The 60,948-nt window shown below is 39.2% G+C and overlaps 2 protein-coding genes across 2 annotated transcripts; one reads left to right on the forward strand and one right to left on the reverse strand.

The window, feature by feature from the left end:
- Positions 1–30,099: 30,099 nt before the first annotated feature.
- LOC114276624 (Lactoylglutathione lyase / glyoxalase I family protein) lies at positions 30,100–34,826 on the forward strand. Its single transcript, XM_028218421.2, has 5 exons — positions 30,100–30,822; positions 32,565–32,742; positions 33,704–33,787; positions 33,868–34,071; positions 34,339–34,826. Exons 1-5 carry the CDS (start codon positions 30,772–30,774, stop codon positions 34,431–34,433), a joined length of 612 nt encoding a protein of 203 aa, XP_028074222.2. The 5' UTR covers positions 30,100–30,771; the 3' UTR covers positions 34,434–34,826.
- A 1,017-nt stretch (positions 34,827–35,843) lies between these two features.
- Positions 35,844–43,414, reverse strand: LOC114276623 (U-box domain-containing protein kinase family protein). The gene is made up of 9 exons (XM_028218419.2): positions 43,034–43,414; positions 40,993–41,114; positions 40,789–40,904; positions 40,278–40,399; positions 39,904–40,181; positions 39,610–39,711; positions 38,756–39,184; positions 37,107–37,856; positions 35,844–36,245 (listed from the first exon to the last, which is right to left on the reverse strand). The coding sequence occupies exons 1-9, from the start codon at positions 43,239–43,241 to the stop codon at positions 36,051–36,053; spliced, it is 2,322 nt and encodes a 773-aa protein (XP_028074220.1). The 5' UTR covers positions 43,242–43,414; the 3' UTR covers positions 35,844–36,050.
- Positions 43,415–60,948: the final 17,534 nt, after the last annotated feature.

The following is a 60,948-nucleotide window of genomic DNA, read 5'->3' on the forward strand; positions in this document are numbered from 1 at the left end:
TCAAAACATTAAATTAGGATTTTTTCTCCCTTTCAACACAAATATGTTAGACTACTCCCCAATTAACCCAAACAACAATCAATTTAACAATCTCATTTACAAATAACAAACCCTAGATCCCCTTTCACGACTTTCAAAGAAATTCATAATGGATATGATTTTTATACAATAAAATCTACCACATATCTATCTATAGATGAGGTATTGAAAATGAGCAAAGAAACCCTACCTCAAGAGTTTAAGCTAATGATGAAGACCCAACTTGAAATTCCAATGAAATCACAAAATAATCGATAGAAGTCTTAATCTATTCTTGCTCTTTAACCTTCTTGAAAGATTTGGGGTGAATCTCAGGTTAAAAGAAAAGAAATCAAGAGTTTGGAAGGTTAGGGATTCGGTCTTGGAGGATGGAAAGAGAAGAGAGGGAGAAAAATAAAGTTTTTGGGCCAAAAAGTCACTTTATAATGTCTATTAGCGACCTGGTTGCTCGAGTGAAGGAAGCTTGGCTCGAGAATAGAAAAGAAGCTCCCAGAATCTCTGAAAATCACACAGTTCGCTCGAGTGAAAAAAATCTCGCTCGAGCGAAAATGCTTCCAGCATAAAAAACTTAAAATTCAAATAGGTATAACTCTCTCGTTCGGATTCCGTTTAGGGTCGTTCTTGTGCCCAAATTGAAGCCCCAGAAGTAAGCTTTCCAATGGTTCCAGCCTTACATAAAGATTCAAAATATGGAAAGAGAAAATGATGAAAGAGTGAAAACTACACAATAACAATTATTCGAATTTGGAGTTTCTGATTCAATCTCACCCAACCACTATGGTAACACCTCAACCAAGGCTCAAATATCAACTAAGAAGGTTCTCAATCAAGATAATCAAAGAGTCAAATATAGTTCCATTATAATAGGAAGCACAGAGTGCTACAATCTCCCCACCTTAGAAAATTTCGTCCCCGAAATTAAGAATACACCAAAACACAAGGCAAACCAACCACAGAGCACTCAATACCAGAGCACTTAGGAAAACAAAACTACCCTTACAAAAAAACCCTCAGTTAACTCTCACAAAAGAAGAGGACTTACCATGAAAACACGTCCCAAAAGACAACACTCTAGCACAATAAGCTCCAAACAACACCAAACCCTCCTCAAAACAAACCATCCAAACACACGACTAGCAATCCAAGCTAAGTCACTACTTAACATTCATTATCCCAAGTAAAACAAACGATAGCAAAAATTTGTTTTAAAAATCATTCTCTTGTATATAAACATTTCTCAAAAGATACTCAAATTTTCACTGTTCATAATCAAAATATAATTCTGCATTTTCCATGTAAAACTCAAAAGTTTTGTAAACATTTTTCAAAAATAAGGTGTTACCCATAATACATAACCATACATTATTTAATTGCCAAGGACTACTCATTGAAATTCCTCATTCTATTTAAATTAAATTAAATCCTTAACATTTATGTTTTAACAAAGCCATTAGAAGGCCATAACACTAGGAAAAATTCATTTTCCAATTCCTTTCTAATATAACAATTTGTGAACCTCTACCGTCACCTAACAACATCTATCACTCATGTGGTGATGCCACAACTAACATAAAATGTAACATTTCTGTAACAACAATTAATAAAAATAACAATTGTGCTATCAATACAATAAGGCAAAAGAAAATCCACGATTTTGCAATTTCATTCTGTTATAATCATTATCATAAATTATCAGCTACCAGAGGCACCAAACACTGATGTGCTACTCGATACCATTTACTCCAAAAATGGAGTTCCACACACAATCCCCCATATTTTTGAATCTCACCGAATTCCTCAAGATCAAACCATACCATCATTGTTCCTAAGGAAATCATCACATCTATGCCTACATAGTAAGCATGTCTTTACATCTCCAACACAAGACCGACATGGTAAACAGCAATCACACAATCCCTAATACATAAAACAATTTCGACCAAGGCTACCTTTGTTACCCAAGAACACAAATTGTTCTTCCTTCCAAGGAATACTTCTAGCATCTACTTACGAAATTCTCCTTTCACTCGTAAACTTCACCCAATATCTAATAACACCACCAACCCATTTCACCCACACATAATTACCAATTTATAACAAATCACAACACGAACACTACCCCTATTCATGATTGATAGAATCATAGCGAACTCAACTAACCAACAAAACCTAAAACACTAAACAACACACCAATACCATTCTCACTAACCCGAGATACAAATCTCACACTCCCTTAGACATTCTCATATAACTTTGCCAATACCACAAAACTCTAAAGCCTCATATTCCTTTAAACTCAACACATCCAAAGCCTTTTAACTCGACCCTTACGATACCACCACACCAATCACAATAACCCAGGGATTCCCCGTTGTCAACAAACAACTTCTAAACTGAACAAGGCTTACAGGCCATCATATAACTATCTCATGATTTAATACCAGACATACAACAACACTAGGATCATCGATCCCATTAACAACTTCTTACTACATATATATAAAAGAGAGTTCGAGATTCATTGTGTGCCCTCCAATACACGAGGATAAACAAGCAACAATATATATATACAACACATAATCATGATGTCTCAGCATCCAACAGTACCCCGGTCAACAACAAAAAGATTCACATATTAAATCACCGGCCTCCAATACAAAAGCCCCTCTCGAGGGTAATACTACTGTGTTAGCTGATAAGTCGACCCTTGCGAGGCTCTCGAAGCCTGGCCTGCCTGTTTCTAGTACCGATGCCGCCCCTGACAGGACTGACGAGACTGAGTCTGACTAGGTTCTAAAACACCCAAAGAATTCACACATAAAGGGCATAAACGTCTAATGGCCCAGTTGACCACAATCAAAACAAATAGTAGACTCCTTACTCTAAGACTGGCATGAAGCCTGAACCTCCTTGGACCTCCTAATGGAAGAGTCCGAAACCCTTGACGAAAATAAAGATTAAGCCTAAGACTGAGCATGTGCTTGCCTCTATCTCTTACTGAGCCTAGAGTGCTTATGAATCGTAGGAGTTGCCGAGGTGGCCTCCTCCCTAACCCGACTAGCACTCATGACCATGGCCTCCACATGGGCTGTTGCTTCAACTAGAGTATAGTAATTCTTCCATAAGGATCCAGTTACTTTCTCCCAAATATCATTACACAACCGTCTCTTAAACTCATAACAACAACGCTCCTCTGTTGCCACCAACTCTGGAGCAAACCTCAACACACTAGTAAACCACATCTCAAACTGTGCCAAAAGACTAGCATCCTGACGTAACTCAACTGTAATAACCCTCACCACTGCTTACCGATAAACATTGATTACCGTTAAACTGAACTGATCATGACTGATAATTGAACTGATTAAAATACTGAACTGACTGACTGAAAACTGGAACTGAATTGACTGAGTGTGTATGTTAATTTGTATTCTATCTGTTTGATTGATTATTCATCTATTCATGTTTTATGTTTAAACTGCTAATTGAAGGCCTTATCGGCGGCCGAAACGGAAATTGATTGATGTTTCATGACCCTCATGATTAATGTGATTTATGGTGTATTTACCTGAAATTTGATTTAGTATGATTAAATTAGATTGAAATGCGTCTAATTGCAATAGTTGGCTTAATTACAACCTTGCCATCCCTAGTGGATCACTTAGGCAACATTTGAGACTTGTGTTTATACATTGAATCAACATTTCTTCTCCCATTTCTTGTGCACAACCGACCAAGAGAGGGAGAGGGAGAGAAATTGAGTTCTACCTTGTGAATTGCTTGGAAATTGAAGAATTGTTGAAGTGTAGATTTCATATTTGAGCTCCTAAACCTTGAATACAAGACTAAGGTAGGAAACTCATCTTCTTCTTGTTGCCATTGAGCTAGTTCTTGCATGATTCATGCTTCATTGTAGAACTAAGTCATGTTTTGGTTCATTGTTGTTGAATTGAAGCTCAATCCTTGCATGCATGGTTGTATTGTAGATGTTGAGTTGTTTTCATGGCAAAATGTTACATGCATGTTCACAATTATGTTTAAGTCCATGTTTTCATCTTGTTTTTGGAACAATTGGCTCCTTAGAGCATCGAATTGAAGCTTTGAATTGATTTGAATTCATGCATGTTTGCATGCTCTCCATGTTCATGAAATTGGTTTGAAATTGGGTTTGAATTAAACACCCTTGGGCTTTGATTTCTCAAATTGAGCTTTGAATCATGTTATTCCATGTGTTTACAAGTGTTTTTCCAGAAATTAGCCCAAGAGGATTGAAAATTATGCTTTTGAACTTGAGTTTGAGCTTGGAAGTGCAATCTGGAATTTCCAGATTTTGCACTCCCGCTCGAGCGGGTTTAGTGACGCTCGAGCGTGGAATCCGAGCATCCAGTATCTCTGCACTGTTTTACAGTCCGCTCGAGTGGAGGATTGGGCACTCGAGCGGAGTCATGTGTCTTAAGCTCGAGCGGGCGTCGAGCGTCCGTCGAGCGGAGATTTCACCCGTCCAGTACTTTTACAGTATGCTCGAGCGGAGATTTCACCGCGGCTAGGAGCTTCAGGGTTACTCCAGTTTTGTCAAGCCAACTACCGTGCCTCACTGCGAGGTTCCAAGCCTATCATGCTAAGGCTTAGGGGTGTTTTAGGACTCCCCCTTCTGTACTGTCTTGCTGTTTTGTAATAACTGAATGGATTATATAGACTGAATGTTTACTGTACTGTTATATAGGGATTGAGTCCCTATTCTGAATGATTGTATATATTGTATATACCTTTCCACTGAATGTAAATATGTTTGGAAAGTCTTTTTGCATACAGACTGTCACAGCTCATTGGGCATTGTTTAATTACTATATTGGCTTCTGCCAGGTCCTGTACTCTGTTTTACTGTACTACTGTTAAGCAGGCCTTCGGTAATCTCGGATTATTGGTCGGTTACGGTGCTAAACCCATAGGGCCGGGTTTGGGTCGTGACCAAGTGGTATCAGAGCGATACTTACCACGAGTTATACCGCACACACGTGTCCAAATAAGTTATTGGGTGTCCTAGAAAAGTAATTAGGGCATCTCATGAGCATGATAAGTGTGTAGTTATGTTATGACTGAATGTTATGACTGAATATATGCTAATGTGTTAATCTGTTAAACAAATGACTGCTTATGTTTAAAACTGTTATAACTGCTTATAGTGAAATGGATAACGCAAACACTGCAAATGAAACTGAATCCTCATCCTCTGAGGCCAAAATGGCCAGACTGGAACAAATGATGGAACTAATAACTGCGAGACTGGATCAACAACTGAACCAACAACCCCTACCTCCTCCTCTTCTGGCTGTACCGGAACAAAATGTGAATGTGAATGTACAAAATATGAATGCTAATGATGGGGACATAATTGCACTGACCCATAAGTTCAACAAAATGAAACCGCCGTCTTTTCAGGGAGGCCTAGAACCGTCAAAAGCTGAAGCATGGGTTCTGGAGACTGAAAAATTGTTTGAAGTTTTCCCGTGCTCTGAAGCACACAAGATACTGTTAGCCACCTTTACATTGCAAGAAGAAGCTAGAAGGTGGTGGATGCTCATCCGTGATGAAAATACCGTTCTGACTTGGGCTCAATTCCAGGGAGCCTTCTTTGAAAAGTACTTCCCTCAGAGTGTTAGGGACAGAAAAGTAACTGAGTTTGAGCAGCTGAGACAAGGGGCAATGTCTGTGGTTGAATATGAGACGAAATTCATCGAGCTTGCTAGATATGCACCGCATATGGTGGATACTGAGTATAAGAAGGCCAGAAAATTTGAAGGCGGCCTTAATGTTGCAATTCTTGACCAAATAAATGTTCTGAAACTACCGAATTATGTAAATGTTCTTGACAGAGCCTTGATGGCTGAATCAAATATTGAAGCACTGAAAACTGAAACGCCATTGCCTGAATGGCGGGGTAAAAGGCAGAGTTTTAAGTTTAAGAAAGGCAAGCATAGTCCATTGAACAAGAAACAGAATTCGGGGTCAATGACTACGTCTAGTCAAGGAAATCGTACAATACCGCCATGTTCTGAATGTGATAAAAATCACAAGGGAGTTTGTTACAAGATATCAGGAGCCTGTTATAGGTGTGGCAAAGTGGGCCACATGGTTAAAGACTGTCCCTCTGCTCCACAAGCTAGTAGTAAAGCTACACCAAGCGTAGCGGCATCAACTGTTACACCGAAACCGAACCCCAAAGCTACCGGAAAAGAGCCTATGAGGCAGGGCCGAGTGTTCGCCCTAGTACCGGGAGACGTCCAGAATACCAAGACCGTTGTGTCAGGTATTCTCTCTATTTGTACTCAGAATGCTTATGTACTGATTGATTCGGGGTCTACGCATTCTTATGTATCGCATGCTTTTTCGCGTAAATTGAATAGACCCTTAAAACCTATGAATTATCTGTTAGCTGTATCATTACCCGTTGGGGGATCTATGACCTGTGCATACATGTACCCTTCTTGTGAAATCATTGTTGGAGATGCACATCTGTTTATCGATTTACTGCCATTGAACATTTACCATTTTGATGTTATATTGGGGATGGACTGGTTAACGAAATATCATGCCACCATAGACTGTGTAACGAAACAAGTAGTTTTCCATCCACCTGGTCTACCTGAATTTGTGTTTAATGGGGTTGGAGTAGTACCTCCCCCGTATCTGATTTCATCTGTGAAAGCTGTAAAATTGATTAGAAAGGGCTATAAGGGATATCTGTGTTTTGTATTGACTGTGTCTAATGATGATAATGCTAATGTGAACTGTATTCCTATAGTCAGAGAATTCCCAGATGTTTTTCCAGATAATCTTCCAGGAGATTTGATTGACAGGGAGATTGAATTTACCGTTGATGTGATTCCCGGAACACAGCCAGTTTCTAAAGCTCCTTACCGAATGGCTCCAACTGAACTGAAAGAACTGAAAGCGCAACTGCAAGAATTGTTAGACAAGAAGTTCATCAGACGTAGTACCTCACTGTGGGGCGCACCTGTTTTGTTTGTAAAGAAAAAAGACGGCTCATTGAGACTGTGCATTGACTATCGCGAACTGAATAAGGTAACTGTAAAGAATAAATACCCATTACCGCGTATTGATGACCTGTTTGATCAGTTACAGGGTGCTAAAGTATTTTCGAAGATTGATCTCAGATCCGGATACCATCAGTTGAAAGTTAAATCAGATGACATTGATAAAACTGTTTTTAGAACGAGGTATGGACATTACGAATTTTTAGTTATGCCTTTTGGAGTCACGAACGCACCAGCTGCATTTATGGACCTCATGAACAGAATCTTTAAACCGTACCTTGATGACTTTATTGTTGTATTTATTGATGACATACTGATTTACTCCAAAAGTATAGAAGAACATGAACATCATCTGAGACTTGCCCTACAAACCTTAAGAGAACAGAAACTGTATGCTAAACTGTCTAAATGTGAATTTTGGCTTGACCATGCTATGTTTTTGGGGCATGTTGTTAGCAAAGATGGAATTTTTGTTGATCCGCAGAAAATCGAAGCTGTAGTGAACTGGCCTAGACCAACCAACGTGACTGAAGTTCGAAGCTTTTTGGGTTTGGCTGGATATTACAGAAGATTTGTCAGAGATTTCTCCAAAATTGCTTTACCGTTGACTCAACTGACACAGAAGAGGATATCATTTGACTGGACTGATCAAAGGGAATCTGCTTTCCAGGAGTTGAAAACTCGATTAGTGACTGCACCGGTTCTTACCTTACCTTCAGGTACGGATGGTTATACTGTATTTAGTGATGCTTCTCATAAGGGTTTGGGATGTGTTTTAATGCAGAATGGGAGAGTAATTGCCTATGCTTCCCGACAACTGAGACCGCATGAAAAGAACTACCCGACCCATGATCTGGAACTTGCTGCAGTAGTATTTGCACTGAAAATCTGGCGTCACTACCTTTATGGGGCGACATGTGAAGTATATACCGACCATAAGAGTTTAAAGTATTTCTTCACACAGAAAGAACTGAACATGAGACAGCGGAGATGGCTAGAACTGATAAAGGACTATGACCTACAGATCTTGTACCACCCGGGAAAAGCCAACACCGTTGCCGATGCATTGAGCCGGAAATTGATTGAAAACTTAGCCTGTTTGCTTACCGGACAAAAAGAGTTGCTTTGTGACCTTGAAAAATCTGAAATTGAAATTGTTTTACGAGAACAAGGTGGAACCTTAGCTGCTATTTCTGCTCAATCGGCACTGATTGAAGAGATTAAAGAGAAACAGCAACTGGATGACTTCTTGAAAAAGATCATCGAGGAAAGAGAATCTAAACCAAGACCAGGATTCAAATTTGAGAATAATGTACTCAAATTTCAAGAAAGACTGTGCGTACCAAATGATACTGAACTGAAAAGAAGAGTTCTGCAAGAGGGCCACAACTCAAGATTTTCTATCCATCCGGGGAATACGAAAATGTACCAAGACCTGAAACTGAACTTCTGGTGGCCGGGAATGAAGAAAGAAATTGTTGATTTTGTATCAAAATGTCTTCATTGCCAACAAGTTAAAGCCGAACATCAACGACCCGCAGGCTTATTGCAGCCCTTACCGATACCGGAGTGGAAATAGGAGCACATCACCATGGATTTTATAGTGGGATTGCCTCGCTCTAGTAAAGGTATGGACTCGATTTGGGTTATTGTTGATAGACTGACTAAATCTGCTCACTTCTTACCTGTTAAGACAATTTATAATGCGGACAAATTGGCTATACTCTATATTGACGAAATTGTTAGACTGCATGGAGTACCTGTGTCCATTGTTTTTGACAGGGATTCGAAGTTTACATCGAGATTTTGGCAAAGCCTACAGACTGCACTGGGTACTGAACTGAGACTGAGTAGTGCCTATCATCCTCAGACAGATGGCCAGTCAGAAAGGACCATCCAGACTCTGGAGGATTTACCGAGAATGTGTGTCCTTGATTTTCAGGGAAATTGGGAAAGCCATTTGCCCTTAGCTAAATTTGCTTACAACAACAACTATCACTCGAGTATTGGCATGGCGCCTTTCGAGGCATTGTATGGCAGAAAATATAGATCTCTGATTTGCTGGGCAGAAGTTGGAGATGGGCCTTTGCTTGGGCCCGAGATTGTTTATGAAACAACTGAGAAAGTGAAACTGATACAACAGAGACTGAAAACTGCGCAGAGCAGACAAAAGAGTTATGCTGATGTCAGAAGACGAGACAGAGAGTATGAAGTGGGTGATCACATATTTGTGAAAGTGACACCGATGAAAGGCCAGACTCGTTTTAGAGTCAAAGGCAAGCTAGCACCGAGATACGTCGGACCATATGAGATTATTGAGAAAATCAATCCGGTGGCGTATTAAGTTGCGTTTCCTCCTAAAATGGAGCATATGTATAACGTCTTCCACATTTCTATGTTGAGAGATTACCTCCGGGATCCTTTCCATGTAATAGAGCCTACTCGTGTAGTGCTGAGTGATGACTACACTTACGAGGAACGGCCTATACAGATTGTAAACAGACGAATCAAGAAACTGAAAAACAAAGAAATCCCGCTGGTAAAAGTCGACTGGCAGAACCACGGTGGCGTGTATGCCACTTGGGAAAGGGAAGATGACATGGCTAAAAGATATCCTGAACTATTTCCACTGAATCCTGTTTTCTTCCAGAACGAAGGTAACCCGAGTTTAGAGGACTAAACTCTTTATAAGGAGGGGAGACTGTAATAACCCTCACCACTGCTTATTGATAAACATTGATTACCGTTAAACTGAACTGATCATGACTGATAATTGAACTGATTAAAATACTGAACTGACTGACTGAAAACTGGAACTGAATTGACTGAGTGTGTATGTTAATTTGTATTCTATCTGTTTGATTGATTATTCATCTGTTCATGTTTTATGTTTAAACTGCTAATTGAAGGCCTTATCGGCGGCCGAAACGGGAATTGATTGATGTTTCATGACCCTCATGATTAATGTGATTTATGGTGTATTTACCTGAAATTTGATTTAGTATGATTAAATTAGATTGAAATGCGTCTAATTGCAATAGTTGGCTTAATTACAACCTTGCCATCCCTAGTGGATCACTTAGGCAACATTTGAGACTTGTGTTTATACATTGAATCAACATTTCTTCTCCCATTTCTTGTGCACAACCGACCAAGAGAGGGAGAGGGAGAGAAATTGAGTTCTACCTTGTGAATTGCTTGGAAATTGAAGAATTGTTGAAGTGTAGATTTCATATTTGAGCTCCTAAACCTTGAATACAAGACTAAGGTAGGAAACTCATCTTCTTCTTGTTGCCATTGAGCTAGTTCTTGCATGATTCATGCTTCATTGTAGAACTAAGTCATGTTTTGGTTCATTGTTGTTGAATTGAAGCTCAATCCTTGTATGCATGGTTGTATTGTAGATGTTGAGTTGTTTTCATGGCAAAATGTTACATGCATGTTCACAATTATGTTTAAGTCCATGTTTTCATCTTGTTTTTGGAACAATTGGCTCCTTAGAGCATCGAATTGAAGCTTTGAATTGATTTGAATTCATGCATGTTTGCATGCTCTCCATGTTCATGAAATTGGTTTGAAATTGGGTTTGAATTAAACACCCTTGGGCTTTGATTTCTCAAATTGAGCTTTGAATCATGTTATTCCATGTGTTTACAAGTGTTTTTCCAGAAATTAGCCCAAGAGGATTGAAAATTATGCTTTTGAACTTGAGTTTGAGCTTGGAAGTGCAATCTGGAATTTCCAGATTTTGCACTCCCGCTCGAGCGGGTTTAGTGACGCTCGAGTGTGGAATCCGAGCATCCAGTATCTCTGCACTGTTTTACAGTCCGCTCGAGCGGAGGATTGGGCACTCGAGCGGAGTCATGTGTCTCAAGCTCGAGCGGGCGTCGAGCGTCCGTCGAGCGGAGATTTCACCCGTCCAGTACTTTTACAGTATGCTCGAGCAGGATATTTGACGCCCGAGCGTGTACCTTTGTTGCATAACCGCTCGAGCGGGGAAACTTGAGCTCGAGCAGGACTCTGTTTTTCTGAAAAACTTCTGAAACTGTTTTCTGATCACATCTTTGCATCCTCATCTCATCCCAGGCATTCTTAGGCCTAGTTTAAGACATCTTATTGAGGATATAGATGTAGAACACACCGAGGCAAATTAGGGATTAAGTTATTATCTTTCCCAGCTGTGTAGCTTAGTGTGTTCAATCTGTTAACTGTGTAGGGTTGGCGACTGGGGAGACACGCTCTAGCATACTGTAGCCCAAACTCTGTAAGTAACGATTATGTAAAGATATGTTTACAAATGATTATCTTCTGAACAACTGAACCGTACTGTTTTCTGAACTGGTTATTGTTAACTGAATGAATGTATGTCCTATATTCTGAACTGTATTGTGGCATCCTTAGCACCTACTGTTTACTGTTACTGTTACAGAGATCTCTGTCGGTTCCCTTGTTGGAACCACAACTGTTACTGACTGATGGCCATCATTACTGCTCGGTCTTTTAAGACCTACTGTTTACTGTACTGTTATGCTAATGGATGTACCACATATGACTGTACTGACTGAACGATTGAAATACTGATTTAATGAACTGTTTTCATTACTGTAAGGACATTCATTCTTAACCTTTTTACGCATTATGTTATTCACTGGGTTTTAGCTCACTGCTCATATATATATGTAGGTGTACAGGCACCAGACCGCGGCTAGGAGCGTCAGGGTTACTCCAGTTTTGTCAAGCCAACTACCGTGCCTCACTGCGAGATTCCAAGCCTATCATGCTAAGGCTTAGGGGTGTTTTAGGACTCCCCATTATGTACTGTCTTGCTGTTTTGTAATAACTGAATGGATTGTATAGACTGAATGTTTACTGTACTGTTATATAGGGATTGAGTCCCTATTCTGAATGATTGTATATATTGTACATACCTTTCCACTGAATGTAAATATGTTTGGAAAGTCTTTTTGCATACAGACTGTCACAGCTAATTGGGCATTGTTTAATTACTGTATTGGCTTCCGCCAGGCCCTGTACTCTGTTTTACTGTACTACTATTAAGCAGGCCTTCGGTAATCTCGGATTACTGGCCGATTACGGTGCTAAACCCATAGGGCCGGGTTTGGGTCGTGACATCAACAAACTGTTCTATCACGACCCAAACCCGCCCTTATAGGTTTATCGTCGTAACTGACCAGTAATCCTTGGATTACCAAAGGCCTCTCAATAGAATAACATGTAATTAGGGGCTATGGAAGTAAATAAACAAAATATACATAGTCCATAAAGCTGTGCAGATATACAAGGGACATAATTTTTAATCCTTAAAAAAATATATATACACAAAAGATGTCATGTTCGTACAAGTCTTGCAACACCATGCAAGCATCATCAAAAGAGATTTGGTCCAGTATACAAATATCAAAACAAGACAAAGCATAAACGTTCTTAACATGTTACATAAGGGTCCACAAAATTCGACTTCTGAACACGGGAACCTCTTCGAGAGGCATAGTGGCTGGTTGACCCCAAAACTTTCCAGGCCGCATCTTAGGCCTAGTCACGCACTTGCTCAACTAGATATATAATATAAATAGTAAACGGAAGCCCAGTGAATAATAACATAGTAAAGAATTTGATGAATGATATCCAATTCAGATTTAGAAATTAGAATTTTAGATTCATATACATATTCTTGTTCTTGTTCATGTCATATACAGAAATCAAAGTTCATGCTTAATCATACGTGGTACATCCATTAGCGTTAACAGAACAGATACAGAACAGATGGTGGTTATGAGTAGCCAGTTCCATATAGGAACCTCCGGATCCGGATACAGAGAATAGACACGCTAAGCTCTATAATGGAGCCTCCGGTATGGGTAACAGATTGCAGACATATTAAGTTCTATAATGGAACCTTCGACATCGGGTAACAGCTAACAGATATTACATGATGTTAAGGATGCCACGAATACATTGTCAGAAATTAAACAATCATTCATTGTACATAACATAACATAACATTTCAGAAAACATATCTTATTTCATCATACAGAAAATAACTAAAGTTGAACATAGTTTTACCAAGTTATTACTCACAGATGGCTCCGGGTGTAGACAGACAGAACAAAAAAATTAAACGGTTTACGGTACGTGACCTACATCAATACATAACAAAAATATATATCGAAACACAAGCTTGGATTGTACATAACTCATTTCATTTTGTTCTTAGTGTGTTTTTAGCCTTTACTCTCATTATTGGGTCTTAATCTTGGCCTAGAAATGCCTAGGATGTAATGAGGAAACAAAAATGCATTTCAAAACACTTGGTCAAAAATGCTGGAAATAGAGGTTCTACTCGAGCATAACTTCCTTCGCTTGAGTGGACATGCAAACATATGAGAGGCCACTCGAGCGCAACTTTTTTCGCTCAAGCGCTCTGCAAACTTTGAAAAAAGTACTGGTTGTGTGATTTTCATGCTCGACAGACGCTCGAGCGTGAGACTTAGGTCCTCGCTTGAACGGTCTGCAAAAACATGAAACTTCTAAGAGCTTGCATTTCAGGCTTGAGCAGACGTCTGGTCGCTCGAGCGAAGATGTAAAAACAAAGGTGGCCGCTCAAGCACAAGATTTGTCACTGGAGCGGAGATATCAAGTTTTGGAATTTCCAGATTCACCTCCAAGTTTCCAAACTCAACTTCAAAGCTACAAAACTCATCCTTTTGGGCCAAAAACTTGATAAAATATATTTAAACTTGGAAACCATCAAAAATTAAGGATCCTTTCACAAAATCAAGGCCTAAGAGTAAGTCAATTGTTCAAAATTCAATTTTAAACTTCAAGAACATGATTTGCATGCATTGATATGAGCTTCAACTTTCCAAAACATGGTTAATAGAGATATTGGCACAAAAACAAGTTGAATTCTTAAACTAAAACCAAAATATGAACATGCATGGGACAAATTGTTAGACATCGTGTTCTAATTGCGATACAATGCGCATGCATGTATGTATACTCTTCTTGTCTACTCCATTAAGCTTAATTCTTGCCTCAAATCATCTAATTCTTTTGAATATATGTGTTAAGTACCTCAATTACACAATTAAAGGCTTGATTTCTTACCTTAGGTGCTCAATTATGGCCTAGACGTATAGATGGTTTAAGTTCCCAAGTCAAAAGCTCTAAGTTCTTTCCATTCCAAACTCCTTTTTTCTACAGCTCAAGCTTTTACACTTAACTCTCTCTCTCTCTCTTTCTCTCTCTCTCTCTCTCTCTCTCTCTCTCTCTCTCCCCTACGTTTTTGATGGTAAAAGATGATGAAGTGTGTGTATAGTGGTGGTATGAGGCATCATATGGCTTATATAGGTACCATTAGTGAGATTAATTAATCCTTGATTAAATTAAACAATTACACTTATTTTATTCTAATTATTTGGTCTTGAATCGAATTTCAATTGCACCTACCATAATGTTCTAAAAATTCCAACTAACACACATACCAAGTCAATTTCGCATTCGGTTACTGATAAGGCCTCATTTCATAGATCGAAACAGAAACACAAATAAATGTTTCTACATTAGACAGATATAAACACAAATAATGCAATGTATCATTAATTAACTAAGGATTTCATCTTAGTTACTTATTAGGGGTATTAAATCATAGATTAACGTTAATTAGAGGTCAGGGTTATTACAGTCTTCCCTCCTTAAAGAGTTTGGTCCTCCAAGCTCGAATTACCTTCGTTTTGGAAGAATATCAAATCCAACGAAAACAAGTCAAGATATCTTCTCATCATATCTTTTTCTGTCTCCCAAGTTGTATAGGTTCCTATGTGATTCTGCTAATCAACCTTCACTAACAGAATTTCCTTGTTTCTCAATCTTTTGATTCGGCGATTCACAATTTGTATTGGTCTCTTCTCATACGTATAATCATCTTTTAGAAGCACATCGAAATGTGAAACACATTGTGGACATTGGACAGTTCGGGTGGAAGCGCAAGGCGATATGCCACAGGACCAATCATTTCTAGTATCTTGAATGACCCGATGTAATATAGGTTTAACTTTCTTCGTTTTCCAAATCGGATAACCCCTCTTGTGGGTGAGATCTTTAGAAACAAATGATCTCCTATTTGAACTTCTAAGTCCCGTCTCCGTGTATCTGTATAGCTTTTCTGGCTGCTCTGGGCAGTGAGAAGTCGCTGTTGGATGAGCTGAATTTTATCGCTCGTTGTTTGCATGATCTCGGGGCCTAACAGTTTCCTAACTCCGACTTTCGTCCAACAGAAAGGTGATCGACATCTCCTTTCATACAATGCCTCGTATGGTGCCATTTTGATGCTTGCATGGTAGTTATTATTATAGGCGAACTCCATCAAAAGTAAGTGATCATCCCAATTACCTTTAAGGTCTAGCACACATACACGTTACATATCTTCCAAAGTCTGGATTGTTCTTTCAGATTGCCTATTAGTTTGAGGGTGATAAATAGTGCTAAACTTCAATATAGTTCCCAAAGCCTCTTGTAGTTTGTTCCAGAAGTAAGACACGAAACGGGGGTCTCAGTCAGACACGATTGAAATTGGGGTACCATGCAATCAAATGATTTCTTTGATGTACAGAGTAATGAACTTTGTAAGGGGATATGTGATTCAGATTGGCAGAAAATGTGTCGATTTCATCAATCGATCTACTATAATCCATATTGCATCATTCTTCGAGACGGATTGCGGTAGGCCGATCACAAAGTCCATCGTAATGCGCTCCTATTTCCATTCAAGAATAGGGAATGGTTGCAGCGTTCCTGTAAGTCTCTATTGTTCTGCTTTAACACGTTAACAATACAGGCATTTGGAGGCATGACTTGCTAAGTCTTTTTTCATTCTTGTCCACCAGTAATGCTCTTTGAGATCATGGTACATCTTTGTATTGCCAGGGTGAACCGCAAACCTCGAGCTATGAGTTTTTACCAATATCTTCCTTTTAAGTTTCAGAATATTAGGTACACAGATTTGATTTTGAAATTTTAGCATCCCATTGCTTAGAGTGAAGTCAGGATCAGACGTACTTCTTTGCTTCTCATACTTTTTCTTCAAAAGTTTATCTTCACATTGGCGTGCTTTAATTTCTTCAATCAAAGCAAGTTCCACGATTATATTGGCGAGCAGCCCATTGATTTTGTGGTAGGTAAGGGTACATGTCAATATTGTGGTAGTCTTCTGACTCAACGCGTCTGTTACCACGTTAGCTTTGCCTGGATGGTGATGAATGTCTATATCGTAGTCTTTTATAAATTCTAGCCATCGTCGTTGCCTCATATTCAATTCCTTATGAGTAAACAGATATTTAAGACTCTTGTGATCTGTGTAAATTTCGCAGGTTATTACGTAGAGATAATGACGCCAGCTTTTGAGGGCAAAGATTATTGTAGCTAATTCCAGATCGTAGGTCGGGTAGTTCTTCTCGTGGGTCTTTAGTTAACGTGAGGCATATGCAATGACTTTTCCATTTTGTATAAGAACGCAAACCAAACCATTGTATGAGGCATCATTATAAATTACGAACCTTTCTGTTCCCGCTGAGAGTGCTAGTATAGGAGCTGTCACAAGTCTGTTTTTCAATTCTTGGAAGCAACGTTCCCGCTTGCCCGTCCATTCAAAGGGTATGTTCTTCTGAGTGAGTTGGGTCAAGGATGATGCTATCTTCGAGAAATCTTGCATGAAGCGTCGATAATAGCCTGCTAGACCTAAGAAGCTTCGAATCTCAGACACGTTAGTACGTCGTGGCCAATCCACAATTGCTACGACTTTTTGGGGGTTAACTGAGATGCCATCTTTGTTAATGACGTGACCAAGAAAATTTACACTGGTGATCCAAAATTTGCATTTCTTCAACTTAGCATAGAGTTTGTGATCACGTAGTGTTTGTAAAACCGTTCGCAAGTGCTGCTCATGGTCTTTCGATGATTTGGAGTATGTGAGAATGTCGTGAATGAAAATAATGACGAACTCGTAAAGATAGAGTTTGAACACTCGGTTCATGAGGTCCATGAAGGCCGCTGGAGCTTTTGTAACGCCAAATGGCATGACGAGAAACTTGTAGTGCTCGTAACGGGTTTTGAAGTTTCGACACTTTTTGTTTTGACTTTTAGTTGATGGTAGCTAGAACGCAAGTCAATTATTTAGAATACTTCGGCGCCTTATAGTTGATCAAACAAGTCATCGACTCGTGGCAGAGGGTATCAATTTTTGATGGTGACTTTGTTTAGCTCCCGGTAATTAATGTATAACCTCATCGTGCCATCATTTTTCTTTACGAATAGTATTAGAGCTCCCCAGGGTGAGGTACTAGGTCGAATGAAACATTTGTCTAGTAGTTCCTGCAGTTGAATCTTCAGCTCTTTTAATTCTATCATGGACATGAGGTAAGGGGCGTTTGAGATTGGTTATGTACTAGGTTGGGTTTCAATGGTGAATTCAATTTCTCGGTCGACCGGGTACCAGGTAGGTCTTCAGGAAATACATCCAAGAATTCTTGAACCATTGGGATCACATGAAGTATGGGGGCTTCTTGTTAAATATCGATCACAAAACAGATACAACTACTACGACCCTTTCTTAGAAGCCGTTAGGCTGTCATTGTCACGACCCAAACCCGCCCCTATAGGTTTAACATCGTAACCGGCCAGTAATGCTTGGATTACCGAAGGCCTCTGAACATATACACATATAATAAGGGGCTAGCGGAAGCAAATACATAAATATAGTTGTCCAATGAGCTGTGCTGACTTATATGAAACAGAATATTTAAAACTTTATATACATAGTCAAAAGTCAATCATACATTATACCCACACACATTAAAGTATCTGAAATACAGTCAACAGAATTACATCAAGTCATATATATACACAGGACCAACAGAACTTGAACACAGGACACTTCGGGAACCTCCACGTGAGGCACAATGGCTGGCTGACAACAGAACACAGATCCAGACAAAAAGTCTCCAGACTTGAACTCCAGAATGCTCACCTATACATATATATATACAAACAGTGAGCTAAAGCCCAGTGAATAACATTAAGGTAAAGAGGTTAGTGAACGAAATCCGAACATATCATAAGCGGAAAACAGATCATAGCATAATCATCCCCATATCAGAACATAATAATGGTACATCCCATAGAACACATTACAGAATGTCTTCTGACTAGAGTAACCGGTTTCAGATACCGATTAAACACATATCACCACAATGAAGTGGCTAACGAGATCTCGTAAAATTGTATGTCATGGACCCGCATTTTCATGCCGTCCCCCATGACTTGGGACTTTCTATGGATGCCATAATAGATTTCAAACTTGGGATGTTCGTTCACGTAAAACAAATATCATATCAGAAATCATAGTTTATCACATTTCATTTGGAACATAATTCATATGAATGTATCTTTACGATAACGTTACTCACAGTGGTTCCAGTAAGCGGTTAATCAATCTTCAGACGTTGACCTACAAACACAAAGGGACATAACACAAGCATGTCTTATCATTACATATTCAAGTGGCCATTAAGGCTTAGCTTTTATTACATTGATTCTTAACCTTTCTTATCACAATGCCTAACACACACACACTTGCAGTCTTGGAACTTAGCACATTCTTTTCTTAGTGTTTTTCTAATCCATAACCTCATTATCAAAGCTTAATTAAGACTTAGAGATGCTTAAGATGCAATGAGGATGCCAAAACGTGCCTTGGAACACTTAGGAAAATTTCTGAAAATAAGGTCCATGCTCGAGCGTGGATTCCCTCGCTCGAGCGGACATGCAGACAAAGAAGCTTCGCTCGAGCGTGGACTTACCCGCTCGAGCGGACTTCAAACTTATGAAAAAGTGCTGGATGCATGAAATTCAAGCTCGACGGGCGCTCGATCCCTGCTCGAGCGCGTGACACAGACCCTCGCTCGAGCGTGCATTACCCTGCTTGAGCAGACTGCAGAACGTATGAAAGTGCTAGAAGCACGCATTTCACGCTCGAGCGTCACTTCCACCGCTTGAGTGTGAGTCCAAAATCTGAAAATTCTAAATTGAACCTTCAAGCTCAAAATCAACTTTAAATTTACCAAATTCGGTCTTTTTGAGCTAATTTTCTAGAAAACACTTGTAAACTCATAGTATGACATGTTTCAAAGATCAATTTGAGAAATCAAAGCCTAAAGGTAGTTCAATGGAACACAATTTTCGAATAAACTTCAAGAACATGAAGAACAATACAAATTCAACACATGCATGGGTTCCTTGAAACTCCAATGTTCTAAAACAAGATCAAATGGGCCAATCCTTTCAAAAACATGAGGGAATCATGAACTAGAGCCATAATATGAACATGCATGTGGAAGTTTTCATGAAAACAACCTCAAAACTCAACAATGTACACATGCATGCAAGAATTCCTACTCAATTCAACATTTAGAACCAAAACTTGACTCTACACTCTAGTTCACCATGAACCATGCAAGAAGTAACTCAAAATCACAATGGAGAAGATGAATTCTCTACCTTATGTCTTTAATTTCAAGTTTAGAAGCTCAATTACACAATCCACTCTTCAATTCTCCTTCAATCTTTTCTTCTCTCTCTCTAAAATTGCACACACTCTCTCTCTAAAATAAATCCTCAGATTTTTGCACTCAAAATGAACAAGGATCAGCTGAAATGAGCTTAAGGGGCTCATATTTATAGTTATGATGCTATAATACATTAATTAAAACATAAGGCTTGCCAAACGCAACTTAACGAATCGTTCTGAATCAATTTTTAATAAAATTTGCCATATGGTTCTAAAAATTCCAAATAGCATATCGGTGTAATCAATTTCGGTTTTGGATGCCGATAAGGCTTTTAATTTTCATATCAAAGCGGAATTCTAAACAGATATTTCTACAGACAACAGATAGAAAGCCAAATATCATGCAAAATACAGAATAAACACATAATTTATTTTAATCCTCTCATTAGCATCATTAATTACGAATTAGTAGCTAATTACGGATCAGGGTTATTACAGTCTCCCCACCTTAAGAAGTTTGGTCCTCCAAACTCGAGTTATCTTATATCAAAGAAATGATATCCAACAAAAAATATAACTTTAACTCTATAAAACAGAAGCATAACCATATTCATGACCTAATCTCGACCTTAGCTTCATATAGAAACAGAATCATAAATCATATACAGAGATTAGGGTTCGTAACAAAACAGAGGCTTATACACATCCAGATTTTAGTCAAGAACAGATTCAGATACGTGTTCACATTCATACTCTAGTCCAAATCACACACAGATGTCACAAGTCTTGCTTAAACATACGTGGTGCATTTATTAGCACAACAGAGCAGATACAGAACAGATGCAGACATAACAAATACAGGACAGATATAGACACATGATGGTTATAAATAACCAGTTCCATAAAGGAACCTCCGAATCCGGGTAACAGAACAGAACAGAAGCTGAACCCCCATGACAGGGCCTCCTGTACGGGTAACAGAGTGCAGACAGAAATAAGTTCCATAAAGGAACCTCCGATACCGGGTAACAGCTAACAGATATCACATAATACCAAGAGTCACACGAATGCATATAAGAGATTGGACAATTATTCATTGCACAACATATAATATTTCAAAAAACAGATCCCTTTTAGACATACAAAAAAAACAAATATAGTTAAACACAACTTTACTACGTTATTAATCACATTACTTATGTCAAGTACTTATCGGGATCATAGATTCACACTATTTCCATTGTCATAAGTAATTTCCCCTGTTAAGTTACAGAGATTTGATCATTCATTTCCGAGTCATTTATCCGGTCTTTGTTCAACTTGGTTTTCAATTCGGTAATCCATTACAGTTAGTCCAGGTCACCCAAAGTATAGCAGAAATACAAGGCAATTTCGTACATTAACCCCATAGTAGTAAACGTAATTTGGAAGTAATCATTCATATACTATTCACAACCTTAGTTTCCACAGATTCAATCGTACTATGTGTCAACACAAAAGCAGTCATACTGGTTACATATACCCCCAGGTAGCCAGAGTTTATAATCGAACCAGTCTGCTATCAATAATTTCCATCAGTTTTGAAGTATAGTAACACAAAGCAATTGTTCTCTAGTCAAACAAGTTCATAGTCATAACGGTAATACCGGGTAATTAACCACGTGTAATGTATACAGTATTCCCATATTCCCCAAGCACAAGTTACCAAATTTCATAATCTCATGCACGTGTTTTCCCCAATCGGTTATAGGCATATAGTAAGAAGCTATTCGTAATCACATAGTCTGCTGTTGACGATTCACATTCTTCCTAAGGGTTCAAGATTGATCCTAATTCTCATTTGGTTAGTTCCTTTAGCAACACAACCACGTCATTCAATCATAAGCAATTCACAATCCCCCATAACGTAATCAATCAGATAATAGCTCGCACTAAGGGTCTCCTCAGTTCAAATCAATAAAAGTTTAACTCGGTCATATCAGACGGAAGTTTTACCCCGTCACATCAAATAAAAGTTCAAAGTGTTAGTCATCAGACAGAAGTTCTCTCAGGTAAACAAAGGCCTCATTAAACCATAATTCTATCGAATTAGATCAAGTAACAGTTCCATCCTCATCATTTTCAAACGAGGTATATTAGTTCTATAGTTCATACTCCATTTGCTTAGGTACATAGTCAATAGTTTCACAATTAGTCTAAGTTCACCAATTCTCAAAGTCATATCAGAGTCATATACAGTGCGTTTCCTCCCAATAATTCTACAGGTAAATGCACAAGCATGCAGTTATTTACATCGAGAGGTAAGCATTACAGTCAATATAGCCATTTCCCAAACACGTTTTCCATATAAGCATAAGGTACACAATAGCAGATTGTTATACAGAAGTTTTAAATCGGCCATATAGTCATTAAAGTATGGGCTCACTGATCTAGTTAAACGGTCTCGTCAATGTTCAACAATCACAGCCCACAGTTTAGAGGTTATCACATGGGGTCTTTACTTAGTCCTACAATCCCAGAGTCGTAGTCCCAATGGTCAAATTATCAAAACAAATAACATATCAATCATTCTGAGCAAATGTACAGTTATATATATGTGTATGTCCAAAGTCTAATAACATCCACAAGCATAGGTATGCATATACATAAGTCCAAACATTCTCCATAGCATAGGTAGTTGTTAAACAAAAGGGTCTAAAGCGTCACACATAGTTCACATCAGGCAGTAGGTCTCAAAGTGTACAAGCAAGGACATATGTATACGGACACGAGTCTAGAATCAATTATCATTTAAGCATTCGTTCGCAATTTCATAAGCAAAGGTTCATTCTACCAAACTGATATAGGTTCACAATTTCCGAAATTCCGTACGTGGCTGATTCATGTATATAATTCGAGATCACGGGTCTACTCATTCGATGATATCAGTCAATATACAACGGTTTAGTTCAAGTCACGGTCATACAGATTTTCTCAAATTATAGTCAATCATAATATATTCCCATGTTCGATAGTTCTAGCATAGTTCAAAATGTCGTACCTAACAGTTCACAATGAATTGTTGCACTACGGTACAAAGATCTAACCCAGCAAATTCTCGTTATTCACAAGTCCCAGCAATTCCCAAAGCTCAGGTAATTCGTTGTAGGGCTTCGGGCATCTCACGTAAAAATTAGCAAGTTTTCGAGGCAGTCAATAACTAGGGGTTCATAATTCTAATAATTCAATTGGTTCAATTAACATATCCACAATCTATGTCAAGTTAAGGAATGTACACTTCCACACAAATTCCCATATAAACAATTGCATATAGTTAAGGTAATACCTGCATTAGTTGTTTCAGTATTCCGAGCATTTTCTAGAACTAGGGTGTAAACCCTTCCTTGCCTCCAGGTGTTGTTCGGATGAGTTCGCGAGCAAGATTTAGCCAAGTGCCCTTTCTGACCACATCTAAAACAAGCCCCTGATAGGCGGCGACAAATGCCCCAATGTTGTTTCCCACATTCTTTACAAGTAGGTATACCATTGTTCACATTGCTTCCCCGGCTTTCTTTGTTCATAGTTTTCGCCCTAGATTTTTCATTCGTAGAAGTTATCAAATTACTAGTCATTTCGACTTTCTGTTTCTTCTGTTTCACTCTTTCTGATTCAGTTGATGATGTTGGTTTTGATATTTTTAAGGCTACTATGTTTGCCTCGGACATTAAGGCCCTATCAAGAACATCCACATATTTTGGCAATTTTAAGACGCCAACTCGATCAAACACATCTAAGTCAAGCCCACCTTCAAATTTTCTAGCCTTTTTGTAGTCAGTGTCTATCATGTGGGGTACATAATGGGCTAACTCAGTAAATTTTGTTTCATATTCAGCCACAGTCATTTTGCCTTGTTTTAGTTGTTCAAATTCGGATACCTTCCTATCCCGGATGCATTGGGAAAAATATTTTTCGAAGAAGATTTCTTTAAATCTATCCCATGTCACACTCTCATTACCATTTTATACTAACATCCACCATCTCCTAGCCTCATCTTTGAGCGTGAATGTTGCCAAAAAAACTTTCTGTGCCTCAGTACACGGAAATACCTCAAATATTTTCTCAATTTCTAAGACCTCGACTTTTAACGGTTCAATACCCCCCTGAAATTCCGATAGTTTCATCTTATTGTATTTCTGTGTCAGTGTTATCATATCATAATTAGCTGGTTTAGGTACGTGTATTTGCCCTTGTTGCTGTTGTTTTAGATTTTCGGTTAAGGCTTCAACCATTCTTTCTAACTGGCTAATTCTAGCGTCAGAAGATTCAGATTCGTCTATATTCCTTGTCCTTTCCATTGTCTACACATAAACAGGGTGCTTATTAACATAAGGAAAGTTCTCACTGTTCTCACATTTTATTTCGTATCAGACAGGTTTATACTTTCATTTCAATTCAGATACAGTCACATGATCCCTTACTTTCATACGTTCATATTCACATAAATTCCACATTCGATATTGAACTTAACATTACATGTTATTCCACTTAACTTCTTTGATCATGCACAAAGGTTTCATTTCAATGTATTTTCAATAAGGACATGGTCATAATAGCTCACATACTTACACATGATAATGCAATGTCCCTATTTCATTTTTAAGACATCCTATAGCTCATATGGACACGTGTGTGTGGTATAACTCGTGTTTTGATAGCACTCTGTCACGACCCAAACTCGCCCCTACAAGTTTAGCATCGTAACCGGCCAGTAATCCTTGGATTACCGAAGGCCTCTGAACAGATAAGCATATAATAAGGGGCTAGTGGAAGCAAATACATAAATATAGTTGTCCAATGAGCTGTGCTGACTTATATGAAATAGAATATTTAAAACTTTATATACATAGTCAAAAGTCAATCATACATTATACCCACACACATTAAAGTATCTGAAGTACAGCCAACAGAATTACATCAAGTCATATACACACGACCAACAGAACTTGAACACAGGACACTTCGAGAACCTCCACGTGAGGCACAATGGCTGGCTGACAACAGAACACAGATCCAGACAAAAAGTCTCCAGACTTGAACTCCAAAATGCTCACCTATACATATATATATACAAACAGTGAGCTAAAGCCTAGTGAATAACATTAAGGTAAAGAGGTTAGTGAACGAAATCCGAACATATCATAAGCGGAAAACAGATCATAGTATAATCATCCCCATATCAGAACATAATAATGGTACATCCCATAGAACACATTATAGAACGTCTTCTGACTAGAGTAACCGGTTCCAGATACCGATTAAACACATATCACCACAATGAAGTGGCTAACGAGATCTCATAAACTTGTATGTCATGGACCCGCATTTTCATGCCGTCCTCCATGACTTGGGACTATCTATGGATGCCATAATAGATTTCAAACTTGGGATGTTTGTTCATGTAAAACAGATATCATATCAGAAATCATAGTTTATCACATTTCATTTGGAACACAATTCATATGAATGTATCTTTATGATAACGTTACTCACAGTGGTTCCAGTAAGCGGTTAATCAATCTTCAGACGTTGACCTACAAACACAAAGGGACATAACACAAGCATGTCTTATCATTACATATTCAAGTGGCCATTAAGGCTTAGCTTTTATTACATTGGTTCTTAACTTTTCTTATCACAATGCCTAACATACACACACTTGCAGTCTCGGAACTTAGCACATTCTTTTCTTAGTGTTTTTCTAATCCATAACCTCATTATCAAAGCTTAATTAAGGCTTAGAGATGCCTAAGATGCAATGAGGATGCCAAAACGTGCCTTGGAACACTTAGGAAAATTTCTGAAAATAAGGTCCACGCTCGAGCGTGGATTCCCTCGATCGAGCGGACATGCAGACAAAGAAGCTTCGCTCGAGCGTGGACTTACCCGCTCAAGCGGACTTCAAACTTATGAAAAATTGCTGGATGCATGAAATTCACGCTCGACGGGCGCTCGACCCCCGCTCGAGCGTGTGACACAGACCCTCGCTCAAGCATGCATTACCCCGCTCGAGCAGATTGCAGAACGTATGAAAGTGCTGGAAACACGCATTTCACACTCGAGCGCCACTTCCACCGCTTGAGTGTGAGTCCAAAATCTGAAAATTCCAGATTGAACCTTCAAGCTCAAAATCAACTTTAAATTTACCAAATTCGGTCCTTTTGGGCTAATTTTCTAGAAAACACTTGTAAACTCATAGTATGACATGTTTCAAAGATCAATTTGAGAAATCAAAGCCCAAAGGTAGTTCAATGGAACACAATTTTCGAATAAACTTCAAGAACATGAAGAACAATGCAAATTCAACACATGCATGGGTTCCTTGAAACTTCAATGTTCTAAAACAAGATCAAATGGGCCAATCCTTTCAAAAACATGAGGGAATCATGAACTAGAACCATAATATGAACATGCATGTGGAAGTTTTCATGAAAACAACCTCAAAACTCAACAATGTACACATGCATGCAAGAATTCCTACTCAATTCAACATTTAGAACCAAAACTTGACTCTATACTCTAGTTCACCATGAACCATGCAAGAAGTAACTCAAAATCACAATGGAGAAGATGAATTCTCTACCTTATGTCTTTAATTTCAAGTTTAGAAGCTCAATTACACAATCCACTCTTCAATTCTCCTTCAATCTCTTCTTCTTCTCTCTCTAAAATTGCACACTCTCTCTCTCTAAAATAAATCCTCAGATTTTTGCACTCAAAATGAACAAGGATCAGCTGAAATGAGCTTAAGGGGCTCATATTTATAGTTATGATGCTATAATACATTAATTAAAATATAAGGCTTGCCAAACGCAACTTAATGAATAGATTTGAATCAATTTTTAATAAAATTTGCCATATGGTTCTAAAAATTCCAAATAACATATCGGTGTAATCAATTTCGGTTTCGGATGCCGATAAGGCTTTCAATTTTCATATCAAAGCGGAATTCTAAACAGATATTTCTACAGGCAACAGATAGAGAGCCAAATATCATGCAAAATACAGAATAAACACATAATTTATTTTAATCCTCTCATTAGCATCATTAATTACGGATTAGTAGCTAATTACGGATCGGGGTTATTACAGTCATGAAGGATATAACACATGGAGGGGAAGAAACTCCAGTTCCATCAAAGATAAGCTCGAGGTGGTTTGGTAACTAGAGGGAAACCTTTTTGGTTTCACAATCCATAGAGGCATGGTTGACAGCCAACCAATCCATTCTTAAGATCACATCAAAGGTACTAATACAGAAGGGAATCAAGTCTACATATAAGGTTTCACATTTTAAGGATACAGTACAAGATTTGTACACATTAGCACTACGGGCAGAAGTACCGGAAAGAAAAGACACAAACAATACATATCCTAAGGGTTCGGGTGTTGATATTAACTTGGAAGCAAAGTGTGGTGTAACAAAAGAATGAGTGGAACCAAAGTCAAAGAGAACATGAGCTAAATGACCACAGATAGAAAGTGTACCTGACACAGCATTCTCGGTAAGTTCTGGGTTTCCAGGTACCAAGGTAAAAGCCCTTCCTTGGCTTTTTTGGTCCTTCCTCATTCCGACAAGTACCCCAAGTTTTCTGAGTGGTTCAGAGGGGCCAATTGTAGGATTGGTAAGCTTTGGACAATCTCTCAACAAGTAGCCAACTTGACTGCATCTAAAGCATGCTCCCGAGTCTCAATAGCATCGTCCTCAATGAGCCCTTTCACAAGTAGGACAATTAGGACTAGTGCCACCTCTGGGGTTAGTAGGACCTTGATTGCTTAAACTAGTTGAACTGGTTGTGCCTGTATTTACCCTCTTGGAAGGCGCAACACTGGATCTTCTGTTATCTCTTTTCCAAAATTGCTTCATTTGGCTTGGTTTCCCGGAGCGTGAGGTTTTAATCTATTTTTTCGCAATGTATGCTCGATTCACCACCTCCGCATAGGTTGGTAGTTTCAAAACCTTAAGCCTATCCTTGATTTCAGTATCCAATCCTATTTCAAATTTTCTTGCTTTTTGAGCTGTGGTGGGAATGACATATGTCACAAATCGAGCTAGTTACGTGAACTTGCTCTCATATTCAGCCACTGTCATGGTTCCTTACTTTAGATGTATGAATTCCGACGCCTTTTGTTCCCGCAACAAATTTGGAAAGTATTTTTCATAAAATATTTCCAAAGAATCTTGCCCAAGTCACGATATCTTCTTTCTCCAGGGTAAGATGCCACCATTCCTGTGCATTGTCTTTGAAGGTGAATGTGGCAAAGGTTACCTTCTATCATTCTGGACAAGGTAACTCGTGAAAAATTTTCTCCATGTCTCTAACCCAAGCTTTCTATTACCAATGGGTTTATACTGCTGGTCAATGTGGTGGGTTTCAAGTCCTGGAACTATTTTATTGTAATTGGCTCTTCTCGCCGTTTAGGCATTCCGTTATTCATGTTGGTTTGTAGGGCTCGTAGAAAACTGGTAACCGCTCTTTGCATAATTTGTTCCATTGGGTCGGCACTATTGATCGACGATTCGGTTCCATTTCCATCATTAGCCATTACTACAAAGTGAAAATGGTTAGTGGATTTTTTAATTTTTTTTTTATACCAAATTTTACGGATTTAATCATCACAATATCATATCTATGATTTACAAAGATCCTATAATCGCACATATATCATTTACAAGACACTTGTTTTACTTATGCAAAAGAAAAGATGTTATACTTATGCAAAAGAAAAGATATTAGTACAATATACTTAGATAACAGTCAAGAGTTAGTGTGTAATCCTACTAATACAAAAACATATGGATCAGACTAATCATGATCAAGTCACAAAAATCTCCTTGTCGAACGTCTAAAATGGACCGTTAAGCCACCACGAAATCTGGCTTTAGAAAACTGGGTCATGAAATAACCCTGCAAACTCACCCTGCATGAGAGACTCAAACTCTCACCCACTGTGATCTATTCCAAAGTAACTCCATACCACTCGAACTATGTAGACAGGAACACTGTGATCATAACCCTAAAAGTCCCGTTGGGTAACCCGTACCGATATCTCTAAATATGATGCACTGTCAATGAAATCCACAGCTGGGGTATGGATAATGTGTTGTAGAGGAGGCGTCGTAGTGCGTATGCAGCTGCTAAGGTATGCATGCCCTCTCCTCTCCACAAAGCCCAGGGGCAGAGGTGCGACCAGAAAGTGCAAATATCCTAGGTCCGGAGCAAGACCAACAACGTGGGTCGACCCAATGTACCTCTTGCGTGTGCTGCCTCGGCTAAGTCTCCAAATAAGAAATCATCTTTGGGGTTAGCTTATAACTATACGGGTCTCCCCATGAGTCGGTCAAGTGTTGGGTGGGCTTGCCTGACAAGACTCTTTGAATCTCCCCAGCCTTCTAATAGGTTTGGGATAAGATGAGCTCATGGGGGCTTGAACCAGAATAACTCCATTAGGTTTGTCATTTCTTATAATACAGGAAAACTTAGCCTATAAATAGTTATAAAACAGTTTAATGGTGTTAGACAAACTAAAGTTTTTTTTATTTTTTTTTATTTTTAAACCCAACAACTATTGCTCTGATACCACTTTTGTCATGACCCAAACCCGGTACCCAAAGGTTCAGTGTCACAACAAGATAATAAAAAAATAAAATAATTCTAAAATTTTTGTAGTAGTAGTAGCGCAAGCGGATAAATTAAATAAATTAAAATAAAATAAATGGGTACAAGTGTCTGGTCAGAAATACAGATAGTAAATAAAAAAAGAAACACTGCGATTTATTCCTCATTACGTTGATCAGATATTTTTGCATTTTTGGATTTTTGCATCTTCATTACATTTTTTTTATACAAAACTAACATGATCAAATAACTATCGGTATCTGATCAACGTAATTGTTTACAAAAATATAGTAATTGACAAGTTCTACATATTGAACAGTTCAGATTATCAAAATGGGGCTAAAAAATAGACTCATGGGCCGGACTGGATGGTCTAGTCTTGATCTCCAACTGGAGACAAATTGGATTGAATATATCTATCAAAATCAAGTTAATCAGATATCGATGATTCTTTAATTAAATCACATTTGTATATGCAAAAAAGAATGACATGTATAATTTACAGGTATATTGTACTCGATATATCCTAAAAATAAACAATTTAAATTATCAAAATATGAGCCTATTGAACCTTACACAATAGCCGTTGTTGTGTGAAGTGCACAATAATTATTCGATTACAAAATATAAAGGTTCTCTATTTAGAACCGATCAAAGAAGGGAAATGAGAGGGCGTGAAGTAGTGGCAAGAATAAAATAGGGCAATAAGCGAAAGGGAAAAGCATGGGTGGTGGCCTATTTTGGCAAGTTGATTAAAAAATAGGTTTTTTTTTTTTAATTATATCACCTCTTTATTTTTTTATATATTTAAAAAATAAATAAATAAAATAAAAAAGTTAATTTTTAACATGCTTTCATAGTACAAAGTTTGATTTGTTATAGTATCTCTAATATTATTAATTTTTTGCATCTAATTTGATTCTTAATTTCGATAAAATATTTGATTTGATATGAATTATTCTAATTTTTTAATCAAATTTTTATCAAAATATTTTTAAAGATTTCATTTTTATCCGAGATTTATCTTTTCATTAAATTTGATGAAAACATGTTCTCCAATGTATCATGTTTTGAATTTTTCATCAAATTTTAACTCTGAAGAATTTGATAAATTTCCAATTTGATGGGAAAAAATGTAGGTCCTTTACTGAATATTTGATGAATAGATTGGAATTACTTTTTGAGCACAATATTGTGTTTTTTTTTAAAAAAAAATATTTTAAATTTCTCTTTATTATTATTATTTATTTTCGAGGTTTACGTTTTAACCCCAACCCAAATAACCAACTTGAGGTGCTCATCACTCGTGAAATGCAAGCCGCGAAATTGGTAGGAGTGGTGCATATTTATATAGAACTATACACTAAAAAATAAGTAAATAAATAAAGAAATTGAAAGAATTAATCTTCAGACGATCACTGAGAGTCACTGCTCTTCCATGGCGGCTCTTCTGAGTCCATCTCTCTCTCTTCCTCCTCTCAACAACAAGGTAAATATATCAATTTTTTATTTTTTATTTTTCTGTATATAAAATCTATATATATTATCAAGATTGAAAGTTTTCAATTGTTGATATATGAATCAGTGCTGCGATTTGCTGATCTGGGTTTCAAATAGAAAAAAATAAAAAAAATAAAAAAAAAAACACAGTACTGTAGTCTATGATTATTTTGGATTTCAATTTTAGGCCTAGATGAACTTGTTTGGTTACTGAGAAAATGTTGAAGAAGAAATGGAATGGTTAGAAAATTCCACCTTATTGGGCTTAGTTGAACTGATGAAGTTTTGAGTCAAATTTCTTTACAGGTTTGAAAAAATCCACATAAAAACCCAAATTTGAATGGTTGGTTGGTGCTCCTATCTTAGTAAGCAAACTCATACTGGCTTAAATCATTATTAGGAATTGAATAGAAGATCTAATTGTTTTGGTATTTGAATTAGCCATTTTATAGATTATCATCACTGGCTTATGGATCTTTTGGGTTTCCAATTGCCTTTCTCTTAGACTATGTTTGGATGGCAGGAATTGGGAATGAGAATCCTATTGCTAAGAATCTCACTAGTAATAAGATTGTTGTGTTAATGTAATTCAAGCATTTTGTTTGGTTAGGGAATTTTTTTTTTTTAATAGAAAAATGATAACATTTTGAATATTGTGTGCTCATCTTCTTGTTTTAGTCTTAAATAATTCACAGTCTTTCAAGAATGTGAGATTTTTAAATATTGTGTGCTCATCTATGAAGTACGGGGTACTAGTACGAGTACTAGCATTGGTACAATATAGGTACGGCGATATGGTAAAATTCAAAAAAAGTAGGATAAGTGTACAGTTTAGTACGTTTGTAAAAAATATTTATTTTTAATTTGGATTAATGTAAAAATTAATTAAATAGTTTAATTTGTTAAGATCCAACTTATAATTAACATTTAATGGCAAAAGTAAAGGTATAAATGTCATTATATTAAATAACTTACAAACCATAGCTTAATTTTAAAATCATGCTAAGCATAAAATTAAAAATTAAAAAGAAGTCTAGTGAAAGTTATTTTATCTCGATAGTAGAAGAAAATATTATTTTAATTGAGATACGGTACGGCTTAGGTATATATTAAGTACATTTAGGTATGCCAAGAATTAAGAAGAAAAAGTTTGAGTACGTGTTTCATGTACCTGGTACCACACAAAACCATACACCGATAAGTACGATACGACATGTTTGTCGAAATACCCATGCTTCATAGGTGCTCATCTTCTTGTTTTAGTCTTAAATAGTTCAAATTCTTGAAGAATGTGAGATTTCCATAGAGAGATGTCCGTTTGGCAAGAGATTATATTTTAGCTAAAAAGTCAAAAAGTCACTAAAAAAGCTAAAAAAAATTCAACTCATATTAAAAAGTCATGAAAAATTTCTCTAATTTCCTATTCTCTATCTACTTTGGTTTCATATAAGTTACAAAACATGTAAAATTTGTTTTTCAGCTCCCACCACTATTAGTGTTGTCAATAAGTTTACAGCCTAAGAACCCAGAAAAAATTGACCAGGAATTTACCTAGAAAATTGATCTGTGGCTTAGATTTAATCGTTGTATAGTCCACCCACATTTATAATGAATTTCAACCATTCAATGTTTTTTTTTCTGGAAAAATTTTCTGGGTACCTAACATTGCTGATAAGTTTATAAAATTTTATCTTTATTTGGTTTCCTGTGATGACTTTTGGATTTTTTTAGGTGAATCCTGTTAGTGTCAGCACAATAGCTGCAAATACACTGCCAACCAAAAATTTCCAGCCCGTTGTCAGAAACGGTAGAATCAACAGGTATCATTGGCTGACAAAAGCTAAGATGTCTGCAGAAGCAGATGTACTTGCACAAGATTCTCTTAATGTTGAATCCATCGATGCAAATGGTAATTCTTCTTTCCCATTTTCCAATTTACCAGTTATTTTTTGTTCAATGTCAAACAACCTCAGAGAGACGGACTGTTAAAACTTTCTGTACCTGAAAAACAACAAATTAGTATGTATTGATTTTGCTTGGGATATGACTGCTGTATCCTAAGATTTACAGTAGTATAAATATAGAAGTAGATCAAAATTTTTATGTAGTGGGTCCAAATGGGGTGTACTGAATGAATAGTATTGGAGATGTGAAAATTGCAGACAATAAACTGAAAGTACGGAGATGGCTGTTGGGTGAAGAATAAGAAAAACAGATATGGGAGAGAATCTTGGAAACTATGAGAGAGACAACCTTTGCTCTAATTAATCACTTGAATCAGGATTGTCTTAATTGCTTATTGAACTGTGGGATCCTTATTTATAGGCATCCTGGACTCGCTTTGAGTCCAAAAATCCATATGGTGATCAGGTGATACTGTGTGGCTCAGGGACCACATGGAAAGATCCCTTTCTAATTGCCTGACTGAGATGAACATAGTGCAAGTCCCTTTTTGGTATCGAGGGTAAGATAATCACCGATGCCTTGACAATCTCTTACTCTTAGCCGCCAAGCCACATAATCCACTCTTATCAAGCCTTGATTGAAGTGAAGAAGGGCCCTTTGGAGGCCTTTAAATGGGTGAGAGATCATCCAAACACTAAATCACATAGAGACTAAAGGCCTTCTGGCTTAATATAGGGAGTACAGTCGCAGATGCATTTATTTAATAGAAGGAAATACTAATCGCCCATATTGGTATATTTGTAAAAAGTGTATTGAAATATGAGAAAAATATATATAGAAATATATAAAAGTGTGTGGGAATATATGTGAGATATAATTTTTTTTAACTTTATTTAGTTCTTAAAAAATGCCCATTGGGAAGTCGTTAGCAGGACCTTTAAAGTTTATTGCTGATATTGATGCAGATTATGGAATCGTTAGCATGCACCATGTGGGAATACTATGTGAAAACCTCGAAAGGTCACTTGATTTTTACCAAAATGTGCTTGGTATGTTAACTATTTCGCTCTGAAGGCAATTGTATATATCATTTATTTAACAGAAATTCTAAATAAGAATTTGAGGTCAGGTCTGAAGATAAATGAGGCAAGGCCAGATGATAAGCTCCCCTATAGGGGTGCTTGGCTATGGGTGGGCTCTGAGATGATTCATCTCATGGAGCTTCCAAATCCTGATCCCTTGACTGGTCGGCCTCAACATGGGGGCCGAGATCGTCATACATGTGTTGCGATTCAGGATGTGTCTAGGTTGAAAGCGATCCTTGATAAAGCTGGTAAATTTCCTCCTCCTCCGCTTCATCCTTCTTTACTTGAATTCGCCAAAGATCTTCAAATCCCATTTGAAAATGCTATTACAGAATCATTACCAGAATGATGTGTCATTAACATTGAAAGATTTTTTTGTTTAAAGTGATAGGTTCACAGTTTTACCACATCATTCTTTACTTGAATATGCCAAAAAATCTCCAAATCTCTTTTAGGTTTTTATAAAAATGTGTTTTTTTCTAAAATGGACTTCTTCTCATGCTCGGTTGTTACAGGAATTCCCTACACACTAAGCCGCTCTGGGAGGCCAGCCATCTTCTTCCGAGATCCAGATGCTAATGCATTAGAATTTGCTGAATTTGATATCTGATGTGCTTAACATTTCTAGCATAGACATATCAATATGCGTTTGTATTTCTCAAGACATCAACTAAAAAAATATAAATAAATAAATAAAATAACAATCTAGTGCACGAGACCGTGCCATTGCAAAGTTTGAGAAAAGTCAGATGTACGCAATCTTATCCTACAATATATAATGTACATATAATTGTCAAAATTGTCAAATGTAAAGGATCATGGGTTTTTGAATCCACTGAAGCCATTGTTGCAATTTGCAATAGAGAAACATGTAATGGGAGAGTTTTGATGGGTTGGGTGTGCCGGGTTTGTTTAGTCATATTGCCTCAAGCAGCTTTGAAATTGCCTAATTTTCTACTATGTAATGTAATTATGATTAAAGGCATTATTACCTTGTCCAGAATTTGAATTCTCTAATTTGTGATTGGAGCCAAGAATTTCCATCTTTGCACGCAGATATATTGTACACTAGGGTGCTCGCGGATGGGATTGGGTCGAATGGTTTCCTATCCGCAATTCGTCCGAACATAGATGAATTAGAAAAAATTAATCCACATCTATCCGCTTAGTTAGCATATGCGGATTGAGCGGGCCATGCGGGTTGGACGGGTGGATGCGGCTCGATTTAACGGTTTAAACTTTACTATTTTATGCTTTTTTAAAAATTATTTTAGAATAATTTTTTATTATTTTGGGTCTTATTTTAGCCCAAAATTTTTTATTCTTCATTTTTTATGGTTAAAATAAAAGCCAAACTTTCATATTTCATAAATACGTAAGATTATTACTAAATAAAATATTTACAAAACATAAAAATATAACATTATTTTCTTAAGAGGATTGGCAGATCAAGTTGGTTGGTTTCTCATCTGCCATCCGTCCAAACATAGGCGGATTTAAAAAAATTTCGTCCGCATCTGTCCACTTATATTATCAAAACCGCCTAAAAACATGTGGATTGGGTCAGGCCAGATCAATTTTGGTGGATTGGTCGGGCCTGTGAACACCCCTACACACATACTGTGTCCTTACATTTATATACTGGATATTACTATAGTACTCCAGCATTTTACGTGCAGAGTGTTCACTTAGCAGCACCTACCACATTCAACCTTACTATGCGAGACTGTTTCTGTGGCAACCTTAATGATGTTGCACCGAGGCCGGCCCTTAGAGATGGTTCACGTTCTGAACGATTTCAGCCAACCTATAAGACTGGGGGGGTGTAAATAACCTAATCAAACCAAACTACGTATTGTATCCGAATCTGGTGATGAACCAATAATATAACAATGCCAAATTCAAGCCTACATTTGTCTTCGGTTATTTCCTTAATCAGACGCACAAAACCAATCCAATTTAACGCAAATAGAGAACATATCAACAGGTCCAACACTCACTGAAAAACTTGCAGTCAGTATGAAGAAGAAACTTCCATCTTCCAAACAATTTGTAACTTAACAATCTTTTTACAGAGAAGCATAATATTCACTATAGTTATCTTTAAGATATACACCACATACTAGAATTTACATAGAAATTGTTCCAAGAATGCTTGAAGTCCCGAGTCAAACCTAGCTTTGTGAACTAAACTGCTTCCGTCAATTTCTATACAGCAATCGTTGTACTACTCAGACACAGATGTTATACGTGACCTCCATTCTTGTATCGCAGAACGTAATGTATGGTTTGGAATAAGCGTTGTATGCTGCAGCCGAAGCTTTGTTACTGGTGATACATTATGTCTCTCGAGCCATGCCTTGATCGCTCGAAGCTCATAAGTAAAACCATCGGGCGCAATGTGTGGATCATCCATTACATCCTACATTAGCCGTGGCATAACGGACATAGAAAGGTAGAATATGAGGTGCAGCCAACATATAAAATCGAAAGCTATAAACACAATCTATAAAGCATAGACACGGAGACGGATACGGACACGAGGAAATGTAAATATTAAATTTTCAAAAAGTAAAGGTGGACACATGCAAAAGATATAATTATATATATTTTATTATGTCATATATGTAAATATTATACAATTATTCCATAGCAAAGATCTATTCTCATCAAATTCATCAACCATGGGTATACTATTTCGATGAAAAATAAATAAATAAAATAAAACAAATGGGGCACAATGTGTCCATCGCATGTTCTCAGCATCGAGAGTGTGTCCGACACATGTACAAAGCATGTCAGTAGGGATAGCAATGGGCCAGGTCAGGGCAGGGTGGGTTTGGGGTGTCCCATGCCCGGCCCATTCTTGATTGGGACGGGGACGGGACCAAGAAAATTGGGGAGATGACGGTGTAATTTGCAACCTCTAGGAGGGCATGAAACTAAATGACAGACGATATGACCTATGATGGACAACAATTAATAAGTTATAAGAATTAAAAAGATCAAAGATGAGAGATGTGAAAATGTTATACATATATATTGGCGTTTTAATCATATTATACTTATCAAACTAATTTTTATATATATACATGAAAAGGTAATATTTAATGTAATCATGGCGCCCCGTTTATTAATGGGGCAGGGAAAACCCATGCAAAACAGGGCTGGGGGGGATGCAAGGGCGGCATTCCCATCCCATTGTATCAGACATCTATATGTGACCTCCAGAAAGGTGTTTGTGCTTCATAGCATATGATCTTATGGAGTTTGAATTTTTCACCTGAAGGATTGGGCAGAAGTAATGGCTAGGTGCATGAATACTGTTCCTTTCTACAATTAAACTAGCATCTGCGATATCAACAAGTTTCTTCAAAACTGGCAGAACTTCAGTTTCAAGATCCGGCCTTTCTCTGCATCGAAGTCTGGAGCATTTCAGGGCCACCTGAGCTAGTTCCTCAGCTTCCTGAAGTGGCCAATCTGGTATAGACTTGTCCAGTATCTCAGATAAGGAACCATTGGCAATCGCATTTTCAACTTTCAATAAAAGCCCATTTGGATGTTTTGCAGCCAGCAATTGGAGGGTAATGATTCCAAAAGCATATAGATCTGATTTGGTTCGGACCGTGCCAGTTCTTTGATATTCTGGATCCATATAGTAAAGAGTACCAGCAAGAATGGAGTCCCTGTATTCTGTGATGTTGTCGGGCACAACGTCTGAAATAAGTTTTGCCAAACCCACGTCGCCAATTTTGCTCACATAATTTCTGTTCAAAAGAATGTTTCCTGGTTTTAGATCTCGATGAACAATAGGCTCTGGTTTTGAGTTGTGTAAGAATGCAAGTCCACAAGCTACTTCAAATGCTATCCGGAATCGAACAAACCAAGGAAGGGGATGCCCACTGTTTCTGTTGAAAATATGATCCTCTAGGCTACCATTTTCCATATATTCATAAACCAAGCAACCGGTCTCCGGACAGGCACCAAGCAGTAAAACAATATGTGGATGGCGTAGCTGGCTAAGAACTTCGACCTGCAAATAATTGACAGAGGACAGAAGGAATCATTGCCATGATGGTTAAAGTGACTAAACTGGCCAAGGAAATATTAGCGGAAATAGAACATAGTTTGAGAATTAGATAACAGAAAAGAGATCAAACAAAAAGTCAATAAGCCAAAGGCTATGCTAAAATTCAAAAGAAGTTTCACAAATATTTATATTATTAGATTAGTAGTTGCCCGCTAGGGCAAGACTAATCAACATGTTTCTGTGGGTGTTAACACAAGTGTGAACAATAGAATGCCCCCATTTTGGTAGCCCTTATAAATCAACTTATTAGCTAATTTGCCAAAAAAAAGTTGACTAATAGTGTTTGGTTGCAATTTTAAAATATAAATTGTTTGACTTTTTCATCTTATTTATTTATTAAAAAAAAAAAGAAAAAGAAAAAAAAGTGAGAATTTCTTAAGCTACAATTTGTAGCTCTTTTAATTTATTTTTTTTATGCTTCATGGACTCTTTTGTCTCAAACAAGACTTGGGCATTCTGGATATTTGCACAACAAAAAAACTATGTGACGGGGTATTTAACCAAACAAGTTTAAAAAAATTTAGTTGCACCAAACAAATTTATAACTTAAGTCTTTTAAGCTAATAATCTAAAAGGCTAACTTATAAGTGGTACCAAACGGGGCCAATAGATCATGAATTTCAAACTGCTCACAATGTTCACGAGGTTAATGAAAGATTTCCTTATTATTGAATACATGTAACAAAATCAGCTTATGTGCACAATTAAAACTTATTCTGCATTCACTACTTGTGAAAAGTTTAAGAAGTTATCAAATGATTGTGCTAATAGACAAAGAAAAGCCTCAAGCAGGCATGTGAACTTGAATGAGAGAAAGCAACAAGTATAGCTAAAGAAGAAACCTCTCTCAAAAACTCCTGTTTCTTGTCTGATGCACCAGGCTGGAGAATTTTGACAGCTACTGGTGTGTTATCAAGGCTACATCTGTAAACTTTCCCGTATGCTCCTTCACCGATCATCTTAGTATCAGAGAAGAAATCAGTGGCAATCTCTATTTCATCCCTCGTGTATCGTTTGTACCTTCTGTCATTTGTAAAGAGTGCATCAGCAATTTTCTGTTTCTCCAAAGATTCTTTGAGGGCTTTCAATTCTGCTATCTGCCTTTCGTAAGCCTCTTTAGCAAGCAGATTTCTTGCCATCTCAACCTCCTTCACAGCTTCCGAATGCTTCTCTTTCTCTTCGGCAGCAATTTTCCTGTAAACTTCTTCTCTTTTCAGTGCAGCATTTACTTGTCTTGCTTCTTCAAGGCATTCAGTAGAAAGCAGGCGAACCTGTGAAATAGAGCTTCAATATTAAAGGTCTACGCATTTGGTATAAATGTAACACATGTGTATCACAGAAAATGAGAGCATCTAAGTTTTTCATTTGTAGATAGAGTCATTACAAGTCTTGCTTCATATTCAAGGTCAAATTAGTATTCTTACTCTCCCTGCATGGAGTGGAAGTCAATAAATATATTGAAGTCACCTTTGAAATCTACTCTGGAACTAGATGAAGTAAAAAAGCACAAAACTTTGAATATATTTCTGGATTTAAAGTTTTTCGTACAGGAAATGAGCCAATCTTCATCAGAATTTCAAAAATGAAAACAGTTTGAAATGCCTTAAAATAAGTTGGCACTTGGCGAATATCATCAAAGTAAAAGCCATAAAATAGATCAAAATCTAGGGACTTTGTTAATTGATCAAATGCTCACCTTGTTTTGGGCATGGACAAGATCCTCACAAGCTCGATTGTACATGGAAACAGTGCTCTCTAATTCTAGACGCAGTTGTTCTACTTCAGCCTGCACGTCTGACTGCAGAAAAATACCCATCTCTAAAGGTAAGAACTGATTTGTCTTGCCTTTGTCATACACTTCGTTAAAATGTGCACAAAGCAAGTAATTAAGATTATGATCAAACACACTGTCCGTTGGATCTGAATAAATCTATTCAAATCCTTAAAAGAGAATATGTAACTGTAGGAGGAAAAACTGAAACCAATTCACCTGCTTTGTGTCTATAGAAGCCACAGACGGGGATCCCTTTACTGTCTGAATTTCCAGGTTATTATTTTCCAACATTTGACGATTTTTTTCAGGAAGTGCGCTAGAATGACCTGGAGAGCTCTGTCTTACAATTGCTTTAGAGTTCAGTTGACTAAGATCTGACACTGATGATGCTCCAAACGTCTCAGTCGACAAAGAATAAAGGTCAGGTTTCAACTTAATAATTTTAAGTGAACCACGCTCTCTTTGAGTGAACAAGCAATGTCTAGAGTTGTTTTCTGTAAAATGAAGGCAGAAAAAAAATATGTAATGGAAAAAGAAACAATTAAGGACATGGAAACTGTGCAGAATGAAAAGAAAGTGTTTCAAATTACCACTAGTTGACAAGTGGTTGGAACAAGTTGTGATGAGCCTACGTCTTGACACAACATAAACTTCACAAGTTTCAGGAGCATGTTTCAGAACTACCGATGGCACACTGGAGTTTTTTAGCTTCCTAAAATGAGGTGACCAGAAAATTAGTATTAGTATTTATTGAGAAATGAAGTTCAAAATATGTAAGAAACTCAAATAAGCATTAAGGGGGCTTGTTAAGCTAACAAATCAAAACCATTGAGTGAAAGATGGTATTTAGCCGAATGGTTGAACCCTTAGCTTAACACACAATACAACCAATGTAATAGAAGATAATGATAACTTTATGTTGTTATCCCATTCAATTCCTAGTAATAAGCCCTCGCATAGTAATATCCACAAGAAAATATCAGTAGGTGAACCAAAACACACAAACAGTAAAATACTACCAATTGGCTAATAACTAGTAGGAGGATAAAGAGCCATGAAATGAACAATTTATTGTGTGTACAGACATTCATGGTACCTTACCTCGTGAAACAGTAGGAAGAGCAAGAGCCTAACACCAAACTTCTTATACCCAAGTCAGTAATATATTTAAGAAGTGATGATGCGGGATTATCACCTTCCAGCACCAAAGTTTCGATCTAGGAAAAAACCAAATTGAAATTATACTTCAACACCAACTCAATTTAAAAAATATTTATATACCCAAAAAGGACAAAACAAACTCACCTTTCTTGTTTTGCATAGTTTCTTAAATGGTATAAAGATCTCTTCAAACTTTAGTTTCATGTCATGCACAAACATTCGTACCACATTTGCATCCAATTCCTCAATGGGTATACTGTCTCCAGCTACAGAACATGGCAATGCCCACAAGAGGATACGTTTAAGTCATTCAAATTTCAGAGTAGCAAGGTTCAGCAGTAATGAAAATAAAAGACCAATTGTCAACAGTCTTGAAAAATAGAGTTGAAGTTTCTGAAGTCTAAAACCCAAAGAAAAATGCAGTTGCTGCATTAAAACTAATATCAAGAGAAAATTATAATTTCATTTGTATAGATTCATATTTACTTGCTTGAAATTGACCAAATATAGTTGTATTACAAGTAAGCCCAAAAAATAAATAAATAAATAAACAAAGGAAAAAGGAAAAGGAAAGTTCATCACTTTCCTTACAAATATTTCACAGAGAGTAATGTTGTACAAACAAACAAATCTTTTCTAAATTTTCTATCATATCATTAAATATGCTCTGTTTCAAATTCCAAAGCTTCATTATTGTATGACACATCAGTTAATTAGGACATCCCCAACCCTTGACTCAAACCTATATCAATTTTAAATTTGGGTAAAAAGCACTCAAAATTTTCTCTACTCCTTGACTCAAACTTATATCAAATAGAGTTTTACACATTTTTTTACCCAAAACAACGGCTACTCAAATGCTCACTCAAAATTTTCAAGGTCATTTTGTAACTTTCAAATTTACAACCGTCATTTTCTATTGGAGTGCTTCATATCAAATAAAGTTTTTACTCAAATTTGAGTAAAATTTTGGGTTAGGGTTGGAGATGGCCTTAGTTCGTATGGCATTATTCTTTTCACAATTCAGTTCCATTTGACACGCCAAGATTGTATTGGGATGTGAAAATTTACACAAAAACCCAAATTAGGAAACCAAGAAGAAAGAGCTCAAATTTTTAACAGTTTAAAACGAAGTTTATTCTTCAGACCACACATATCCATGATGTCCATGAAAGTTTGTTTGATTGCCTGAATGCTATGGAAAATTACAAAAAATATATAACTTCTAAATGTTACATTTTGTCCCCTTCAGTAGATTCTAACAAAATGTATCAATTCAAGATTCATCAAACAATTGAAATGCACAAAAACCCAAATTAGGAAACCAAAAAGAAAGAGCCCATATTTTGACAGTACAAAACAATTTCCTTCTTCAGGCTAAAATACACTATGTTTGGTTGCAGGATTTGGGAAGCAATTTGGAAAAGGGAAAGGGAAAAGGAAAAGTTTGGGAAGCAATTTGGAAAAGGGAAAGGAAAAAGTTTGGGAAGCGATTTGGAAACACTTTCCCTTTCCGTTTCTAAATCCCTTCCCAAATCATCCCCCAACCAAACACAACATACATGTCCATGAAAGTCTGTTTGATTGCCCTGAAAGCCAAGGAAAAATCAAGAGAATACTAACAAAAATATAACTTTTAAATGTTAAATTTCCTCCTCCTCAGTAGATTGACCATCTCCAATCCTTATTCTCTTTTTCTCATCAAATATTTTTGAAAAATTCTAAAATTATCCTAATAATATGTTTTAACCATTTGCTATGAAAGAAAACCATCTCCCATCCATACTCCGTATAAAATTTCATCAAATTTCAGCAAAAAAATGTGAATGCTTGATGAATTTGATGAAATGATTGGAGCTCAGTTTCAGCTCTTTATGCATCAAATCCGAAATTGATAAAAGAATTGGTGGTGAAGCATTGAGTTAAAAAATTCATCAAACAGTTGAAATACACACAACAACAACAACAACAACAACAACAACAATGCCTATACATACAAATGGATCAATATTCAAATTTGATAAAAGAATTGGTGAAGCATTAAGTCAAAAAATTTCATCAAACAGTTGAAATACACACAACAACCACAACAACAACAATAATACCTATACTACATACATATGGATCTATATATGAATAAATAAACACACATTTATATATGAAGAGAGAAATGAAGAAGATTTACAAGGAGTTGGGATTGTAGTGATGGCAGGCATGACGTGAATAAGGACGATACGATCAGCTTTAGGCATCAGATTCTCCGCCGCCCACCGGACAGCTCGACGGCTTCCTCTGCCTCCGTCACCGCCGCGGCCGCCCTTTACGGCCACCGCCACGGTGGTCAACGGTGGCGGCGCAGAACCGCCGTCGACGCTCATGGCGAGAATTTGCATATACTACTCTCCGAGAGAGAGAGAGAGAGAGAGAGAGTTTGACTTTGGTAGCTCAAAACGTAAGTGGAGTCAAGTACGTCGTTTGGTTTGGAATTTGGAATTTGGAATTTGGAATTCTCTTCGGCTTTTGTTTACCTCATCGGCTTTTTAGAGCACTTTAGGTTTTTTTTTTTTTTTTTCAATTAAATAAAAATTTTATCCGATATTATGTGTTTTAACGGAAGATTTTGAACTTTCATCAAAATATTGATTGGCCGGACAGATATTTAGCCGGTGTAATTTTTTCATAAATTTTTATAAGGATGTGGTTATCTAAGAAGACAACTAGCTGAATATCAGTCGTCTTGTGGTAAAAATGACATTTACTTTCAATAATTATAAATAGTGATTTAATGAAAGACACATCCATCTTCAATTTAATAAATGATTTGAGAAATCTTGAATTCGATACTTATTTGGTGATAAGGTTGAAACAACAAAAGACACCTATTTTCTTCAAATTTAAATTTGATGAAACAAAAGATACTAGTTAGAGATGGTTTTAGAGTAATGATAGAGACATTTAAAATCTTATATTTCTTCTGTCTTAAAATATTAGTTCTTCATTTCATTTTTTATTATTTTAAAATATTAATCCCTTTTCAAATACTAAGTACTAAAATAATATGAATTTTTATTTTGCCATTTTTTTAGATTTATTAATATTAATATACATAAAAGTATATTTATGAAAATTAATTTTCTAAAAAAAAATTTATACTATTTCAATTTTAAATCAAAGGGTAATTTTAGAAATTTAATATTTTTAAAATGTAATAATTGTACTACTAAAAAAAGTGAAGTTTCTTAAAAATGACCAATATTTTTGGGACAGGTAGGGTACTATTATTTAGAGTAATGTAGAGACGCAAATGTTTTATTAAAATTTTAACTAAATAATTATGCGAATGATTTTGTAAAATTTTTGACAAATTATTTGAGGATGTGAGTGGTTAAGTAAAAAAATTTGTAAATTATTTGGGACCTTTGGCATTTTAGATAATACAAAGAGAAATATTACATTCCTCTATTTCATCACTGTCAATTGCACCTTTAGTCCTAGTTTGGCACCTTCAAAATAAGATAAAATGTCAAAAAGTTATTAAAAAAAGTTAAAAAAGTATCACTATTCACAAAAAAAAAAATTATAAAAAAATTATTTTTATACAAATTGTGAGACAACTCACTCTGACGTGAGTTGTCTTTGCCTGACTTTGGTGAGGATAAATTACACAGGTGGAGGCAAGCTTAAGGATGGTGTTGTTCGGCCTGTGGGGGCCATCACGGGTCCCGTTTTGATAATCTAAACCGTTCAATGTGTAGAACTCGTCGAGTACTATATGTCTATAAAAAAACACGTTGGTCAGATATCGCTAACTATATGATCAAATCAATTTTGTATAAAAAATGGATGTGTTATAGTTAACGGTTGAAAAAAAAACTAATCCGATCAGATAGCTACCGATATCTGATCAGCGTGATTTTTTTACAAGCATATAGCACTCGACAAGTTCTACACATTGAACGGTTCCGATTAGCAAAACGGGACCCGTGGTAGGCCCCCACGAGCTGAATAACATTGTCTAATTCAATGCCCGAAAAGGAGGGAATCATCTCCTACCCTACACTTTGCGTACGCTACCCCTTATGCCTTCCGACCGTACGGCCTATTCCATCACAATATTCTCCTACACACAAATTTATACCATTTTTTAATACACATTTTTTTTCGTAAAAAGTCAAAAAGTTATAAAAAATAACTATCTTTTTTTTCTTAACTTTTTAGTCAAAAAAGTCAAAAAATATACTTATTTAAGATGTCCCAAACAACCCCTTAATTAGGTGGCAAATAATACCAACCAACAAATTCTCTTCAAACTCTTCTCTCTCCTTTTAAAATTGTTTGTCACCTCATTAGAGGTGTAATTGGGGAGATGAAATAAGAGACATGGCAAAACTCTTGTATTATTTAGGGTTAGTTTAACAAAATTGTTTGGTTGTGTTTCCATTTTTTTTTAAAAAATATATATATATATATTTAATTTGGTGAAAAATATGTAAAAGAATACAAATTTATATCATTTTTTAAATACTTATATCTTAATTAGTGCTTATAACATATTTTTGTGTTTTAATAAGTTTTTTTATTTGAACATTTGATCCATCAAATCTTAATTTTTATAATTAATATATTTTATGAATAATTTTAGCTTTACAAATATTTTTTTGAACCCTTAGCAAATAAGTGATGTGAATATTCATATTTGACATTGTGAATGTTCACATCATAAAACATTCATTGTCAATATGAATATTAATGCGCGTTTCACCCTATTATTATTAGAAATATTTTGATAATTATATTACCCGACTTATTAAAATATAAGAAAATAAAAATAATTCTACTTACACCACGAAAGGATCTCCTTAAACCTTTTTTTCTTTTTATACCATTCCATAAAATTTGAAATTTTAATTTCATCTCATTACACTCACGATAATACCAAATTTATCCTCATCATCTTATATCCAAAACTGATGCACCCCTAACCATCACCTCTGGAGAGTACATTTTCCTTCATCGACGAGCCTATTTTCCCTCATCGGCGAATCCTTTTTCCCTCATCGGTGAACCCTTCTTTTTTCACCTGCAATGTCATCCTCCCTCACCGACGAGCCCCACCGCTGCCACCACCAAATCCCAAACCCCAGCAACCTCTACTCCGATTCCTCAACTGGAAACTCCCTTCCGACAACCTCTTTTCTCTAACTTCCCTTCCCCACTTCGAATCCCCCATTCTCAATCTCCATCATGTACTCTAGATCTAGGGTTTTGAAACGAAGAAGAAGAAGAATAGGTAGTTGTACGGGAAAGAAATAAACCTTCTCGTATAATCCTGTTGATCAAGTCTGTGCTCCTCCGTACGTCGTCACTTTAGTCCCTGAAAACACAAACGCGAGCTAGCCGGCGGGTGTGTGCCAGATACCTCTCCGATGCCTAAGTCAGCGAAATAGACAAATAGACAAAAGCTTTGTGTATTCGAGAATCAAAGCTGTGTTACCTCTCCATAGGTGATGTTGTGAGCTTTTATAGGTTCCGCGTGGCACAATCCTACTAGGACTCTTACTCTTCCATGTAGAGTCCTCCTAGGAGTCATATTCCCAAAAGATAATGCTTATCCTTCAACACCCTCCTCACTGCTTAAACTAAGTGAGATGGTTTTACCATGGTCGGACTCCAATATGACCGAGGTAAGCATGGCTATGCTAAGTCGCAGACTAGACCGAGCTAACTTTAGCTCGGCTCTTCCATTCACTGCTCTTACCTCGATTTCTCCCAATGCTAACCATGGTATGTCTCGACCGGGATAACCAATACCGTGATCCCGACCGGGATAACTTCATGTGTGACGACCGAGCTTACCGTAAGCCCTTTGGGACCGGAGTAACTTCAAGCCTCTTTTGGACCGGAGTAACTTCATGGCCTTTTTACTCAGCCCTTCGTACTGTGGCCCATAACGGCCCATTACCCAGCTCAGCCCAATTTTTATATAAATTACCCTCTCAATTGCTCCTTAATTCTATCTGCACAGCATGATAGGGATTACCTGTTACCAGCCGAGCTAAAAAGTTTCAGCCCTCTAACCGAGCTACAAAACTTTAGTCGCACAACCGAGCTAAACACTTGAGCCTTTTCATCCGAACTAAATTTACACCGGGCTCTACCTGTCTGGTCATAACGTCTCTTCATTCATAGCAACTGAATCGCTTCTCATTCCAAGGACACGTGGCACACTTTGATTGGCCCAATGCAGCTGTTACGCCGTCTTCGTACTTCGTGTTTTTCGAATAGTCCCGCTCTTTTTTGTCCTTTCTTCTACACAAAACAAACCCTAGCATTTTTTAATCATCCTCACACTATTCATTTCCCTCTCTCTCTTTCGTCTCTGAGCCTCTTTTGCTCTTCAATCTGGTAACTGCGAAGCTCTTGTCTCCTAGTGCCATTTCCATCTTCCAGTGCCGCTTGACCTGGTAAGTTACTCAAATCTCTCTTGTTTTTGTTGTTTTTGCACTTGCTTTATACAATCCATAGCATAGTGTTTGTGTTTTTGCAAAACACATTTTTTCCATTTTGTGCTATGCCTTCTGAAAAAATAAACCTTGTAAGAACCACTTTGTATTCATGAAACAACCTGTAGAACGCTGTATTTGATCCAAAATCACGATGTAACCGGAGTAAAAAGTTGTTTGTAGTTGATGTCAATCCAGCTAGACTATCAATCGGACTAGCACTTTATGTTAAGCTAGTAGTTTTACCAAGTCAAACCACCTTTTGCTTTATTTAACTTAACCGAGCTATGGATCCGTACTAGATCTGTAACAGAATACCTGAAAGCCTCAAACTCAACCGAGTTACAACTTGGGGCTAAACCAGCCTTCTGCCCCTAGAGGCTCAGCCAGGCTAACAAATCCTTCGTTCACTTCGAGCTAACAGACCCCTTGCTAACACCGAGCCAACAGACCCTTTGCTCAAACCGAGCTAAGCCACGAAGCAAATCATATAGCCAAGCTAGGACTTCATTTATCTTTCCTGTATTTCTTTTAGCACGGTCCGATCGATCTGTGCTTAACACCTTTATTTTTCACTTTGCAGACTTAGGTTGCCCAAGCACTCCTTTGAGCGCTCAACCGAGCTACTCAGCACCTTTCTTCGACCGAGCTAAAACTCTGATTTAATTTATTCATAACTTAAACCACAAATGGGAAAGTATAGGTTTTTAGTAGACACACCTGGTGGCTTGGCCGAATTCCGAAGGGAGTATAACATTCCTGACGATGTCCATCTCACCCTAGCCAAACAAGATATCACACCATGGGGAAACCAAGGTTTTGTACCCTTTAACATTATTTCCATTGTGGAGTGCGGTTTACGCTTCCCTGTACAACCTTTACTTTGTGAATTCCTTAGGCAAACTAGGATATGCCCCACCCAACTTTCCACAAATTCATACCGCATAATTAATGGTATAGCCGAACTAAACCGCCGAGCTGGCATTAACCTCGGCTTAGCTGAACTCTTCCATCAATATTCCATAGGATCAAAAGAAGATGGCTGGGTCTATTATCTAAGAATACGTCGTCGCCGAGAGAAAATAATAAAGGACACACCGAATAAAGACTTGAATGATGATGATTTTCTCTGGGTATCTGCGAATTTTGAAGACCACCAAGCCCAGATTCCAGGCCGTAGTATAAACTGGAAGAAAGGAACCCCCGGTATAATTACCTCGGCTTCTTTGTATGCCTCCCTTTATTTCGGTTTCCTGTTCCTGAATCGAACTGACAGTTGTCTTCTTTATGCAGACTCAGCCCACCTCAAGTCACTGTACAGTTACCCCAACCTAAACACACTTCGCGTCACACTACGGTATCCTGAAAGAAGTTGGGCCAAGCTGCTGAATTTTGAACCGACGTACAGATACAACAGTTGACGAAAAGCCTGAGTAACAGACTTTTTGTTGCAGGCATCTCCTGAACCGGATCCAACCTTGCCACAAATTAACCTGGTTCGTACTACTGCTGAACAAGAAATGGCCAAGAAGAATATAGTAAGGGCCCTGCTAACCGAAACACACCAAGCCGAGGTACCACCACCCACCCACACTCAGGAAACCGTGGTGGCCCTTCCATCTCAACAACCCTCCTCATCTCGCCCGAGCAAACGTGCTCGAACTACCGTACCTGAGCAACGACTTATTAACGAAGATGAAACCGTGATTCCTCGAACCACTGTTTCAAGCCCTTCACCAAGTCCACCGCCGAAGTGTTCTGACCGGGCTAGTTCTTCCAAGTGGGTTCCAAAGCTCACTTTCCAGAACCGAGCCATTGAGGACACTGATTCGGTGGTTTCTGAAGAGGACCACTTAATGGCATTCAACCTGTCCAAGAGTGTCTACCTTCCAGCCGATATGGCGCACCATGACAATCTTATAGAGCTGCGTGCCATTCGTTCGGCTACAAAATCCATGGTTTTGGTAAGTTCTGTTTCCTACCCCCAAATTTCAACATCTTTCGGTTCGGTTTATCTGAAGACTGTACCACTCCTTTTGTAGGCCCTGCAACAGAATCATGTCGCATACAAGCGTGTGTTGGAACTTAGTAGGACCACTAAGGAGGCCATGGCAGAGGCCAAAGCAAAAACAGCCGAGCTAAAAGAGTCCAAGAGGCAGATGATCGAGCTAGAAGCCGAAGTAACCAGGCTAACCGGCCTAGTTAATTTAGCCGAAGTAGAAAAACAGAGGGCTGCAGCCGAGCTGAAAGACAAGTACCTGCGCCAGCTTGTAATGCTCGAGAAGAAGAAGGATACCGAGACCACCAAGCTAAAGGAGAGTGTGAATGACGCCGAACTCCGGGGCTTCAAGGAGGGAGAGGCAACTTATACTCAACAATGCAAAGCTGCCAAAGATCTGTTCTTTAAGTGCGGATGGAGGGCAACAGTGACACAGCTCGGTCATGGTCCGGAGACTGAGGTCTTCAATTCTCCTGTATATTTTATACCGGGCTCCATGGCGGAGTATGCTGCTGACCTTCAGAAGAAATTTCTTGAGGAAGGTGATGATGAAGACTCTGCTTCTTAGGACAACTCCCAGCCCGGTCGTCGATCTATCTCTCCAATTCCAGTGGTTTCTAACCCCCTAGCACCCATTTCAACTATTGTGGTGCCTCCAACCGAGCCAAACCAAGGGGAGCTTGTTTCAACTGAGCCCAACCAAGAGGTTCTTGCCACAACCGATCTTCCTGCTGAGATCGGACTCAGAGTTGAGTTGGATGCTGACCTGGATGATCTCTTTGCTTGATTGTGTGTTTCTCTTTTTGTTTGGACAAAAATTTGTAATCGGGCCGAGTCCCCTACTATTGCACCTCTGTTTGTTTTGCTTTTGAATGAATGAGAAACCTTTCATCTTTCTGTTCGGTCTGTGCCATACCTGCATCCATTTTGTATACAGACATGCATTTTCCTACCGAGATAACTATCTCGGTCCTAAACTTGAAATATTATTATAGCTGTCAACCACTCTTTAGCCGAGATGCCTATCTCGGCTGAAGAGTACTAAGAGTTGGTTTAGTCCAGCCAACCTCATTTAGCCGATATCCTTACTTCGGCAGAAGAGTGCTAAGAGTTGGTTTAATCCAGCCAACCACTCTTTTGCCGATATCCTTACTTCGGCTGAAGAGTGCTAAGAGTTGGTTTAATCCAGCCAACCACTCTTTTGCCGATATTCTTACTTCGGCTGAAGAGTACGGAGAGTTGGTTTAATACAGCCAACCACTCTTTAGCCGATATCCCTACTTCGGCTGAAGAGTACTAAGAGTTGGTTTAATCCAGCCAACCTCTAAATTGGTTATTCCAGCCAACTTAGAATAAAGTGTTTGGTTATTCCGACCAAACGTCCTGCAGCCTGGATCCTTATCCTGAGCTTAGGAGGGTTGTTGGTTTTTCCAACCAACCTTTAGATTGGTTTTTCCAGCCAATCTAAAGTAAAGTGTTTGGTTATTCCGACCATACGTCCTGCAGCCTGGATCCTTATCCTAGGCTTAGGAAGGGTGTTGGTTTTTCCAGCCAACCTTTAGATTGGTTTTTCCAGCCAACCTAAAGTAAAGTGTTTGGTTATTCCGACTATACGTCCTGCGGCCTGGATCCTTATCCTAGGCTTAGGAAGGGTGTTGGTTTTTCCAGCCAACCTAAAGTAAAGTGTTTGGTTATTCCGACCATACGTCCTGTGGCCTGGATCCTTATCCTAGGCTTAGGAAGGATGTTGGTTTTTCCAGCCAATCTCTAAGTTGGTTTTTCTGGCCAACTACTCTTTCAATGCCCCTAGTCTACTAAAACAACTTTTACAGAATAAAGACACTTATGCTGAAAATAAAACTACTTGTTTTATTGGGGAAAAGAAAAATTACAAGTATTCTAAAGAAAAGCTAAAAATAAAATAACTTGAGATTGGCAGTATTCCATGGCCTGGGAATTGCCTTGCCGTCCTCATCTTCTAAGTGGTATGCCCCTTTGTCGGCTAACCCAATGACTTTGTAAGGTCCTTCCCAATTGGCCCCTAACTTGCCATCTCCCGGAACCACGGTGTTTCCCATTACTTTGCGCAGCACCCAATCTCCGATCTTGAATTGCCTTGGATGCACTGTTTTGTTGTATTTCCTGGATAACTCTTGTTAGTATGAGGTAATGTGAACCAGTGCTCTTTCTCTTCTTTCTTTGGTGAGGTCGAGTTCCAATGTTATGGCCTCTCCATTCAAGTCTAGATCAAAATTTTCGCTTCTAATTGTGGGGAGGCCAACTTCCAATGGGATTATTGCTTCCATGCCATAGGCTAAAGAGAATGATGTCTCTCCAGTTGATTGCCGAGGTGTGGTACGGTAAGCCCACAGAACATGAGGCAGTTCTTCAGCCCACTTGCCTTTTGCTTTTTCTAACCTCTTCTTCAATCCATCCAAGACAACCTTGTTTGATGCCTCTGCTTGGCCATTTGCTTGGGGATACACCGGTGTAGAATTGTAGAACTCTATCTTGTATTCTTCACAAAAGCCTCTAAAGATTCTGCCATCAAACTGAGTGCCGTTGTCTGATATTAGGGCTTTAGGTATGCCGAACCGAGTGATGATATTCTGCCAGACGAACTTCTTCACATCTTTTTCCTTGATTGATGCTAATGCCTCTACTTCCACCCATTTTGTGAAGTAGTCTGTTGCCGTGAGAAAAAACTTCCTGTTTCTGGGTGCTGTTGGAAGTGGTCCTACTATGTCCAAGCTCCACATTGCGAAGGGCTATGGGCTGGTTAGTGGTAGGAGCTCTCTAGCTGGCTGATATATTTGGTGCGAACTTCTGACATTTCTCGCACTTCTTTACATACTTCTCCGAGTCTGCTTGCATGTAAGGCCACCAGTATCCTTGCGAAATGGCTCTGTAAGCTAACAATGTTCCTCTTTAGTGGCTTCCGCACACCCCTTCGTGTATTTCGAACAAGAATGCTTCCACTTTGCTGGGGTGAACACGCTTTAGATAAGGTCCTGAGAATGATTTTTTGTACAATGCCATAGAAGGGGAGAGCCAAAATCGCTGCGACTTTGCTCTAATTTTGTTGGCCTCCTTCTTTTCTTCGGATAAGACGCCGTCTTTTAAGAACAGTATGATGGGATTAATCCATGAGGGGCCTCGTTCGGCACAACATACCTCTTCTGCTTCCGGGTCTTCAATGCTTAGTCTTGGTAAGTAGTTAATTAGCAACGGATGAGGGATGGATGTATCTACCATTGAAGCAAAGCCTGCTAGTTCGTCTGCTCTGCTGTTTTCCTCCCTGCCAATCTGTTCTATCTTTACTGCTTCGAATCTTTTGATCTCGTTTCTGACTAAGTCTTGGTACTTAGCCATTCTGTCATCCTTTGCTTCGTAGTCGCCAGAAATTTGGTTTACCACCAATTGTGAGTCGCTGTAGACCATTAGCTCGGTGGCTTTCATATAGAATGCTGATTTGAGACCTGCAAGGAGTGCTTCATACTCCGCTTCGTTGTTTGATGCTGGAAAGCCAAGGTTGATTGTTTGCTCCATAACTAGGTCGTCTGGTGAGATGAGGACTATGCCAAGTCCTGCACCATGACGGTTGGATGCTTCGTCCACGAAGAGCTTCCACATCTCTCCAACGAACAACTTCCAGCAAGTGGAGGGATCAGATGATGCCGTGGGATTGAGAATGTTGCTGGTGTTTTCTTCAAGGTCCATGCTTGCTGTCTGCTCCTTGCTATCTGGTTGAACCAAGTTTTTATTCGTTGGTGAGTCTTGGCTGGGTGTAGCATGGTTCACTTCTTTCTTGCTTTCTTTACTCTGGTCTGCCTTGGGGTTTGACTGAATATCCTGCACCAGGGGTTGCGCTATTCCGGCGTCAACTTCTATCCCTGGTTTGGTTGTGTCAGTCAGGTTGACTGGGCAGATATGATGACTTCCGGGGGTGAATTCTGCGACAAAGTCTGCCAAAGCTTGGGCCTTTAACGCGGTTCTGGGTTGGAACTTGATGTCGAATTGTCCCAACTCTACTGCCCACTTCAAGATTCGCCCAGAAAAGTTCGCCCTCTCAAACAAAGTTTTTAATGGGAAAGCTGTGAGTACGACTATGGTGTGGGCGTGAAAGTAGTGCGATAACTTTCTTGAGGCCATCATTAAGGTCAAGGACATTTTTTCCAGTGGCAAGTACCTTGTTTCGGCACCCAGCAATGTCTTGCTGGCATAATAGATGGGCAGATGTTGGATTCCTTCCGCACGGACCAATACTGTGCTAATTGCGTACTGAAAGACTGCCAGGTACAGGAAGAGTTCTTCTCCAGGTATTGGGGTCACCAATAGTGGTGGAGAAGACATGTATTCTTTTAAGCTTTCCAGAGCGCGATCGCATTCTTCGTTCCACTCGAACTTGGCTTTTAACGCTTGAAAAAATGGTCGTAGTCTGTCTGACGACCGGCTAATGAATCTGTTGAGTGCAGCTGCCATGCCGGTAAGATGCTGTACTTCTTTTATTGAGTTAGGTCTCTCCAGATCCTGAATAGCTTTGATCTGGGAGGGGTCTGCCTCTATACCCCGGTTGGTCACCAGGAAGCCCAGGAATTTGCCAGATCCTACACCGAACGCGCACTTAGATGCATTAAGGCGCAACTTGTGCCTCTTCAGAATCTGGAACATCTCACCTAGGTCCCTTAGATGGTCGTTCTCATCCTTGCTCTTGACCACCATGTCATCGATGTAAGCCTCCATTGTTCTGCCTAACAATGGTTCAAACATCTTGGTGACCATCCGTTGGAATGTTGCCCCTGCATTCTTTAGGCCAAAGGGCATGACCTTGTAGCAATATAGTCCTCTTGGAGTTGTAAAGGATATGACCTCCTGGTCTGGTTCATACATGCCGATCTGATGGTAGCCTTTGTACGCATCAAGAGAGCTAAGTCGGTTGTGCCCTGCCGTTAGGTCTACCAGTTGATCTATTCGTGGTAGGGGAAAGTTGTCCTTTGGGCATGCTTTGTTGACTGTCTTATAGTCGACGTAGACACGCCATTTGCCATTCTTGTTTGGTACCACGACTGTGTTGGAAATCCATCTGGGGTAATGCACCTCTCTGATAGCTCCTACCTCTAGCAGATTTCCCACTTCTTCCACCACTATCTCAGCGTGGTGGAGTGCCGATCTGCGAGTGCGCTGAATGATTGGTCTGGCGGATGGGTGGACATTGAGTTGGTGACAGATGAAGTTTGGATCAATGCCTGGCATGTCGTAGGGTGTCCAGGCGAACACTTCGATGTTAGAGGTCAAGAATTCCAAGACCTCTAATCTCTCAGTGCTGGACAACGACGAACCGAGCAAAAAGAACTTATCCGGGTTCTTTTAATCTATTCTTACCTCTACTAAGTCTTCCACTGCTTTTTGATCAGCTGCTTTGCTGACATCTGCGAACATTTCATTGCTCTCAGGTTCTTCCACCGAGTGAACATATCCCTTGGCAGCGCGGCTGCCATTAATCGTGACGAAACATTGCTTAGACATAATTTGATCTCCAAAGACCTCTTCAATTACTCCGGCTTCGTTGGGAAACCGCATTACTTGATGGTAGGATGATGCTACTGATTTCATTGCATGGAGCCATGTTCTTCCCAAGATTATGTTGTAAGTGGAAGGGACCTTCAACACCCAAAATTTCACTTGTTTTGTCACGCTTCCTGCCCTGACTGGCAGGATAATTTTGCCGACTGGCCATTCTGGCATTGAGTTGAATCCGATCAGGGGGGATACAGCTGGTGCCAGGTCTTTGTCCTCCAATTTCAGTTATTTGAAGGTGTCGTAGTACATTATCTCACACGAGCTACCTTGGTCTATCAGAATTCGCTTGACGTCGTAGTCCTTGACGCGGAGGGTGACGACCAGTGCATTGTTGTGAGGGCAATATATTCTTTCCAAGTTCTTGTCTGAAAAAGACATGACGTTCGTGGCCTCCATTCTTCCTTTCTTGATTGTGGGTTGTGCACTTAGAACCTCCCTTAAGTGCTCAGCCTTTTTGATCATGCCCTTGAGCTCACATATGCGCTCAGGTTCGCATATCCCATGTATTACGTTTATCACGCCTTGAGGTGGGGCGTCGATTGGCATTCCGTTCGTGTGGTTGTCATTTTGGGGGGCTGGCTGTGCCCCTCCTTCAATGTATTTGTCCAGGTGATCGGCCGCCACCAACTCCTCTAGATTTTGTCTTAATGGTGTACAATTTTCAGTGCGGTACCCCTTTTCTTTATGGAAAGTGCACCGTGATCCTTCGTCGTAGTCCTTCTGAGCCTCTCCTAGCTTGGCAGGCCATCTGACGAAAGGTTCATCACGTATCTCGCTTAGAATCCGATAAATTGGCTTTTTGAATACCGTGGTAATGGCAGTGCGGACTCTTAACCATCTTTTATCTTGGTCTTCTCCGTTGTCCCGTCTGCCTCGTCCGTTTTTGTTCAGACGTTCTACCGTGTTGACTTTTGCCGCGGTCTTTTTATCTGGTACTGCTGTCGTGCTAGACTTTGCTTTAGCACGGGCGCCATCTTCTTCAACTCGAATGTGCTGGTGCACTCTCTCCATTAAGGCCTCCATCGTGAGAGGCGGTGTCATAGTGATTGAGTCCCTTAGTCTGTTCCCGACTGGAAGGCCTCTTTTGTACTGTGCGATGGCAAGATTGGTGGGGAAGTCCCCAATCTGGTTTAAGGTCTCCCAGTAGCGGCTATTGTAGGATTTTAATGACTCTTTTTCGCCCATGTCGATGGAGAGCAGTTAATTAATTTCTACCGGGGTTTTGGTGTTCGTTCTGAACATTGTTACGAACGCCTCCGCCAATTGCGCCCAGGAGGCTATGCTGCCTTCTGGAAGTTTTTCGAACCAAGTCAAGCCTAGGTCACCAAGGCTTGATGGGATGAGGATACACATCAAAGCCTCGTTTCGTCGATATACCGCCATAACCTGGCGGAAGTGGCTTAGGTGCATGTAAGGGTCTTTTTTCCCTTCATACGTGGTAAATTTAGGCTGGATGAAGCCTGAGGGTAATGATGCGTTCTCAATCGCCGGAACAAACGGCGAGCTATGTAGTCTTGCCAATGCTTTATCTGTTGGTTCGTAGGTTAGGGTGGGTGGTGGTACTGGCATTCCAACCTCAACGCTTCCATGCGTCTGAGGAGCCAACCGCCGAAGAGCTAAAACTCTGTGTGGGTCGCGTGCCCTAGTATCCTCCTTCTGTCGCGCCCTTTCTTCAAGCACGGTCCGTAAGTCGGACGATCTAGGCAACTCCGTCTGCCTGGATGATGTTTGGTACGAGTGTGAGGGCTGATAGGTACTTCCCTCTGTGTAAGACCTTAGTGATCTCGTTCTCTCAGACCTGGAGTAACGAGTTTTGGAAGTCCCTGATTGAGTGTCGCTCATTCTGAGGCTTCTACTCTCTGCTTGCGATGTCATGGTATGCCTACTACAATCTTCTGAGTAGCGAGGAGGCGCATTGCCTTTGCGTCCCTCTCCTATCGCCACCTATTTTCCCTTGATCTGGCGCTTCATGATCTCCATGTCCGTCGCCATCTTCCTTATTAATTCATCTTCCTCCTTCACGCGGTCCTCCAGAACTTGAGGATCAATCCTCCACCTTTGTTTGTCAGGACTTTGTGAACGAGAGTGACGGGGGCTGTTAGTCCGCCTCCTCTCCCTTGCATCTCTCCTAGGATTCTGTCGTTGTGGCTCCAAGTCCGCCATGGGAACGATAGAAGGTAGGCCTTCGCGCCTTGCAACCCCCTCTGGTGTTTGTCCGTCGATGGCGGACTGCGGAAAATCTTCGTTGTGCGCCATTACTTCTAAAGAGGAAAAGCTTGATCAAGGGGTGTTGTTCTAGTCTAATTTTCCCACAGACGGCGCCTATTGTACGGGAAAGAAATAAATCTTATCGTATAATCCTGTTGATCAAGTCTGCGCTCCTCCGTACTTCGTTACTTTACTCCGTAAAAACACAAACGCGAGCTAGCCGGCGGGTGTGTGCCGGATACCTCTCCGATGCCTAAGTCAGTGAAATAGACAAATAGACAAAAGCTCTGTGTATTCGAGAATCAAAGCTGTGTTACCTCTCCATAGGTGATGTTGTGAGCTTTTATAGGTTCTGCGTGGCACAATCCTACTAGGATTCTTACTCCTCCATGTAGAGTCCTCCTAGGAGTCATATTCCCAAAAGATAATGCTTATCCTTCAACACCCTCCTCACTGCTTAAACCAAGTGAGATGGTTTTACCATGGTCGGACTCCAATATGACCGAGATAAGCATGACTATGCTAAGTCGCAGACTAGACCGAGCTAACTTTAGCTCGGCTCTTCCATTCACTGCTCTTACCCCGGTTTCTCCCGGTGCTAACCATGGTATGTCTCGACCGGGATAACCAATACCGTGGTCCCGACCGGGATAACTTCATGTGTGACGACCGAGCTTACCGTAAGCCCTTTGGGACCGGAGTAACTTCAAGCCTCTTTTGGATCGGAGTAACTTCATGGCCTTTTTACTCAGCCCTTCGTACTGTGGCCCATAACGGCCCATTACCCAGCTCGGTCCAATTTTCATATAAATTACCCTCTCAGTGGTGCACGAGGAGAGACGGCAAGGAGTTGTAGAGATGCCGGGACAGGGATGGGTTGTACGTTGGCGCCCGGTGTGGAGGGAAGTGAAAGGATGGAAGACTTCTTTTTGTTATATATATATATATATATATATCTGTCTCTCTCTCTCTCTCCGTTGATAGCAGCACATGATGGTTGTGGTGGGGCTACAGTAGTGCGCGACAGAGGAAGAAGAGGTTGGGTATGGTAGCAGGCGGTAGCGTCGCCTATGATGTCGGCGATTGAGGTGAAAGGATTTGGTGGTAAAAAAAAAAGAATGTGTCCTTTTTGGTAATTTGAAGGGTGTAATGAATGGTTTTATTGTGTGAGTAGAATTACTCAGAAAATAATTTGGACTAAATGAAACATAAATACATAAAAAGAGATTTATGAATAAATATCCCATAAAAGAAAAAGGATAAATTACATCACTTATGTTGAGATTTACAGTTAGTTTTACACTTTTAACATAATTTTACTAGTATCTTTGGAGAATTTAATTCACATAATAAGTAGGCTCATTTTTATTAATATTTTTATTTCTTTTTTACTAAAATATATATTTATTTTTATTTATTTATCTCACCATTTGCATTAGTTTCAATTAGTTTTGTCTTACCCTAAAAAAAAAAAGTTACATAATTATGTAAAAATATAATTATATTTTTCTTAAACCTCAAAATAATATTTGTGTACATCCATCTTCCATATTAAAAAATAAAAATAAAAATTGATGTGGATAGGCTTATAAAGCCCATAACCCACTATGAACAACCCAAGCCTACCACTTAGGGCCCAATACATAACCCAACTGATAAGGCCTAGAACAGCTGGAAGTCAACATGACATGAAGGACCAATGATATTCAGACACGTGGCAGGTAAAGGGCAAGCCACCTCAGCAGACAAAGATCTGCAAAGTTATTGCCACTGCACATCACCATTAATGCAACCCTTCACATCATTTATTACGACAACACCTCTCCGTCGGGACAGTACGCCTCACCTTGAACAAGGTAAGCTACAGCATAGACTTTTGGCCAAGGTGACAGGTCGGATGGGACAACGAAATGATTACAAAAGGACATAAGCAGACGTTGAAGACAAGAAGAAGGTTAAGTTCTTTATTTCTAATTCATATCTCTACATTCCACTTCTCTCTCTAACTTGCTCGTCGGAGGGTTCGCTGGGGGACTCCCTGTTTCCCGTTAAACTCCTGTGCAGGTTCTCAGGTGGGCTTGGCCGTTCAGATATTGGTTGGAGAAGCATGGACTAGTCCGACCCATTCCCTCTGGAACCCGTTGTATCGTAACTGTATCATCAGTTGGCGCCATCTATGGGAAAGCTTTGCTCCACACGCCAGTTGTGCTCATTGTCGCCAGAGACCCTGTTCTAATAACCTTTTTCTGCTACCCACTAACGTGTATGGTCACGACTAGATCCATGGCTTCTCACCAAAATGCAGCCGACCATCAAGCCAACCCCCCCAATCTAAACAACCCACCACAGTATTTCATCGAGCTTACCAACAGCATCAACGACATGGCCGAGCAAAACTAAGCCCTGATGAATGCTCTACTCCAAAGGGACCTTCCTATGCCTCCTACACCACCTCCAGATATTCCGCCCAACCAAGAACGAGCTCCGAGCCATACTATCCCACAGCCCTATCCACCCAGCTTGGAAGGCCTGCAACTTCCTCCTCCTCATATAAATCTACCACCTCGACCCCCGCATCCATCGGTCTTAGCACTAACCCCTGAGGGGGAAGCTAGTAGTGTCCAACCCCCGCTCATCTCCGGTGGTGATAACATCCCTCTCTAGGATGTAGAACTCCGAGCCATGAAGCTCCAACTCCAAGGAGTCATGCAGAACATCCAGCATAAACCCTCTACCACAGCAAACTCACCATTTGTTGCTTCCATCCAAGACAAACCTCTACCCGCCAAGTTCAAAATGCCCACCATTAACTCTTTTGACGGCACAACGGACCCAGTCGACCATCTGGAGACCTACAGAACCCTCATGATCCTCCATGCATTCCCTGATGAGATCATGTGTCAAGCTTTCCCCGTAACACTGAAGGGGTTAGCTCGACTGTGGTTTAGCCAATTACCAGCAGACTCCGTCTCCACTTTTCAGCACCTCAGTGACTCCTTCCTCAGCCATTTTATTGGAGCCTAGTGCCAACGACGCCTGGCAACCCAACTCCTCAACGTTCGGCAGACCGAGGGGGAGTCGTTACGCAGTTTCGTTACCCGTATCAACTCCGAAGCCCTGCAAGTAGCGGAAAATGATGACAAGGTCATCCTCACTGCTTTCATGGCCAGTTTGCGGTCGACCGACTTCCTGTTCTCTCTCTCTAAAAACCCCCTAACCTCCATGGCAGCCCTACTCTCCAAAGTCAAAAAATACATGAATACTGAGGATTCTCTAGCCGTCCGGAAAGATCCAATAACCAAAAACCCGACCCCCAGAGAAAAGAGAAAAGACTCAGAACCCAGAAACACCCAGTATAATAGCCAAACACCGCACTATACCGACTGACCCCCCCGAGCAGACCGGTCGGCACCAGCCCGACCGCCCGATCGGTTCGAGCGGTACACACCCCTTAATCCTCCCATGGAACAAGTCCTCAATCAGATCCAGCAGGACTACCCCCTCAAATGGCCCCAACCTTCATGAACCCCTTCCAATCGGAAAGACCAATCCAAATATTACCGTTTTCACCAGGACCATGGCCATAACACCGATGAGTGCGTTAACCTCAAAGATCAGGTCGAGACCCTAATACATCAGGGACGTCTTAGCCGGTTCACGGACACCCGCCCTCGGTAGAGGCAAAGAACTGAGCCCCCCTAGAAACAACCGCCGGCGCAGCCCCCCCGGCAGCCAGCCCAACCTAGCCAAGGCCATGATTGCCCTCCACAACAACCTCGGCCACCAGGCAATCCCCCTCCACCTGTTAGA

This window comes from Camellia sinensis, chromosome 13, assembly GCF_055761805.1.
Source record: "Camellia sinensis isolate YWXY chromosome 13, ASM5576180v1, whole genome shotgun sequence".
NCBI classification, from domain to species: Eukaryota; Viridiplantae; Streptophyta; class Magnoliopsida; order Ericales; family Theaceae; genus Camellia; species Camellia sinensis.

Excerpts from the sequence above, each read along its gene's own strand:
- LOC114276624 (XM_028218421.2), top strand. The coding sequence starts at position 30,772 with ATGGCGGCTCTTCTGAGTCCATCTCTCTCTCTTCCTCCTCTCAACAAC. Across the intron at positions 32,743-33,703 it reads TGAATCCATCGATGCAAATG|ATTATGGAATCGTTAGCATG; the intron begins GTAATTCTTCTT and ends ATATTGATGCAG. Across the intron at positions 33,788-33,867 it reads TTTTTACCAAAATGTGCTTG|GTCTGAAGATAAATGAGGCA; the intron begins GTATGTTAACTA and ends ATTTGAGGTCAG.
- LOC114276623 (XM_028218419.2), bottom strand. The coding sequence starts at position 43,241 with ATGCAAATTCTCGCCATGAGCGTCGACGGCGGTTCTGCGCCGCCACCG. Across the intron at positions 40,400-40,788 it reads TCTTCCTACTGTTTCACGAG|GAAGCTAAAAAACTCCAGTG; the intron begins GTAAGGTACCAT and ends ACCTCATTTTAG. Across the intron at positions 40,182-40,277 it reads CAACCACTTGTCAACTAGTG|AAAACAACTCTAGACATTGC; the intron begins GTAATTTGAAAC and ends TTCATTTTACAG.